Below are 72,089 nucleotides of genomic sequence, written 5' to 3'. Positions count from 1 at the left end.
CTCGAGGATCTCAATGGGACCAATAAACCGAGGGGATAACTTCCCACTCTTCCCAAACCTCATCAAACCTCGCCTAGGTGATATTTTCAAGAAGACATGATCACCTACCTCAAACGCCAAAGGTCTCCTCCTACGGTCGGCATAACTCTTTTGGCGACTCTGGGCCGTAACAAGCCTCCTACGGATAAGTTCAACTTTCTCCGTCGTCTCCCAAACCAACTCCGGACCCAACAAAGGTGCATCACCCACCTCGGCCCAACACACTGGAGACCTACACGGTCGGCCATACAAGGCCTCAAACGGTGCCATACCGATGCTAGGTTGAAAACTATTGTTGTAGGCAAACTCCACCAAGGGCAAGTGCCTCTCCCACGTCCCACTAAAGTCAAGGACACAACCTCGAAGCATATCCTCAAGGATCTGAATAGTACGCTCGGACTGCCCGTCAGTCTGAGGATGATAAGCCGTACTAAAGGTCAACCTAGTGCCCAAGGCACTCTGCAAACTCTGCCACAACCTAGCAGTAAAATGAGGATCTCTATCTGAGATGATCGTCACTGGGACCCCGTGCAATCTCACTATGTCCTGAATATACAAGTCGGCGAGATGATCTACCGAATCTCTGACGCGTATAGGAATGAAATGCGCCGACTTAGTCAACCGGTCTACAACCACCCAAATGGCATCACTACTCCGCTGAGTCCACGGAAGACCTACAACGAAGTCCATAGTGACATGCTCCCACTTCGACTCGGCAATAGGCAAGGGTTGCAACAAACCCGCTGGCCTTTGATGCTCGGCCTTCACTTGCTGGCAAGTAAGGCACTTCGATACGAAAATAGCCACATCTCTCTTCATACCCTACCACCAAAACTGGCGACCCAAATCCCAATACATCTTTGTGCCTCCCGGATGCACCGCAAGGCGTGAATGGTGAAACTCTCGGAGTACTTCCTCTCGGCAAGACTCCGGTACAAACAAACGGTCTCGGTATCTCACACTCTGGTCGGGATACACCATCAAACCCTTCTCAACTTTTCCACTGGAGATCTTCTCTCGGAAGGACTCTACCTCAAGGTCTCCTCTCTGTGCCTCTAACACTCGTGTCACAAGTGTAGGCTGCGCAACAACAGAAAACAAGGCCGCAGCCTCAACAGATTCGCCCAGAAGCAAATCAAACTCGCCAAGTGCACCCAACATCTCCTATTCCCGGATGGCTATACAAGCTACATCACTAATGGATTTCCTACTAAGGGCATCGGCCACAACATTGGCCTTCCCCGGGTGATAGTGCAACTCAAAATCATAGTCCTCAATGAACTCCATCCATCTCCTCTGCCTCAAATTCAAGTCCCTCTGTGTAAACAGATACTTCAAACTTTTGTGGTCTCAGAACACCTCGAACCTCTCACCATAAAGGTAGTGCCTCCAAATCTTCAAGGCAAAGATCACTGCTGCTAACTCTAGGTCGTGTGTAGGGTAATTCTTCTCGTGTATTTTCAACTAACGTGAGCCATAAGCTACCACTTTCCCTTCTTGCATCAACACACAACCCAAACCCTCTCGTGAGGCATCACAATAAACCGCGTAACCCAACCCTCTCTCCAGAATAATCAAAACTGGAGCGGTGGTCAATCTAACCTTCAACTCTTGGAATGAATTTTCACAAGTCTCACTCCATACAAACTTGACCCTTTTCCACGTCAATCTAGTCCATGGCGAAGCTAGCCTGGAGAAATCTTTCACAAACCGACGGTAATACCCAGCTAATCCTAGAAAACTGCGGATCTCAAACACACTCTTAGGCTGTGCCCAATCTTGCACTGCCTCTACCTTGGATGTATCAACAGACACCCCTTCCCCAGATACCACATGGCCTAAGAATTTGACCTCTCCTAGCCAGAACTCACACTTCCCAAACTTGGCATACAGCCTATGGGCTCTAAGCAACTCAAGCACCACTCTTAAGTGTTCCTCGTGCTCCTCCTCAGAAGGTGAGTAGATAAGAATGTCGTCCACGAAAACGACCACAAATCGATCCAAGAATTCCCGGAAGATCTGATTCATCAAGTCCATAAAGACTGCCGGTGCATTGGTAAGCCCAAATGGCATCACCAGAAACTCATAATGGCCATACCGCGTACGAAATGTCGTCTTAGGAACATCCTCCTCCCTGACCCTCAACTGGTGGTAACCCGATCTCAAGTCTATCTTAGAGAAACAACGGGAACCCTTCAACTGGTCAAACAAATCATCTATACGGGGCATAGGGTACTTATTCTTGACCGTAGCCCGATTCAACTTCCGGTAGTCTATACACAATCTCAAGGCACCATCTTTCTTTTTTGCAAAGAAGGCCGGTGCTCCCCACGGTGAAACACTAAGGCGAACAAAACCCTTATCTAGCAATTCCTGGAGCTGAATCTTCAACTCACTCAACTCTGCTGGGGCAAAACGATAAGGTGCCATAGAAATCGGCGCTGTGCCGGGCACTAAATCAATAGAGAACTCTATCTCTCGGTGAGGTGGCAAACTAACGAGATCCTCGGGGAAAACATCCGAATACTCACAAACCACCCTCGGCAATACAATCTGGGTCTCATCACACTCACCACTCATAAAGCTAGCAAGTAGACCACTAAGCTTATTCCGCCCTCGCGGATCATACATCGGTGGCAACACACTACCAACCCGATCTCCCAAGAAATGGAAACGCTCCCCGCTCAAGGTACAAACCGTGACCCTCTGGCGGTAGCAATCAATAAAAGCCTGGTATGATGATAGCCAGTCCATACCCAAAATAACATCAAAACCCTTCATGGGCATGACAACAAAAGGAAAAGGAAGCCTATGGTCGGCGACCTCTATATCCAACCTCTAACACCTTGTTTCAAGATTAACTCACCTCCAACAGGTGATACTACACATATAGGAGATGCTAACTGTGCCAACTCCAATTCCAAAATAGATGCAAATGCAGCAGACACAAAAGAATGAGATGCACCCGTATCAATCAATACATTAGCAACCGAGTTGCAAAACAAGAAGGTACCTCTCACAACTGATGGAACCGATATTAGATCCTGCGCGGTAATAGCATAAACGCGCCCTGTAGGCCCCTGATCTACCTGCTCACCTCTAGGAGCAAAAGACTGCTGCACTGACTGGGATGACGAAGCTCCCTGATTGGCCCTTGAGGCCTGCACAGACTGAGCTGGCTGAAAACTCTGCGTTTACCTAGAACCAGACGCACCTGAAGTGGCACTCAACTGTGGGTAAAACCTCTTTAGGTGCCTAGGCTGACCACACTGATAGCAAGACAAAGGCTGGCCCCTGCCCTGACTCTGGCCCTGAGGTCTAGCTGAAGAAGAAGCAGCTCGCTGACCCCCTCCCTTCTGCGGGCAAACCGAAGACTTGTGAGCCAGCTGGCCACACGCAAAACAAGTCAAACCTCCCTGACTACCTCTCCCAGAGCCCGCACTCGGCACTGGAAAGGTCGATCTAGCCAAATCTCCCTGAGACTGCTGAGGGTTAGAACCCTTCTGTCTCCTGCCGTCACCCTGACCATCTTGGCTCCTCTTGGAGCCTCTCTGCCCCTCATCCTCCTCCTGCATCATGAGCTCCATATGAGCAGCAGCATCAACCAAACGTCTGTACTCTCAGATAAAGGACCCTCCGACCCTTAACTTGAGTCCACGCCTCAACTTCCGCTCAAATTCAAAAACAACGGCGTTCCTTGGACGCCACCAGTTCAGGTGCAAGCCTAGACAAACTAGTAAAAGTAGCCTCAAACTCGGCCACTGACAAGCCCTGCTGTCTAAGCTGGCAAAACTGCTCCCTCAGCTTCTCCCTAGCAGCTAAAGACAAAAACTTTTCCTGGAAAGCATTCACAAACGCCTCCCATGCACCACCAACACTGCCCTTCTCGTACTTCCACCATTGACCCGCATCTCCCTTCAGCTGGAAGGATACCAGGGTCACCTTCAAAGCCCCGTCCTCGATGCCCAACATCTCGAACGTCTTCTCCATCTATTCCAACCACTCGTCAGCCTTAAGTGGCTACTTCGGATCCCCAACAAACTTGTCCGGATTGGAGCGGAAAAAATTCCCTCTTCAAGAAGGAAGGCCCTGCCTCAACAACCTGGGCCTGAATTGGAGCCTGAACTGGATTCTCAGCTCAGAAAATACCCACAGACTCCCTCAAAGCATCGGCTATCCCTCGGGCTAAAGCGCCCATAGCCTCCTGACCTGCTGGCTTAGCCACATTGGCCTGGCCAATCCCCTCCTGCTGTGCCGGAATATCATCCGGTAAAGGCATCTCCTACCTACCACGTCTACCATGCCTACCACGTCCTCGTCCTGACATCCTAATAAAGGTAACGAAGAACGTTAGCACATTTATAAATGTGCCAAAACTAAACACCCGCGTCCTAATACATGGACAACTGTAATTCACTCCACGTAAGCACATAAACACATAAGCACTTACGAATTTCATTTCCGGATAATGATAGTCTCGAGGCGTTACTAGAGTTCCGGTTAGAAACAGCATTGATCAAGTGCTTTTCCAACAAGACTCACAGAAACCCAAGGATCCAATCAACATCCTAGAAACTAAATCGCATACCCACATAGTCACATAAGCATGTTATCAATTAAACACATAGCATATGACACTACATCTAAGTCTTTATCAAGCGAGACAAACCCATTGTGATCCTAATCACTTCCCACGTATCCAAAGTATTCGAACCCGGTACGCTCTAATACCAAGTTGTAACGCCCTCAAAAAAAGAAAACATAAAACTCATTACTTTAAACATGCATTGATATAAAAGAAACCAACCGTTACTATTCATCAGAGTAATTCTTACAACTGTCTTACATGTTAACAACAAAACCAAATGCCCTATGGGCTTACAGCTTTCCAAGTTAACACTTGGTTACACAAAAGAAGAGTACTAACTCTATACAAAATAAGACCTTGGCTAGAATTTACATGTAATACACCAAAAGAAAATAAACAAAACAATCCGCCTGCCTCTAGCCTCCCAAGCTATGTCCTTGGAGGTGGCATGCTACCTGTACTTGAAAATGATGTCCCATAAAGGGTGAGCCACAGCCCAGTAGAGATATGCTAAACACAATATGAGCAATGACTAAGACATTAGCAATTGATAAATATTCAATTTCCATAAACCGATTCATGACCCATTTCCATTCCATTCCATTCCACTTTCCATTTCTTATCAATTACCCAATTTACATCAACGGCTCAGAACCTGGCCAACCACTTATATGAGACAATGACTCATATTAAACATTTCCCATTTTTATAAAAGATAAACATACCAGTTGTATCAACATCTCGACAGATAAGCATACAAGCTGTATCCACATTTCAACAGATATGCATGTTAGCTATATCAACACTTCCAATGAAGAGCATATAAGCTGTATCAACACTTCCAAAGATACGCATATGAGCTATATCAACACATTATTTGACAAGCATATGAGCTGTATCAGTGGAGTGTATCCCCTATCTCCACCCAAACAACATCCGGTTTAGAGGTCCATCCCTTATCTTCTTCTAAACCGTGGAGTACATCCCCTATCTCCTCCCACACACACAATGTACATACCCAAAGGTAATATACACAATCAATCAATACATAACGTTAATGTATTCTATCGACCGTCATACTCTATGACATATCCAATTGATTAGTTTTAGTTTGCCTAATCATCATGCATTGTCTACAACAATCAAAACTACCCTCCACCGGTAGCCCAAGCAATTATTTCTAAATAGATAATAAAAGCTCCAATAGATAAAATATCGATGTTTTCAGAGTGAGCAATTAATAAATCTAACTCCACCATTCAACCATATAATGAACCAATTTCATTATTTCCTACTCAATTCCATAAGTCCACAATTTTCCCAAATTAATTATACCACTTAATTTATTCAACAAATTAGGATTTTCCACCCCATTTTCCGATATTAAACCAATGGCCTATACATCAACAACCAACAAAATCATTATTTTGAAACCCAAAATACATATTTAAGAATCAAAATAAGAAACCCCCATTTATACCCTTTTGAAACCCTAAGTCCCAAAATCTACCAACTTCAACACTTTATCAAAACTACCAATAATCTATGTCGAAGACCATAATAGTGAGTAGGAATCCTTACCTCAAATTCGAAGCCCAAGGGAAAAAGATGACGAAACTCAACGTGCTCCAAAACACAAAATTTTCGGATCAAGGTAAAGCCCTCAACGATCAACCCAACTTTTGTGAAGACCAAAGGTGAGGAAAACACCCTAGCTAGATCAATACTTAGAGAGAAGTTACAGTTTTAGAGAGAGAAGCTCTCAAATGTCCTTTTAGAAAGTAAGAGAGAGAGAGAGAGAAAGTAAAAAGTGAATTTAAAACGCCCAGCTGCCAACTGATATACGACATTCCCGCTCGAGCGGAAAACACAACGCTCGAGAGTCAAAAACAAAACTAGGTCCGCTCGAGCGCAAAAAGGTCCGGTCGAGCGCCAAGACACAAGAATAAAGTAAATCTGCTTGAGCGCGAAAGCCAGTCCGCTCGAGCATAGATTTCTCCCTCCCAGAACTTACACCCAAAGGTACTACCCGCTCGAGCGCCAACGTACCCGCTCGAGCGCCACCGCTCAAGCGTAAAGAAACCCGCTCGAACGTAAAAATCACACCTGCAGAAGTTTTGCAGGGACACGAAAAACTGGGAGTGTGCAATATCCGCTCGAGCGCAAAAGGACCCGCTCGAGCAGAACGACCAAAACCTCGGCAACAAGATTTCAGACCAAGGTTCAACCCACCTGTTCGAAACAAGCCCAACACATCCTATAACTGAAACAAAAGAAATTAAAGGATGACAACAAGATAGATACAACACTCAACTCCACGGAACTGAGTCCGGAATACAAGAGAACAATAGAGGGACGACCGGGATCGCTATATTGTGGAAGAGGGGCGTTTCGGGAGCGAAAGATCAAAACAGGCCCCGAACTACCAAGCGGCTCACAGGGACAGTTCCCCCATGACAAATAGGACTTGTGAGAATTGATGGAACGTAATTCGGACCCATAGGTTGGGAGTTAGAGCCGAATACCCTGTAATCGTAGTCGAAAAAGGGCATTTCGAGGGTTAAAAATCAAAACAGCACCCAAGCCACGGTGTGGCTTCAACGAAAAGTTCCCCAATGAGAAATAGGACTTGTGAGAATGGATGGAACATAATTCAGACCCGTATGTTGGGAGTTACAACCGGATAACGCCTAAACTTAGTCGAAAAAGGGCGTTTCGGGGGCGAAAAATCTAAAAAGCCCCCGAACAAGTGTGTGGCTAACACAGATAGTTCCCCCATGACAAATAGGACTTGTGAGAATTGACGGAACGTAATTCGAACTCGTAGGTTGGGAGTTAGAGCTGAATACGCCCTAAACTTTGTCGAAAAAGGTCGTTTCGAGGGCAAAAAATTAAAACAGCCCCCGAACTACCGTGTGGCTCAAATGGACAGTTCTCCCATGACAAATAGGACTAGTGAGAATTGCCGGAACGTAATTTGGACCTGGAGGTCGGGAGTTAGAGCCCAATACCCCCTAAACTTAGTCGAAAAAGGGCGTTCCGGAGACGAAAAATCAAAGCAGCCCCCAAAGCAACTTGTGGCTCACAGGAATAGTTCCCCCATGACAAATAGGACTTCTAAGAATTTACGAAACGTAATTCGGACCCGTAGATTGGGAGTTAGAGCCGAATACGCCATAAACTTAGTCGAAAAAGGGCATTTCGGGGGCGAAAAATCAAAACAGGGCCCGAACCACTGTGTGGCTCACACCAACAACTCTGCCATGACAAATAGGACTTGTCAGAATGGACGCAACGTAATTCGGATCCGTAGGTTAGGAGTTAGAGCCGAATACGCACAAAACTTAGTGGAAAAAGGTCGTTTCGGGGACGAAAAACCAAAACAGGCCCCGAACCACCCTGTGGCCCACACGGACAGTTCCCCATGAGAAAAAGGACATGTGAAAATTTACGAAACGTAATTCGGGCCAGTAGGTTGGGAGTTTGAACCAAATACGTCCAGAACTTAGTCGAGAAAGGGCGTTTCAGGGGCAAAAAATCAACACAGCCCCTGAACGACAGTGTTTATCAAGCAGATAGCTTCGCCATGACAAATAGGACTTAGTGGAATTGACGGAACGTAATTTGGACCAGTAGGTTGGGAGTTAGAGCCGAATACCCCCGAAACTTAGTCGAAAAATGGCGATTCATGGGCGAAAAATGAAAACATCACTCGAACGACCATGTGTCTCATACGGATAGCTTCTCCATGACAAATAGGACTTGTGAGAATTGACGGAACGTAATTTGGACCCGTAGGTTCGGAGTTAGAGCCGACTACCCCGTAAACTTAGTCGAAAAAGGGCGTTTCGGAGGCGAAAAATCAAAACAACCGCCGTCGAAAAAGGCCGTTTTTGGGGCAAAAAATCAAAACAACCCCTGAGCGACTGTGTGTCTCACACGGATTTCTCTCCGTGACAAATAGGACTTGTGAGAATTGACGGAATGTAACTCGAACCCATTGGTTGGGAGTTAGAGTCGAATACCCCGTAAACTTAGTACAAAAAGGGCATTTCGGAGGTGAAAAATCAAAACAGCCCCTGAGCGACTGTGTGCCTCACACAGATAGCTCGCCATGACAAATAGGACTTGGGAGAAATGACGGAACGTAATTCGGACCCGTAGGTTAGGAGTTAGAGCCAGATACGCCCTAAACTTTGTGGAAAAAGGGCGTTTCTGGAGCGAAAAAGCAAAACAGCCCCCGAACTACCAGACGGCTCACAGGGCAGTTCCCCCATGACAAATACGACTTGTGAGAATTGACGGAACGTAATTCGGACCCATAGGTTGGGAGTTTGAGCCGAATACCCCGTAATCGTAGTCGGAAAAGGACATTTCGGGGGCGAAAAATCAAAATAGCCCCCGAACCTTCGTGTGGCACTCACAGACAGTTTCCCCATGACAAATAGGACTTCCAAAAATTGACGGAATGTATTTCGGACCCGTAGGTCGGCAGTTAGAGTTGAATACGCCCTAAACTTAGTCGAAAAAGGACGTTTCGGGGGCGAAAAATCAAAAAAAGCTTCCGAACCAACGTGTGGCTCACACGAAGAGTTCCCCCATTACAAATAGGACTTGCGAAAATTGACAGAACATTATTCGGACTCGTAGGTTGGGAATTAAAGCTAAATACGGCCCAAACTTAGTCGAAAAAGGGAGTTTCAAGCGTTAAAAATCAAAACAGCACCTGAGCCATCGTGTGACTTTCACGAAAAATTCCCCCACTGTAAATAGCACTTGTGAGGATTGACGGAACATAATTCGGACCCGTATGTTGGGAGTTAGAGCCGAATCACCCCTAATCTTAGTCGAAAAAGGGCGTTTCGGGGGCGAAAAATCAAAAATTCCCCCGAACAAGTTTGTGGCTAACACGGACAGTTCCCCCATGACAAATAGGACTTGTGAGAATTGACGGAACATAATTCGGACTTGTAGGTTGGGAGTTAGAGGCGAATACGACCTAAACGTTGTCGAAAAAGGTCGTTTCGGGAGCGAAAAATCAAAACAGCCCCCGAAGCACCGTGTGGCTCAAATGGACAGTTCCCCCATGACAAATAGAACTTGTGAGAATTGACGGAACATAATTCAGACCCGGAGGTTGGGAGTTAGAGCCGAATACCCCCTAAACTAAGTCGAAAAAGGGCGTTCCGGAGGCGAAAAATCAAAGCAACCCCCGAACCACCTTGTGGCTCACACGAATAGTTCCCCCATGGCAAATAGGACTTCTAAGAATTTACGGAACGTAATTCGGCCCCGTAGGTTGGGTGTTAGAGCCGAATACGCCATAAACTTAGTCGAAAAAGGGCATTTCGGGTGCGAAAAATCAAAACAGCGCCCGAACCACCGTGTGGCACACCCGGACAGCTCCGCCATGACAAATAGGATTTGTCAGAATTGACGCAACGTAATTCGGATCCGTAGGTCAGGAGTTAGAGCCGAATACGCCCAAAACTTAGTGGAAAAAGATCGTTTCAGGGACGAAAAATCCAAACAGGCCCCGAACCACCCTGTGGCCCACACGGATAGTTCCCCCCTGACAAAAAGGACTTGTGAAAATTTACGAAACGTAATTTGGACCAGTAGGTTGGGAGTTAGAACCAAATACGTCCCGAACTTAGTCGAGAAAGGGCGTTTCAGGGGTGAAAAATCAAAACAGCCCTTGAACGACAGTGTCTCTTAAGCGGATAGCTTCGCCATGACAAATAGGACTTGGGAGAATTGACAGAATGTAATTTGGACCTGTAGGTTGGGAGTTAGAGCCGAATACCCCCGAAACTTAGTCGAAAAATGGCAATTCATGGGCGAAAAATGAAAACAGCACCCGAACGACCACGTGTCTCATACAGATAGCTTCGCCATGACAAATAGGACTTGTGAGAACTGACGGAACGTAATTCGGACCAGTAGGTTGAGTGTTAGAGCCGAATACCCCGTAAACTTAGTCGAAAAAGGGTGTTTCGGGGGCAAAAAATCAAAACAACCCCCGAGCGATTTTGTGTCTCACACGGATAGGTTGCCGTGACAAATAGGACTTGGGAGAAATGAGGGAACGTAATTCAGACCCGTAGGTTGGGAGTTAGAGTCGAATACGGCATAAACTTTGTGGAAAAAGGGCGTTTCGGGAGCGAAAAATCAAAACAGGCCCCGAACTACCGAGCGCTCACAGGGACAGTTCCCCCATGACAAATAGGACTTGTGAGAATTGATGGAACGTAATTCGGACCCATAGGTTGGGAGTTAGAGCCGAATACCCCGTAATCGTAGTCGAAAAAGGGCGTTTCGAGGGTTAAAAATCAAAACAGGACCCGAGCCACGGTGTGGCTTCAACGAAAAGTTCCCCCATGAGAAATAGGACTTGTAAGAATGGATGGAACATAATTCGGACCCGTATGTTGGGAGTTACAACCGGATAACGCCTAAACTTAGTCGAAAAAGGGCGTTTCGGGGGCGAAAAATCTAAAAAGCCCCCGAACAAGTGTGTGGCTAATGCAGACAGTTCCCCCATGACAAATAGGACTTGTGAGAATTGACGGAACGTAATTCGGACTCGTAGGTTGGGAGTTAGAGCTGAATACGCCCTAAACTTTGTCGAAAAAGGTCGTTTCGAGGGCAAAAAATTAAAACAGCCCCCGAACCGCCGTGTGGCTCAAATGGACAGTTCTCCCATGACAAATAGGACTAGTGAGAATTGCCGGAACGTAATTTGGACCTGGAGGTCGGGAGTTAGAGCCCAATACCCCCTAAACTTAGTCGAAAAAGGGCGTTCCGGAGACGAAAAATCAAAGCAGCCCCCAAAGCAACTTGTGGCTCACAGGAATAGTTCCCCCATGACAAATAGGACTTCTAAGAATTTACGAAACGTAATTCGGACCCGTAGATTGGGAGTTAGAGCCGAATACGCCATAAACTTAGTCGAAAAAGGGCATTTCGGGGGCGAAAAATCAAAACAGGGCCCGAACCACTGTGTGGCTCACACCAACAACTCCGCCATGACAAATAGGACTTGTCAGAATGGACGCAACGTAATTCAGATCCGTAGGTTAGGAGTTAGAGCCGAATACGCACAAAACTTAGTGGAAAAAGGTCGTTTTGGGGACGAAAAACCAAAACAGGCCCCGAACCACCCTGTGGCCCACACGGACAGTTCCCCATGAGAAAAAGGACATGTGAAAATTTACGAAACGTAATTCGGGCCAGTAGGTTGGGAGTTTGAACCAAATACGTCCAGAACTTAGTCGAGAAAGGGCGTTTCAGGGGCAAAAAATCAACACAGCCCCTGAACGGCAGTGTTTCTCAAGCAGATAGCTTCGCCATGACAAATAGGACTTAGGAGAATTGATGGAACGTAATTTGGACCAGTAGGTTGGGAGTTAGAGCCGAATACCCCCGAAACTTAGTCGAAAAATGGCGATTCATGGGCGAAAAATGAAAACAGCACTCGAACGACCATGTGTCCTGTACGGATAGCTTCGCCATGACAAATAGGACTTGTGAGAATTGACGGAACGTAATTCGGACCTGTAGGTTCAGAGTTAGAGCCGAATACCCCGTAAATTTAGTCGAAAAACGGCGTTTCGGGGGCGAAAAATCAAAACAACCGCAGTCGAAAAAGGGCGTTTTGGGGGCAAAAAATCAAAACAACCCCCGAGCAATTGTGTGTCTCACACGGATAGCTCGCCATGACAAATAGGACTTGTGAGAATTGACAGTATGTAATTCGAACCCATAGGTTCGGAGTTCGAGCCGAATACCCCGTAAACTTAGTACAAAAAGGGCATTTTGGAGGCGAAAAATCAAAACAGCCCCCGAGCGACTGTGTGCCTCACACGGATAGCTCGCCATGACAAATAGGACTTGGGAGAAATGACAGAACGTAATTCGGACTCGTAGGTTAGGAGTTAGAGCCGGATACACCCTAAACTTTGTGGAAAAAGGGCGTTTCTGGAGCGAAAAATCAAAACAGCCCCCGAACTACCAGGCAGCTCACAGGGCAGTTCCCCCATGACAAATACGACTTGTGAGAATTTACTGAACATAATTCAGACCCATAGGTTGGGAGTTTGAGCCGAATACCCCGTAATCGTTGTCGAAAAAGGACATTTCGGGGGTGAAAAATCAAAACAGCCCTCGAACCTTCGTGTGGCACTCACAGACAGTTTCCCCATGACGAATAGGACTTGCAAAAATTGACGGAATGTAATTCGGACCCGTAGGTCGGCAGTTAGAGCCGAATACGCCCTAAACTTAGTCGAAAAAGGACGTTTCGGGGGCGAAAAATCAAAAAAGCTTCCAAACCAACGTGTGGCTCACACGGACAGTTCCCCCATTACAAATCAGACTTGCGGAAATTGACAGAACATAATTCGGACTCATAGGTTGGGAGTTAGAGCTAAATACGGCCCAAACTTAGTCGAAAAAGGGAGTTTCAGGCGTTAAAAATCAAAACAACACCCGAGCCATCGTGTGACTTCCACAGAAAATTCCCCCATGACAAATAGCACTTGTGAGGATTGACGGAACATAATTCGGACCCGTAGGTTGGGAGTTAGAACCGAATCACCCCTAATCTTAGTCGAAAAAGGGCGTTTCGGGGGCAAAAAATAAAAAATTCCCCCGAACAAGTCTATGGCTAACACAGACAGTTCCCCCATGACAAATAAAACTTGTGAGAATTGACGGAACATAATTCGGACTCGTTGGTTGGGAGTTAGAGCCGAATACGACCTAAACTTTGTTGAAAAAGGTCGTTTCGGGGGCAAAAAATCAAAATAGCCCCCGAAGCCCCGTGTGGCTCAAATGGACAGTTCCCCCATGACAAATAAAACTTGTGAGAATTGACGGAACATAATTCGGACCCGGAGGCTGGGAGTTAGAGCCAAATACCCCCTAAACTTAGTCGAAAAAGGGCGTTCCGGAGGCGAAAAATCAAAGCAACCCCCGAACCACCTTGTGGCTCACACGAACAGTTCCCCCATGACAAATAGGACTTCTAAGAATTTACAGAACGTAATTCGGACCCGTAGGTTGGGAGTTAGAGCCGAATACGCCATAAACTTAGTCGAAAAAGGGCATTTCGGGTACGAAAAATCAAAACAGCGCCCGAACCACCGTGTGGCTCTCATGGACAGCTCCGCCATGACAAATAGGATTTGTCAGAATTGACGCAACGTAATTCGGATCCGTAGGTCAGGAGTTAGAGCCGAATACGCCCAAAACTTAGTGGAAAAAGGTCGTTTCGCGGACGAAAAATCAAAACAGGCCCCAAACCACCCTGTGGTCCACACGGACAGTTCCCCCCTGACAAAAAGGACTTGTGAAAATTTACGAAACGTAATTCGGACCAGTAGGTTGGGAGTTAGAACCAAATACGTCCCGAACTTAGTCGAGAAAGGGCGTTTCAGGGGCAAAAAATCAAAACAGCCCTTGAATGACAGTGTGCCTTAAGCGGATAGCTTCACCATGACAAATAGGACTTGGGAGAATTGACAGAACGTAATTTGGACCTGTAGGTTGGGAGTTAGAGCCGAATACCCCCGAAACTTAGTTGAAAAATGGCAATTCATGGGCGAAAAATGAAAACAGCACTCGAACGACCATGTGTCTCATACAGATAGCTTCGCCATGACAAATAGGACTTGTGAGAACTGACGGAACATAATTAGGACCCGTAGGTTGAGAGTTAGAGCCGAATACCCCGTAAACTTAGTCGAAAAAGGGCGTTTCGGGGGCGAAAAATCAAAACAACCCCCGAGCGATTGTGTGTCTCACACGGATAGGTCGCCGCGACAAATAGGACTTGGGAGAAATGAGGGAACGTAATTCAGACCCGTAGGTTGGGAGTTAGAGTCGAATACGCCCTAAACTTTGTGGAAAAAGGGCGTTTCGGGAGCGAAAAATCAAAACAGGCCCCGAACTACCAAGCGGCTCACAGGGACAGTTCCCCCATGACAAATAGGACTTGTGAGAATTGATGGAACGTAATTCGGACCCATAGGTTGGGAGCTAGAGCCGAAAACCTCGTAATCGTTGTCGAAAAAGCGCGTTTCGAGGGTTAAAAATCAAAACAGCACCCGAGCCACGGTGTGGCTTTAACGAAAAGTTCCCTCATGAGAAATAGGACTTGTGAGGATTGACGGAACATAATTCGGAGCCGTATGTTGGGAGTTACAGCCGGATAACACCTAAACTTAGACGGAAAAGGGCTTTTCGGCGGCGAAAAATCTAAAAAGCCCCCGAACAAGCGTGTGGCTAACACAGACGTTTCCCCCATGACAAATAGGACTTGTGAGAATTGATAGAACGTAATTCGGACTCGTAGGTTGGGAGTTTGAGCCGAATACGCCCTAAACTTTTTTGAAAAATATCGTTTCGGGGGTGAAAAATCAAAACAGCCCCCGAACCACCGTGTGGCTCAAATGGACAGCTCCCCCATGACACATAGGACTTGTGAGAATTGACGGAACGTATTTCAAACACGGAGGTCGGGAGTTAGAGCCCAATATCCCCTAAACTTATTCAAAAAAGGGCGTTTCGGGGGTGAAAAATCAAAGCAGCCCCGAACCACCATGTGTCTCACACGGACAGTTCCCCCATGACAAATAGGACTTCTTAGATTTAACAGAACGTAATTCGGATCCGTAGATTAGGAGTTAGAGCCGAATACGGCATAAACTTAGTCGAAAAAGCATATTTCGGGGGCGAAAAATCAAAACAGCGCCCGAACCACCATGTGGCTCACACAGACAGCTCCACCATAACAAATAGGACTTGTCAGATTTGACACAACGTAATTTGGATCCGTAGGTTAGGAGTTAGAGGCGAATACACCCAAAACTTAGTGGAAAAAGGGCGTTTCGGGAACGAAAAATCAAAACTGGCCCCAAACCACCCTGTGGCCCACACAGACAGTTCCCCCATGACAAAAAGGACTTGTGAAAATATGCAAAACGTAATTTGAACCCGTAGGTTGGGAGTTAGAACCAAATACGCCCAGAACATAGTCGAGAAAGGGCGTTTCAGGGGCGAAAAATCAAAACAGCTCCTGAACGACAATGTGTCTCAAGCGGATAGCTTCGCCATGACAAATAGGACTTAGGAGAATTGACGGAACGTAATTTGCACCCATAGGTTGGGAGTTAGAGCCGAATATGGCCCAAACTTTGTCAAAAAAGGGCGTTTCAGGGGCGAAAAATAAAAACAGCGACCCAACAACCGTGTGGCGCACGCGAAAAGTTCCCCCATGACAAATAGGACTTGTGAGAATTGATGGAATGTAATTTGGACCCGTAGGTTGGGAGTTAGAGACGAATACCCCCTAAACTTAGTCGGAAACGGGCGTTTCGGGGGCGAAAAATCAAAATAGCTCCCGAACGACTGTGTGCCTCACACGGATAGCTCGCCATGACAAATAGGACTTGGGAGAAATGACAGAACGTAATTCGGACCCGTAGGTTGGGACTTAGAGCCGAATACGCCCTAAGCTTATTCGGAAATGGGCGATTCGGGGCAAAAAATGAAAACCGCCCCCGAACCAACGTGTGGCTAACAAGAACAGTTCCCCCATGAAAAATAAGACTTGTGAGAATTGGCGGAACGCAATTCGGACTCGTAGGTTTGCAGTTCAAGCTGAATACGCCCAAAACTTAGTCGAAAATGGGCGTTTCGAGGCCGAAAGAACAAAACTGCCCCCGAACCACTGTGTGGCTCATACGAACAGTTCCCCCATGGACAATTGGACTTGTGAGAATTGACGGAACGTAATTCGGACCCTTAGGTTGGGGTTAGAGCCGAATACTCCCGAAACTTAGTCGAAAAATGGCGATTCATGGGCAAAAAATGAAAACACCACCCGAACGACCATGTGTCTCACATGGATAGCTTCACCATGACAAACAAGACTTGTGAGAATTGACGGAATGTAATTCGGACCCGTAGGTTGGGAGTTAGAGCCGAATACCCCGTAAACCTAGTCCAAAAAGGGCGTTTCGGGGGGGGAAAATCAAAACAGCCCCCAAGTGACTGTGTGCCTCACACGGATAGCTCACCATGACAAATAGGACTTGGGAGAAATGACGGAACGTAATTCGAACCCGTAGTTTGGGAGTTAGAGCTGAATACGCCCTAATCTTTGTGGAAAAAGGGCGTTTCGGGAGCGAAAAATCAAAACAGTCCCCGAACTACCGGGCGGCTCTCAGGGACAGTTCCACCATGACAAATACGACTTGTGAGAATTGACGGAACGTAATTCGGACCCATAGGTTGGGAGTTAGTGCCGAATACCCCGTAATCGTAGTCGAGAAAGGACATTTCGGAGGCGAAAAATCAAAACAGCCCTCGAACCTTCGTGTGGCCCTCGCGGACAGTTTCCCCATTACAAATAGGACTTGCAAAAATTGACAGAATGTAATTCGGACCCGTAGGTCGGCAGTTAGAGCCGAATACGCCCTAAACTTAGTCGAAAAAGGACATTTCGGGGGCAAAAAATCAAAAAAGCTTCCGGACCAACATGTGGCTCACACGAACAGTTCCCCCATTACAAATAGGACTTGCGGAAATTGAATGAACATAATTCGGACCCGTAGGTTGGGAGTTAGAGCTAAATACGGCCCAAACTTAGTCGAAAAAGGGCGTTTCGAGGGTTAAAAATCAAAACAGCACCTGAGCCACCGTGTCGCTTTAATGGAAAAATCCCCCTTGACAAATAGGACTTGTGAGGATTGACAGAACATAATTCGGACCCGTAGGTTGGGAGTTAGAGCTGAATCACCCATAATCTTAGTCGAAAAAGGGCGTTTCGTGGGCTAAAAATCAAAAATTCCAGCGAACAATCATGTAGCTAACACGGACAGTTCCCCCATGACAAATAGGACTTGTGAGAATTGACGGAACGTAATTCGGACTAGTAGGTTGGGAGTTAGAGCCGAATATAGCCTAAACTTTGTCGAAAAAGGTCGTTTCGGGGGCGAAAAATCAAAACAGCCCCCGAACCACCGTGTGGCTCAAATGGACAGTTCCCCCATGGCAAATAGGACTAGTGAGAATTGACGGAACGTAATTCGGACCCGGAGGTCGGGAGTTAGAACCCAATACCCCCTAAACTTTGTCAAAAAAGGGCGTTCCAGAGGCAAAAAATCAAAGCAGCCACCGAACCACCTTGTGCCTCACACGAACCGTTCCCCCATGACAAATAGGACTTCCACGAATTTACGGAACGTAATTCGGACCGGTAGCTTGGGAGTTAGAGCCGAATATGCCATAAACTTAGTCGACAAAGGGCATTTCGGGGCCGTAAAATCAAAATAGCGCCCGAACCACTGTGTTGCTCACACGGACAACTTCGCCATGACAAATAGGACTTGTTAGGATTGACGCAACGTACTTCGGATCCGTAGGTTAGGAGTTAGAGCTGAATATGCCCAAAACTTAGTGGAAAAAGGTCGTTTCAGGGATGAAAAACCAAAACAGGCCGCGAACCACCCCGTGGCCCACACGGACAATTCCCCCATGACAAAAAGGACTTGTGAAAATTTACGAAACGTAATTCGGATCAGTAGGTTGTGAGTTAGAACCAAATACGTCCAGAACTTAGTCGAGAAAGGGCGTTTCGGGGGCGAAAAATCAAAACATCCCCTAAACGACAGTGTTTCTCAAGCGGATAGCTTCCCCACGACAAATAGGACTTAGGAGAATTGACGGAACGTAATTTGGACCAATAGGTTGGGAGTTAGAGCCGAATACCCCCAAAACTTAGTCAAAAAATGGCGATTCATGGGTGAAAAATGAAAACAGCACCCGAACGACCATGTGTCTCATACGGATAGCTTCGCCTTGACAAATAGGACTTGTGAGAACTGACGAAACGTAATTCGAACCCGTAGGTTGGGAGTTAGAGCCGAATACCCCGTAAACCTAGTCGGAAAAGGGCGTTTCGTGGGCCAAAAATCAAAACAACCCCCGAGCGACTGTGTGTCTCACGCGGATAGGTCGCCGTGACAAATAGGAGTTGTGAGAATTGACGGAATGTAATCCGGACCCATAGGTTGGGAGTTAGAGCCGAATACCCCGTAAACTTAGTCCAAAAAGGGCCTTTCGGCAGCGAAAAATCAAAACAGCCCCCGAGCGACTGTGTGCCTCACACGGATAGCTCACCATGACAAATAGGACTTGGGAGAAATGACGGAACGTAATTCGAACCCGTAGGTTGGGAGTTAGAGTCGAATACGCCCTAAACTCTGTGGAAAAAGGGCGTTTCGGGAGTGAAGAATCCAGACAGCCCCCGAACTACCAGGCAGTTCACAGGGCAGTTCCCCCTGACAAATACGACTTGTGATAACTGACGGAACGTAACTCGGACCCATAGGCTGGGAGTTAGAGCCGAATACCCCGTAATCGTAGTCGAAAAAAGACATTTCGAGGGTGAAAAATCAAAACAGCCCCCGAAGCTTCATGTGGGCCTCACGGATAGTTTCCCCATGACAAATAGGACTTGCAAAAATTGACGGAATGTAATTCGGACCCGTAGGTCGGCAGTTAAAGCAGAATACGCCCTAAACTTAGTCGAAAAAGGACGTTTGGGGGTGAAAAATCAAAAAAGCTTCCGAACCAACGTGTGGCTCACACGGACAGCTCCCCCATTACAAATAGGACTTGCGGAAAATGACAGAACATAATTCGGACTCGTAGATTGGGAGTTAGAGCTAAATACGGCCCAAACTTAGTCCAAAAAGGGAGTTTCGAGGGTTAAAAATCAAAACAACACCCGAGCCACCGTGTGGCTTTCACGGAAAATTACCCATGACAAATAGGACTTGTGAGGACTGACGGAACATAATTCGGACCTGTAGGTTGGGAGTTAGAGCCGAATCACACCTAATCTTGGTCGAAAAAGGGCGTTTTGGGGGCGAAAAATCAAAAATTCCCCCAAACAAGCGTGTGGCTAACACGGACAGTTCCCCCATGAAAAATAGGACTTGTGAGAATTGACGGAACGTAATTTAGATTCGTAGGTTGGGAGTTAGAGCCGAATACGCCCTAAACTTTGTCGAAAAAGGTCGTTTCAAGGGCGAAAAATCAAAACAGCCCACGAACCACCGTGTGGCTCAAATGAACAGTTCCCCCATGACAAATAGGACTAGTGAGAATTGACGGAACGTATAATTCGGACCCGGAGGCCGGGAATTAGAGCTCAATACCCCCTAAACTTAGTCGAAAAAGGGCGTTTCAGAGAGGAAAAATCAAAGCAGCCCCCGAACCACCTTGTGGCTCACACGAACAGTTCCCCCATGACAGATAGGACTTCTAAGAATTTACGGAATATAATTCGGACCCGTAGGTTGGGAGTTAGAGCTGAATGCGCCATGAACTTAGTCGAAAAAGGGTATTTCGGGGGCGAAAAATCAAAACAGCACCGGAACCATCGTGTGGCTCACTAGGACAGCTCTGCCATGACAAATAGGACTTGTCAGAATTGACGCAACATAATTCGGATCCGTAGGTTAGGAGTTAGAGCCAAATACGCCCAAAACTTAGTGGAAAAAGGTCGTTTCGGGGACGAAAAATCAAAACAGGCCCCGAACCATCCTGTGGCCCCCACGGATAGTTCCCCAATGACAAAAAGAACTTGTGAAAATTTACGAAATGTAATTTGGACCAGTAGGTTGGGAGTTGGAACCAACTATGCCCAGAACTTAGTCGAGAAACGGTGTTTCAGGGGCGAAAAATCAAAACAGCCCCCGAACGACAGTGTGTCTCAAGCGGATAGCTTCGCCATGACAAATAGGACTTAGGAGAATTGACAGAACATAATTTGGACCCGTAGATTGGAAGTTAAAGCCGAATACCCCCGAAACTTAGTCGAAAAATGGCGATTCATGGGCGAAAAATAAAAACAGCACCCGAACGACCATGTGTCTCAAACGGATAGCTTCGCCATGACAAATTGGACTTGTGAGAATTGACGAAACGTAATTCGAACCCGTAGGTTGGGAGTTAGAGCCGAATACCCCGTAAACTTAGTCGGAAAAGGGCGTTTCGGGGGCCAAAAATCAAAACAACCCCCAAGCGACTGTGTGTCTCACACGGATAGCTCGCCGTGACAAATAGGACTTGGGAGTAGTCACGGAACGTAATTCGGACCCGTAGGTTGGGAGTTAGAGCCGAATACGCCGTAAACTTTGTGGAAAAAGGGCATTTCGGGAGCGAAACATCAAACCAGGCCCCGAACTACCGGGCGACTGACGGGGACAGTTCCCCCATTACAAATAGGACTTGCGAGAATTGATGGAACGTAATTCGGACCCATAGGTTGGGAGTTAGAGCCAAATACCCCGTAATCGTAGTCGAAAATGGGCGTTTCAAGGGTTAAAAATCAAAACAGCACGTGAGCCACCGTGTGGCTTTAATGAAAAGTTCCCCCTTGAGAAATAGGACTTGTGAGGATTGACGGAACATAATTCAGACCCGTAGGTCGGGAGTTACAGCTGGATAACGCCTAAACTTGGTCGAAAAAGGGCGTTTCGTGGGCGAAAAAGAAAAAAAGCCCCCGAACAAGCGTGTGGCTAACACGGACTGTTCCCTCATGACAAATAGGACTTGTGAGAATTCATGGAACATAATTCGGACTCATAGGTTGGGAGTTAGAGCCGAATACGCCCTAAACTTTGTCGAAAAATATCGTTTCGGGGACGAAAAATCAAAACAGCCCCCGAACCACCGTGTGGCCCAAATGAACGTAATTCGAACACGGAGGTCGGGAATTAGAGCCCAATACCCCCTAAAGTTAGTCGAAAAAGGGCGTTTTGGGGGCGAACAATCAAAGCAGCCACGAACCACCATGTGGCTCACACGGACAATTCCCCCATGACAAATAGGACTTCTTTGAATTAACGGAACGTAATTTGGATCTGTAGATTAGGAGTTAGAGCCGAATGCCATAAACTTAGTCGAAAAAGCGCATTTCAGGGGCGAAAAATCAAAACAGCGCCCGAACCACGGTGTAGCTCACACGGACAGCTCCGCCATGACAAATAGGACTTTTCAGAATTGACGCAACGTAATTCGGATCCGTAGGTTAGGAGTTAGAGCTGAATACGCCCAAAACTTAGAGGAAAAAGGGCGTTTCGGTGACGAAAAATCAAAACTGGCCCCAACCCACCCTGTGGCCCACACGGACAGTTCCACCATGACAAAAGGGACTTGTAAAAATTTACGTAACATAATTCAGACTTGTAGGTTGGCTGTTAGAACCAAATATGCGTAGAACTTAGTCGAGAAAGGGCGTTTCAAGGGCGAAAATTCAAAACAGCCCCTGAACGACAGTGTGTCTGAAGCGGATAGCTTCGCCATGACAAATAGGACTTAGGAGAATTGATGGAACATAATTTGGACCCGTAGGTTGGGAGTTAGAGCCGAATACCCCATAAACTTAGTCCAAAAAGGGCATTTCAGGGGCAAAAAATTAAAAAAGCCCCCGAGCAACTGTATGCCTCACACGGATAGGTCGCCATGACAAATAGGAGTTGGGAGGAATGACAGAATGTAATTCGGACCCGTAGGTTGGGAGTTAGAGCCGAATACGCCCTAAACTTTGTGGAAAAAGGGCGTTTTGGGAGCGAAAAATCAAAACAGCCCCCGAACTACGGGGCGGCTCACAGGGACAGTTCCCCCTGTGACAAATAGGACTTGTGAGAAATGATGGAACGTAATTCGGACTCGTAGGTTGGGAGTTAGAGCCGAATACGCCCTAAACTTTATCGAAAAAGGTCATTTTGGGGGCAAAAAATCAAAACAGCCCCTGAACCACCCTGTGGCTCAAATGGACAGTTCCCCCATGACAAATAGGACCTGCGAGAATTGACGGAACGTAATTCGGACCCGGAGGTCGGGAGTTATATCCCAATACCACCTAAACTTAGTCGAAAAAGGGCGTTCCGGAGGCAAAAAATCAAAGCAGCCCCCGAACCACCTTGTGGCTGACACGAACAGTTCCCTCATGACAAATAGGACTTCTAAGAATTTACAGAACGTAATTCGGACCCGTAGGTTGGGAGTTAAAGCTGAATACGTCATAAACTGAGTCGAAAAAGAGCATTTCGGCGGCGAAAAATCAAAACAGTTCCCGAACAACTGTGTGGCTCACACGGACAGCTCTGCCATGACAAATAGGACTTGTCAGAATTCACGCAACGAAATTCGGATCCGTAGGTTAGGAATTAGAGACGAATACGCCCAAAACTTAGTGGAAAAAGGTCGTTTCGGGCACGAAAAATCAAAACAGGCCTCGAACCACCCCGTCGCCCACACGGAGAGTTCCCCCATGACAAATAGGACTTGTGAAAATTTACGAAACGTAATTCGGACCAGTAGGTTGGGAGTTAGAACCAAATACGTCCAGAACATAGTCGAGAAAGGGAGTTTCAGGGGCGAAAAATCAAAATAGCCCCTGAACGACAGTGTGTCTCAAGCGGATAGCTTCGCCATGACAAATAGGACTTAGGAGAATTGACGGAACGTAATCTGGACCAGTAGGTTGGGAGTTAGAGCCCAATAGGCCCTAAACTTTGTCGAAAAGGGGCGTTTCGGGGGCGAAAAATAAAAACAGCCACCCAACAACCGGGTGGCTCATGTGGATTGTTCCCCCATGACAAATAGGACTTGTGAGAATTGATGGAACGTAATTCAGACCCGTAGGTTGGGAGTTAGAGCCGACTACGCCCTAAACTTATTCGGAAATGGGTGTTTTGAGGGCAAAAAATCAAAACCGCCCCCGAACCAGTGTGTGGCTAACACGAACAGTTCCCCCATGACAAATAAGACTTGTGAGAATTGACAGAATGCAATTCAGACTCGTAGGTTTGCAGCTAGAGCCAAATACACCCTAAACTTGTCGAAAAAGGGCGTTTCGGTGCCAAAAAATCAAAACAGCCCCTGAACAATCATGTGGCTCATAAGGACAGTTCCCCCATGGACAATAGGACGTGTGAGAATTGACGGAATGTAATTCGGACCCGTGGGTTGGGAGTTAGAGCCGAATACCCCAAAAACTTTGTCGACAAATGGCGATTCGTGGGCGAAAAATGAAAATAGCACCCGAACGACCTTGTGTCTCTCACGGATAGCTTCGCCATGACAAATAGGATTTGTGAGAATTGACGGAACGTAATTTGGACCAGTAGGTTGGGAGTTAGAGCCGAATACCCCCTAAACTTAGTCGAAAAAGATCGTTTCGGGAGCAAAAAATCAAAACAGCCCCCAAGCGACTGTGTGTCCCACACGGATAGCTCGCCATGACAAATACGACTTGGAAGAAATGACGGAACGTAATTCAGACCCGTAGGTTGAGAGTTAGAGCCGAATACGCCCTAAACTTTGTGGAAAAATGGCGTTTCGGGAGCAAAAAATCAAAACAGCCCCTGAACTATTGGGTGGCTCACAGGGATAGTTCCCCCATGACAAATAGGACTTGTGAGAATTAACGGAACATAATTCGGATCCATAGGGTGGGAGTTAGAGCCGAATACCGCATAATCGTAGTCGAAAAAGGGCATTTCGAGGGTGAAAAATCAAAACAGCCCCTGAACCTTCATGTGGCCATCACAGACAGTTTCCCCATGACAAATAGGACTTGCAAAAATTGACGGAACGTAATTCGGACCCGTAGGTCGGTAGTTAGAGCTAAATACGCCCTAAACTTAGTCGAAAAAGCACTTTTCTCAAAAAAGCTTCCGAACCAATGTGTTGCTCACACGAACAGTTCCCCCATTACAAATAGGACTTGTAGAAATTGACAGAACATAAATCGGACCCGTAGGTTGTGAGTTAGAGCTAAATACGCCCCAAACTTAGTCAAAAAAGGGCGTTTCGAGGGTTAAAAATCATAACAGCACCCGAGCCACCGTGTCACTTTAACGGAAAAATCACCCATGACAAATAGGACTTGTGAGGATTGACGGAACATAATTCGGACCCGTAGGTTGGGAGTTAGAGCCGGATAACCCCTAAACTTAGTCGAAAAAGGGCGTTTCGGCGGTGAAAAATCAAAAAAGCCCCCGAACAACAGTGTGGCTAACACGGACAGTTCCCCCATGACAAATAGGACTTGTGAGAATTGATGGAACGTAATTTGGACTCGTACGTTGGGAGTTAGAACCGAATACACCCTAAACTTTGTCGAAAAAGGTCGTTTCGGGCGCGAAAAATCAAAACAGCCACCGAACCACCATGTGGCTCAAATGGACAGTTCCCCCACGAATAATAGGACTTGTGAGAAATGGCGGAACGTAATTCAGACCCGGAGGTCGGGAGTTAGAGCCCAATACCCCCTAAACTTAGTCGAAATAGGGCGTTTCAGAGGAAAAAAATCAAAGCAGCCGCCGAACCACCATGTGGCTCACACGGACAGTTCCTCCATGACAAATAGGACTTCTAAGAATTAACAGAACGTAATTCGGACCCGTAGGTTGGGAGTTAGAGCCGAATACGCCATAAACTTAGTCGAAAAAGGGCATTTCGGGGGCGAAAAATCAAAACAGCGCCCGAGCCACCATGTGGCTCACACGGACAGCTCCGCCGTGACAAATAGGACTTGTCAGAATTGACACAACGTAATTCGGATCCGTTGGTTAAGTGTTAGAGCCGAATACGCCCAAAACTTAGTGGAAAAAGGTCGTTTCGAGGACGAAAAATCAAAACAGGCCCCGAACCACCCTGTGGCCCACACGGATAGTTCCGCCATGACAAAAAGGACTTGCGAAATTTAGGAAACGTGATTCGGACCAACGGGTTGGGAGTTAGAACCAAATACGTCCAGAACTTAGTCGAGAAAGGGCGTTTCGGGGGCGAAAAATCAAAACAACCCCTGAACGACAGTGTGTCTCATGCGGATAGCTTTGCCATGACAAGTAACACTTAAGAGAATTGACGGAACGTAATTTTGACCCATAGGTTGGGAGTTAGAGCCGCCCTAAACTTTGTCGAAAAAGCGCGTTTCGGGGGCAAAATATCAAAACAGCCCCCCAACAACCGTGTGGCTCACGCGGATAGTTCCTCCTCGACAAATAGGACTTGTGAGAATTGATCGAACGTAATTCGGAACCGTTGGTTGGGAGTTAGAGACGAATTCCCCCTAAACTTAGTCGAAAAAGAGCATTTCGGTGGTGAAAAATCAAAACAGCTCCCGAACAACTGTGTGTCTCACACGGATAGCTTGCCATGACAAATAGGACTTGGGAGAAATGACGCAACGTAATTCGGATCCATAGGTTGGGAGTTCGAGCCGAATACACCCTAAACTTATTCAGAAATGGGCGTTTCGGGGGCAAAAAATCAAATCCACCCCCGAACCAGCGTGTGGCTAACACGAACAGTTCCCCCATGACAAATAATACTTGTGAGAATTGATGGAACGCAATTTGGACCCGTAGGTTTGCGGTTAGAGCCGAATACGACATAAATTTAGTAAAAAACGAGCGTTTCAGGGCCGAAAAATCAAAATAATCCCCAAACCACCGTGTGGCTTATACGGACAGTTCCCCCATGGACAATAGGACTTGTGAGAATTGACAGAACGTAATTCGGACACGTATGTTGGGAGTTAGAGCCGAATACCCCTGAAACTTAGTCGAAAAATGGCGATTCATAGGCGAAAAATGAAAACAGCAGCCGAACAACCATGTGTCTCACACGGATAGCTTCGCCATGACAAATAGGACTTGTGAGAATTGACGGAACGTAATTCGGTCCCGTAGGTTGGGGGTTAGGGTCGAATACCCCCTAAACTTAGTCAAAAAACGGCGTTTCAGGGGCGAAAAATCAAAACAACCCCCGAGCAATTGTGTGTCTCACACGGATAGCTCGCCGTGACAAATAGGACTTGAGAGAAATGACGGAACGTAATTCGGACCCGTAGGTTGGGAGTTAAAGCCGAATACGCCCTAAACTTTGTGGAAAAAGGGCGTTTCGGGAGTGTAAAATCAAAACAGCCCCCAAACTACCGAGTGGCTCACAGGGACAGTCCCCCCCATCACCAATAGGACTTATGAGAATTGACGGAAAGTAATTCGGACCCATAGGTTGGGAGTTAGAGCCGAATACCCCGTAATCGTAGTCGAAAAAGGGCATTCCTGGGGCGAAAAATCAAAACTGCCCCCGAACCTTCGTGTGGCCCTCACGAACAGTTTCCCTATGACAAATACGACTTGCAAAAATTGACGGAATGTAATTCGGACACGTAGGTCGGCAATTAGAGCCGAATACGCCCAAAACTTAGTCGAAAAAGGGCGTTTCGGGGACAAAAAATAAAAAAAAACTTCCGAACCAACATGTGGCTCACACGGATAGTTCCCCCATTACAAATTGGACTTGCGGAAATTGACAGAACATAATTCGGACTTGTAGGTTGGGAGTTAGAGCTAAATACGCCCCAAACTTAGTCGAAAAAGGACGTTTCATGGGTTAAAAATCAAAACAGCACCTGAGCCACCAGGTCGCCTTAACGAAAAATTCCCCATGACAAATAGGACTTGTGAGGATTGACGGAACATAATTCGGACCCGTAGGTTGGGAGTTAAAGCCGAATAACCCTTGAACTTAGTCGAAAAAGGGTGTTTCAGGGGTGAAAAATCAAAAAAGCCCCCGAACAAGCATGCGACTAACACGGACAGTGCCCCCATGACAAATAGTACTTGTGAGAATTGACGGAACGTAATTCAGACTCGTAGGTTGGGAAGTAGAGCCGAATACGCCCTAAACTTTGTCGGAAAAGGTCGTTTCGGGGCGAAAAATCAAAACAGCCTCCGAACCACCGTGTGGATCAAATGGACTGTTCCCCCATGACAAATAGGACGTGTGAGAATTGACGGAACATAATTTGGACCCGGAGGTCGCGAGTTAGAGACCAATACCCCGTAAACTTAGTCGAAAAAGGGCATTTCGGGGGTGAAAAATCAAAGCAGGCCCTGAACCACTATGTGGCTCACACGGACAATTCCCCATGACAAATAGGACTTCTAAGAATTAACGGAACGTAATTCGGAGCCGTTGGTTGAGAGTTAGAGCCAAATACGCCATAAACTTAGTCAAAAAAGGGCATTTCGCCGGCGAAAAACCAAAACAGCCCCCGAACCACCGTGTGGCTCACACAGACAGCTCCGCCATGACGAATAGTACTTGTCAGAATTGATGTAACGTAATTCGGATTCGTAGGTTAGGAGTTAGAGCCGAATACGCCTAACACTTAGTGGTAAAAGGTCGTTTCGAGGACGAAAAATCAAAACAGGCGCCGAACCACCCTGTGGCCTACCCGGACAGTTCCCCCATGACGAAAAGAACTTGTTAAAATTTACGAAATGTAATTCGGACTAGTAGGTTGGGAGTTAGAACCAAATGCATCCAGAACATAGTCGAGAAAGGGTGTTTCAGGGGCGAAAAATCAAAACAGCCCCTGAACGATAGTGTGTCTCGAGCGGATAGCTTCACCATGACAAATTGGACTTAGGAGAATTGACGGAACGTAATTTGGACCCGTAGGTTAGGAGTTAGAGCCGTGTCGAAAAAGGGTGTTTCAGGGGCGAAAAATAAAAATAGCCACCCAACAACCGGGTGGCTCACGCGGATAGTTCCCCCATGACAAATAGGACTTGTGAGAATTGATGGAACGTAATTCAGACCCGTAGGTTGGGAGTTAGAGCGGAATACCCCCTAAACTTAGTCGAAAAAGGGCATTTCGGGGGCAAAAAATCAAAACAGCTCCCGAACGACTATGTGCCTCGCATGGATATCTCGCCATGACAAATAGGACTTGAGAGAAATGACGGAACGTAATTCGGACCCGTAGGTTGGGAGTTGGAGCCGAATATGCCCTAAACTTATTCAGAAATGGGTGTTTCGGAGGCAAAAAATCAAAACTGCCCCCGAACCAGTGTGTGGCTAACACGAACAGTTCCCCCATGAGAAATAAGACTTGGGAGAATTGACGGAACGCAATTCGGTCCCGTAAGTTTGCAGTTAGAGCCGAATATGCCCTAAACTTAGTCAAAAAAGAGCATTTCAGGGCCGAAAAATCAAAACAGCCCCCGAACCACCATGTGGCTCATACGGACAGATCCCCCATGGACAATAGGACTTGTGAGAATTGACAGAACGTAATTCGGACTCGTAGGTTAGGAGTTAGGGCCGAATATCCCCGAAACTTGGTCGAAAAACGGCGATTCATGGGTGAAAAGTCAAAACTGGACCCGAACAACCGTGTGCCTCACACGGATAGCTTCGCCATGACAAATAGAACTTGTGAGAATTGACGGAACGTAATTCGGAAGCGTAGGTTGGGAGTTAGTGCCGAATACGTCCAAAACTTATTTGAAAAAGGGCATTTCGTGGGCGAAAATTCAAAACAGTGCCCGAACAACCGTGTGGCTCACACAAATAGCTTCACCATGAAAAATAGGACTTGTGAGAATTGAGGGTAATTCGGACCCGTAGGTTGGGAGTTAGAGCCGAGTGCCCCCTTAACCTTGTCGAAAAAGGGCATTTCGAGGGCGAAAAATCAAAACAGCACCCGAACCACCTTGTGGTTGACACAGATAGTTCTCCCACGACAAATAGGACTTATGGGAATTGACGGAATGTAATTCGCACCCGTAGGTTGGGAGTTAGAGCCGAATACCCCTGAAACTTAGTCGAAAAATGGCGATTCGTGGGTGAAAAATGAAAACAGCACCCGAACGACTGTGTGTCTCCCACGAATAGTTTCGCCATGACAAATAGGTCTTGTGAGAATTAACGGAACGTAATTTGGACCCGTAGGCTGGGAGTTAGAGCCGAATACGCCCTAAACTTTATGGAAAAACGGCGTTTCGGGAGCGAAAAATCAAAACATTCCCTGAACTATCGGGCGGCTCACAGGGACAGTTCCCCCATGACAAATAGGACTTGTGAGAATTGACGGAACGAAATTCGGACCCATAGGTTGGGAGTTAGAGCCGAATAGCCCCTAACCGTAGTCGAAAAAAGGCATTTCGGGGGCAAAAAATCAAAACAGCCATCGAACCATCGTGTGGCCCACACAGATAGTTTCCCCATGGCAAATAGGACTTGCAAAAATTGACGGAATGTAATTCGGACCCGTAGGTCAGCAGTTAGAGCAGAATACGCCCTAAACTTAGTCGAAAAAGGACGTTTCGGGGGCGAAAAATCAAAAAAGCTTCCGAACCAAAGTGTGGCTCACACGGACAGTTCCCCCATGACAAATAGGACTTGCGGAAATTGACAGAACGTAATTCAGACCCGTAGGTTGGGAGTTAGAGCTGAATACGCCCCAAACATAGTCGAAAAAGGGTATTTCGAGGGTTAAAAATCAAAACAGCACCCGAGCCACTGTGTGGCTTTCACGGACAATTCCGCCATGACAAATAAGATTTATGAGAATTGACAGAACATAATTCGAACCCGTAGGTTGGGAGTCAAAGCCGAATAACAACTAAACTTAGTCGAAAAAGGGCGTTTTGGGGGCGAAAAATCAAAACCACTCCGAACAACCGTGACGCTAACACGGACAATTCCCCCATGACAAATAGGACTTGTGAGAATTGATGGAATGTAATTCGGACTCGTAGGTTTGGAGTTAGAGCCAAATACCCCTAAACTTTGTCGAAAAAGGTCGTTTCGGGGGCGAAAAATCAAAACAGCCCCCAAACCACCGTGTGGCTCAAATGGACAATTAACCCATGAAAAATAGCACTTGTGAGAATTGACTGAATGTAATTCGCACTCAGAGGTCAGGAGTTACAGCCGAATACACCCTAAACTTAGTTGAAAAAGGGCGTTACGGGGGCGAAAAATTAAAGTAGCCCCCGAACCAGTATGTGGCTCACACGGACTGTTCCCCCTTGATAAATAGGACTTTTAAGAATTAACGGAACGCAATTCGGACCCGTAGATTGGGAGTTAGAGCCGAATACACCCTAAACTTAGTCGAAAAAGAGCATTTCGGGGCCGAAAAATCAAAACAGCGCCCGAACCACCGTGTGGCTCACACGGACAGCTCCGCCATGACAAATAGGACTTGTGAGAATTGACGCAACGTAATTCGGATCCGTAGGCTAGGAGTTAGAGCCGAATACGCCAAAAATTTAGTGAAAAAAGGGCATTTCGGGAATGAAAAATCGAAACAGGCCCCGAACCACCGTGTGGCCCACACGGATAGTTCCCCCATGACAAATAGGACTTGTGAAAAATTACGAAACGTAATTCGGACCCGTAGGTTGGGAGTTAGAACCAAATACGTCCAGAACTTAGTCGGGAAAAGGCGTTTCAGGGGCGAAAAATCAAAACGGCCCCTGAACAATAGTGTGTCTCAAGCGGACAGCTTCGCCATGACAAATAGAACATAGGAGAATTGACGGAACGTAGTTTGGGCCCGTAGGTTGGGAGTTAGAGCCGAATACGCCGTAAACTTTGTCGAAAATGGGCGTTTCGAGGGCGATAAATTAAAACAGCCCCCCAACAACCGTGTGGCTCATGGGGATAGTTCCCCCATGACAAATAGAACATGGGAGAACTGATGGAACATAATTTGGACCCGTAGGTTTGGAGTTAGAGCCGAATACCTCCTAAACTTATTCGGAAAGGGTCGTTTCGGTGGCAAAAAATCAAAACCGGGCCCGAACCAGCGTGTGGCTAAAATGGACAATTCCCCCACGAAAAATAAGACTTGTCAGAATTGACGGAACGCAATTCAGACTGGTAGGTTTTCAGTTAGAGCCGAATACACCCTAAGCTTAGTCGAAAAAGGTCATTTCGAGGCCAAAAAATCAAAACAGCCCCCGAACCACCGTGTGGCTCATACGCACAATTCCCCCATGATCAATAGGACTTGTGAGAATTGACAGAACGTAATTCGGACCTGTAGGTTGGGAGTTAGAGTGGAATACCCCCTAAACTTTGTCGAAAAACGGCATTTCGGGGGCGAAAAATGAAAACAGCCCCCGAACGACTGTGTGTCTCACATGGATAACTCGCCATGACAAATAGGACTTGGGAGAAATGACGGAACGCAATTCGGACTTGTAGGTTGGAAGTTAGAACCGAATACACCCTAAACTTATTCGGAAATGGGCGTTTCGGGGGCAAAAAATCTAAATCGCCCCCGAACTAGCGTGTGGCAAACATGAATAGTTCCCCCATGATAAATAAGACTTGTGAAAATTGGTTGAACGTAATTCGGCCCCGTAGGTTTGTAGTTAGAGCCGAATACGCCCTAAACTTAGTCGAAAAAGGCCGTTTCGGGACGAAAAATCAAAACAGCCCCCGAACCACCGTGTGGCTCACACGGACAGCTCCCCCACGACAAATAGGACTTTGTGAGAATTGATGAAACGTAATTCGGACCCGTAGGTTGGGAGTTAGAGCTGAATACCCCCTAAACTTAGTCGAAAAGGGGCGTTTCAGGGGCAAAAAATCAAAACAGCACCCGAACCGCCGTGTGGTTTACACGGAAAGTTCCCCAATGACAACTAGGACTTGTGAGAGTTGACGGAACGTAATTTGGACCCGTAGGTTGGGAGTTAGAGTCAAATACGTCCAAAACTTAGTCGAAAAAGGGCGTTTCGTGGGCAAAAATTAAAAACAGTCGCCAAACAATCGTGTTCTCACACAAATAGCCTCACCATGAAAAATAGGACTTGTGAGAATTGACGGAACGTAATTCAGACCCGTAGATTGGGAGTTAGAGCCGAATACCGCCTAAACCTAATCGAAAAAGGGCATTTCAGGGGCAAAAAATCAAAACAGCACCCGAACCACCTTGTGGTTCCCACAATCAGTTCTCCCATGACAAATAGGACTTGTGAGAATTGACGGAACATAATTCGCACTGCTAGGTTGGGAGTTAGAGCCGAATACCCCCGAAAAAATGGCAATTTCTAGGTGAAAAATGAAAACAGCACCCAAATGGCCATGTGTCTCACACGGATAGCTTCGCCATGACAAATAAGACTTGTGAGAATTGACAGAACGTAATTCGGACCCGTAGGTTGGTAGTTAGAGCCGAATACCGCCTAAACCTAGTCGAAAAAGGGCGTTTCGGAGGTGAAAAATCAAAACAACCCCCGAACGACTGTCTGTCTCATACGGATAGCTCGCCATGACAAATAGGACTTGGGAGATTAACGGAACGTAATTCGGACCCGTAGGTTGGGAGTTAGAGCCGAATACACCCTAAACTTTGTGGAAAAGGGGCGTTTTGAGAGCGAAAAATCAAAACAACCCCCGAACTACCAGGCGGCACACAGGGACAGTTCCCCCATAACAAATAAGACTTGTGAGAATTGACGGAACGTAATTCGCACCCATAGGTTGGGAGTTAGAGCCGAATACCCCCTAATCGTAGTCGAAAAGGGCATTTCGGGGCAAAAAATCAAAACAGCCTCTGAACCATCGTGTGGCCCACACGGACAGTTTTCCCATCACAAATTGGACTTGCAAAAATTGACAGAATGTAATTCGGACCCGTAGGTCGGCCTTTAGAGCTGAATACGCTCTAAACTTAGTCGAAAAAGAACGTTTCGGGGCGAAAAATCAAAAAAGCCTCCGAACCAACGTGTGGCTCACACAGAAAGTTCCACTAGGACAAATAGCACTTGCAGAAATTGATAGAACATAATTCGGACCAGTAGGTTGGGAGTTAGAGCAGAATACGCCCCAAACTTAGTCGAAAAAGGGCGTTTCGGGGGTTAAAAATCAAAACAGCACCCGAGCCACCATGTGGCTTTCACGGACAATTCCCCCATCACAAATAGGACTTGTGAGAATTGACGGAACATAATTCACACCCATAGGTTGGGACTTAGAGCCAAATAACCCCTAAACTTAGTCGAAAAAGGGCGTTTCAGGGGCGAAAAATCAAATCAGCCCCGAACCACCTTGTGGCTAACACGGACAGTTCCCCTGTGACAAATAGGACTTGTGAGAATTGACGGAACATAATTTGGACTCGTAGGTTGGGAGTTAGAGCTGAATACGCCCTAAACTTTGTGGAAAAAGGTCGTTTCGGCGGTGAAAAATCAAAACAGCCCCCGAACCATCGTGTGGCTCAAATGGATAGTTCCCCCATGACAAATACGACTTGTGAGAATTGACGGAACGTAATTCGGACACGAAGGTTGGGAGTTAGAGCCAAATACCACCTGAACTTAGTCAAAACAGGGCGTTCCGGGGGTGAAAAATCAAAGCATCCCCTGAACCACTATAGGGCTCACACGGACAGTTCCCCCATGACAAATAGGACTTTTAAGAATTAACGGAACGTAATTCGGACCCATAGGTTGGGAGTTATAGCCGAATACGCCTAAACCTAATCGAAAAAGGGTGTTTCAGGGGCAAAAAAACAAAGCAGCGCTTGAACCACCGTGTGACTCACACGGACAGCTCCGCCATGACAAATAGGACTTGTGAGAATTGACGCAACGTAATTCGGACCCGTAGGTTGGGCGTTAGAGCCGAATACGCCCTAAACTTTGTTGAAAAAGGGCGTTTCGGGCGCAAAAAATCAAAACAACCCCCCAACAATCGAGTGGCTCACGCGAATAGTTCCCTCATGACAAATAGGACTTGTGAAAATTGACGGAAAGTAATTCGGACTCGTAGGTTGGGAATTAGAGCTGAATACCCCCAAAACTTAGTCGAAAAATGGCATTTCGGGAGCAAAAAATCAAAATAGCCCCCGAACGACTGTGTGCCTCACACGGATCACTCGCCATGACAAATAGGACTAGGAAGAAACGACGAAACGTAATTCGAACGCCTAGGTTGGGAGTTAGAGCCAAATACGCCCTAAACTTATTCGGAAATGGGCATTTTGGAGGCAAAAATTCAAAACCGCCCCCGAACCAGCATGTGGCTAACACGGACTGTTCCAACATGACAAATAAGACTTGTGAGAATTGACGGAACGCAATTCGGATTCGTAGGTTTGTAGTTAGAGCCGAATACGCCCTAAACTTAGTCGAAAAAGGGCATTTCGGGGCCAAAAAACCCATACAGCCAATGAACCACCGCGTGGCTCACACGGACAGTCCCCCCATGAACAATAGGACTTCTGAGAATTGAAGAAACGTAATTCGGACCCGTAGGTTGGGAGTTAGAGCCAAATACCCCCTAAGCTTAGTCGAAAAACGGCATTTCGGGGGTGAAAAATCAAAACAGCCCCCGAACGACTGTGTGTCTCTCACCGACAGCTCGCCATGACAAATAGGACTTGGGAGAACTGACAGAACATAATATCGGGGTGTCAGTTTACCCCTTTTTCCGAATCTTGGATGTCCTTTCATTGGGGTAACTTTCACAAAAACATGACTGTCCACGTCAAACTCCAAATTCCTTCGCCGGTTATCTGCATAACTCTTCTGTCTACTTTGGGCAGTTTTCAATCTTTCTCAAATAATTTTAACTTTTTCCGTTGTCAACTGGACAATCTTTGGCCCTAATAATGGCCTATCTCCAACCTCAGCCCAACACACGGGAGAACGACACGGTCTTCAATACAGAGCTTCGTAGGGTGCCATTTCAATACTCGAATGGTAACTGTTATTATACGCAAACTCAACCAACGGCAGATGGGTTTCCCAACTTTCCTGAAAATCCAGAACACACATTCGAAGCATATCTTCTAGCGTCTGAATCGTCCTCTCGGATTGTCCATCTGTTTGAGGGTTGAAAGCTGTGCTAAACTTTAATTCTGTACCCATTGCACCCTGCAGACTTTGCCAGAACCTTGAAACAATTTTGGATCTCTGTCTGACACAATTGAGACCGGAACACCGTGAAGCCTTATAATTTCATTCACATAGATCACAGCAAGTTTATCTGCATTATACTGAGTCTTCATAGGCAGGAAGTGAGCGAACTTTCTCAATCGGTCGACAATGACCCATATAGAATTCATCCCTCGAGGTGTCCGTGGTAAGCCTACAACAAAATCCATGGTCAGATGTTCCCATTTCCATTCCGGGATTGGAAGGGGTTGTAATAATCTTGCTGGTTTCTGATGCTCTGCTTTTACTTGCTGACATTGCAAACACTTAGAGACAAACTCTGCGATCTCTTTTTTCATACTTGGCCACCAAAAATTTTGTTTCAAATCCCGGTACATTTTGGTACTTCCTGGATGCATTGTAACTCTTGAGGCATGTGCTTCTTCCATCAATTTCTGTTTAAGTTCTAACATATTAGGAACATATACTTGGTTTTGAAATTTAAGCACAGAATCTGTCAAAGTGAACCCCAGTTTCGGTTTTGTCTCCATTTCATCACATATCTTCTTTAGAGCTCCATCCTCCATTTGGCGTAGTTTAATCTCCTCAAGTAATGTCCGTTCGGCCATCATTGTTGCCACTGTTGCTTCTTAACCATGTATCACCAAGTCGACCCCCATCTTATTCAGCTCACTTATCAACTCCTTTTTCTCTGTCAGTAGACTTGCCAAATTTCCCACATTTTTCCGACTAAGTGCATCTGCCACCGTGTTGGCTTTACCAAGATGATAGTGGATCTGTAAATCATAATCCTTAATAAGTTCCAACCACCGCCGCTGGCGCATATTCTACTCTTTTTGGGTAAAAAGGTATTTGAGACTTTTATGGTCGGTATAAATGTCGCAAGTAGTCCCATACAGATAATGTCGCCAAATCTTTAAAGCAAAAACTACTGCGGCTAGCTCAAGATCATGCGTGGGGTAACTCTTCTCATGGGGTTTAAGATGGCGAGAAGCATAAGCGATGACTCTTCCACTTTGCATAAGCACACAACCAAGTCCTTTATGTGACGCATCACTGTAAATCACAAATCCCTCAGTACCAGACGGTAAGGCAAGGACCGTAGCTGTAGTCAACTTCATTTTTAATTCTTGGAAAGCAAATTCCTGCAGTTCTGACCATTCAAATGCAACTCCCTTTTTAGTCAACTGTGTAAGTGGTACAGCAATTTTGGAAAAATCCTGAACAAATCTCCTATAATATCCAGCTAACCCCATAAAACTACGCACTTCAGTCACATTAGTAGGAGTCGGCCAGTTCACAATCGCCTCAATCTTGTTGGGATCAACAGAGACTCCTTCCTTAGTTATAACATGTCCCAGAAAGGCCACTTCACGTAGCCAGAATTCACACTTCTTTAGCTTTGCGTACAACTTCTTTTCTCGGAGGGTTTGAAGAATTAAACGAAAATGATTCTCGTGAACTTCTGCATTCTCTGAGTAAATGAGGATATCGTCAATAAAAACCACTACAAACTCATCTAGATAAGGTTTGAAGACACGGTTCATCAGATCCATAAATGTTGCTGGTGCGTTAGTAACTCCAAAGGGCATAACTAGAAATTTATAATGACCGTATCGGGCTCGGAAAGCTGTCTTTTCAACATCATCAGCTTTAACTTTCAATTGGTGGTATCCGGACCGTAAATCAATCTTGGAAAAAACCTGCGCCCCTCGTAATTGATCAAATAAATCATCGATCCGCGGTAATGGGTACTTATTCATGATTGTTACTTTATTAAGCTCCCGGTAGTCTATACATAATCGGAGTGTTGCGTCTTTCTTTTTCACAAATAGGACTGGTGCACCCCACGGGGACACACTCGGGCGGATAAACCCCTTATCCAGTAGGTCTTGCAACTGAGTCTTCAATTCCCTCATTTCAGCTGGTGCCATTCGATACGGGGTTTTAGAAATGGGTTGGATTCCCGGTAGCACTTCAATCGTGAACTCGATTTCACGGTCTACTAATTCTCCTGGCAATTCTTCCGGAAAGACGTCCGAAAATTCGCAGACAACTGGAATCGCATCTGTATTCGCATTTATTGTTGGCCCTTCCAAAACACTACATAAATACCCCTAACACCCTTTCTGAATTAATTTACAAGCCCTTGCTGCAGAAATCACATACGGTGGAGGAGTTACTCCCTGTCCTTGAAAAGTAAATTCTGATTGCCTCGGAGGGTGGAATTTGATTTGCTTCGTGAGACAGTCTATAGTGGCACTATATTCACCCAACCAATCCATTCCCAGAATAATGTCAAAAGAAGTCATGTCAAGTGGTAATAGATTAGCATATACACGGATATCCCCAATGAGAAGTTCACAAGCAGAATAGACAGAAGTACAGATCATGGAATTTCCCATAGGTGAAGATACATACAACACATAAGTCAATTCTTCTTCAGGTTTTTCTAATTTTTCCGCAAATAATTTTGACACGAAGGAACAGGTAGAGCCAGAATCAAATAAGATGTAAGCAGAATGACCATGAACCGTAAATGTACCTAACACCACTGTTGTTGCATTCTGTACATCTCCCGGAACCAACACAAATACCCTGCCTTGCCTCGTAGTGTCCTTATTGTTAGCAGGTTTAGCAGCTGACTTGGCATTAGGAGTCAGTGTAGACCCTGCTGAGCTTGTGGCAGCCTTATTACCAGTTTGTTGATTCTTTTGCGGACAGTCTTTTATCAAATGACCCGTTTTGCCACATCGAAAGCATGCTCCAGACAATCGGTGACAAATCCCACGATGCCTCCATCCACATTCTGGACGCACACGAGCTAAATTTTGAGGAGAAGTAGTGGTGCTGGAGCTCCCTGAATTTTGCTTCTTGTTTGGTGGAGTAGTTGACCCCTTGAACCATTGGTTGTTCTGCCTCTTACCTTTCCATTCAGAAATTTGAGTCCGAGCAGCAATATTCCTTTCTACTATAACAGCCCTTTCTAACACATCAATGTAGGTAGGCAACTTCAACACATTAACTCGGTCCAGAATAGTACCTCGCAACCCTCCTTCGAATTTTCGCGCCTTCTTATATTCTGTATCTACCATGTGAGGTGCAAACCGGGCTAATTTTGCGAATTGAGCTTCATATTCGGCAACAGTTTTGTTTCCTTGTCTCAATGTTTCGAATTCGGTCACCTTTTTGTCTCGCATACTCTGGGGAAAATATTTATCGTAAAACAGCGCCAAGAACCTGTCCCATGTCAACCCCTGATGCATTGTTCTTGTAAGCATCCACCACCTCCGTGCTTCATCTTCAAGAGTGAAAGCAGCAAGTTGCACCTTTTGAACTTCAGTATAAGGGAAAACTTTGAATAATTTTTCTATCCCTAACACCCATGCCTCAGCCTTCATTGGTTCAATTCCTCCTTTAAACGATAGTGGTTTCATCTTTTTAAACTCCTTTGTAAGTGTAATGGTGTGGTCCTCAGCGTGAAAATCTTGCACTACAGGTGGGGGTACTGCTGGTGGTGGCGGCTGTGGCTGTTGTTGTTGCTGTAGAGTTTCCGCCATTTGCATAATCATTCTTTCCATCCTGTCCAACTGTGTTGAGGTAGCATCTTCCTGATCTTCGGTCCTTGTTCTCACCATAGTCTACAAAATAATCAAGTACAACATACACAAAACAGTACAATAGACATTGGTCATCATCATTAGCATTAGCAGAAAACATTTAACGTTGCTATCAATCTTCCTTTACTACATGATGCCTACATCTTTCTAGACATCCTGAAACTCAATGAATCCGTGTGTGAGATAGCAACTCATGCTCTGATACCACTTGTCACACCCCAAACTTGCCCCTAGAATTTCGGGCATGACCTACCCAGAAACAGACACTTATCCTGCTATATAAAACTATCTGGGGCCTGAACAGAAGCGTTAACATAATAGAAAAACATGCAGACACATCCATTAAGCTACTACAAATATGCTAGGACCACGACTCGGAATTAAACATCTAGCGAACATGCATCTGAGATTAAGTTATATACATATTTACAAGTCCAGCCCAGAGGTTGGGCATATAACAAACATTAGATACAAATCGACTTCAGCCCACAAAACATTAGTACAAAATGACAAAGTCTAGCAAAACTGCACTAGCATGCAAAGGGCTTCTCCAAGTGCCTGGTTGTCCTTAGGTTGACAAAAGAGAGATGGTAATGATGCTAGGAATGACCTCCAAGTTGATTACCTACAGAATCAGACAAAATTACAGGGTGAGACAAGCTTAGTGAATAATAGCACTTAAGCAGTTTAATAACTAACTTTAACCACAATGCATAATAGTGCATTCACAAAAATGAAATCCAAATAATGAGTCTGATATTGTTTTACTTTCAGAACGGCCTTGGGCCTGGTATTACAGTTATAACAGAACGGCCTACTGGCCCTGAAATATAGAACAGCCTTTCGGCCCAGAAGTATATTGAACAGCCTTTCGGCCCAGAAATGTACTGAACAACCTTTCGGCCCAAAAATGCACAGAACAGCCTTTCGGCCCATAAATATACAGAAATGTAGTCAACCTTACATTGTCACCAAGTTCTGATCAATATATATGTTAATGTCATGTCTACCAGAAAACAGAATGGTCATAACAGATACTAACGGTAAATAAATGTACATTCTGTGTACTATTACGCACAGTGTTGTTGTGGAGCGGTGGTTCCTCCGGTGGTGTGTCCTACACACATAGATAACACATATTAGTTTCTTTTTTCTTTTAAACCATTTCTTACATTATTACATTTCAATTGCATGTACAATCATAAACAGGTATCAAACACAAATTTCGAAAAGAGCTGAGGGTTAAGCACGTAAAACGGAGCGAACGGAATTTCCGACCTAGGCCGCACGTGCGGTCCCCCTCCACTGCTCGAGCGGCCAAAAACAGTATGCTTCCCCGTTTTTTTTCCTCTTCTCCGCACGTGCTGCCTGGCCCCTGTTTGGTAGTTCAACCTTCATACAAAACATGCATGAGGTCCAAAATAGATTCTTTATATACCAAAACATGGTTCAAAATCATGTAATTAAGGGTACATCCACACAACTATTTGAATCATGGAAGATCAATTAATCATCACCACAACCTATGTCTCTTACATACACACACATATATATATAGCTATATTTATACACATATGGGTTCCAACATGGTAATTCAAGAAACAAAATTGAGTTAACACAAGCAAGTAGTAGAATCATCTTACTAATAAATCAATACATCCAAAACCCTCATTACAACTCTAGGGTACACCATAACTAGCAATTCCTTCTCCAAATTAAAAAGAAAGGGTCGAATTTGGGAAACTTAGACTTACCTTGAACTTCACTATCTAGATCTCCCTTCAATCTCACAAGTCTTTACCTTCTTTCATGAGCTACTCCTCACAACCCTTCTCTTAACTAAGTTCCTCCTCCAGCAGATATTTCTAGTTTTTTGATCAAGCTTAAGAGGCCTTAACTTGACATATTCATCTATAAGATCATATAAGACAAAATTCAATCGTTTAATCATTCCGAAATTGAAATTTCGTAAACATGCTTAATATTACTTAAAAATTACACTAATCACAGATATATAACCAATTTCAGATAATTAAGCCATTAAGACTTCCAATTTCTGATTCAAACAGTTTAAGTGCGACAGATAATTTCCTTATTCAACAAATAGGAACTCATATATCCAAGTTTCACTTAATTCAACGTAATTTCACATAGAGTTTCACAATGAGCATTCAAAAGCACAGAATAAAGGGCTGAAAAGATACCAGAATCATGTACGAGGGTCGGGTTATTACACTCTCCCCCCCTTAAATAAGTTTGGTCCTCCAAACTTGTTTTACCTTAGGACGGAAATAGATGCGGATATTGGTGTTGCATTTCATCTTCCTTTTCCCAAGTTGCCTCGGTTCCGTAATGCTCTTGCCATTCCACTTTTACCATTGGAATTTCTCAGTTCCGTAACAGTTTCACTTGACGGTCCAGAATTCAAATTGGTTTTTCCTCGTATGTTAACTTGTCGATCAACACAATTTGGTGATAATCAACAACATGTGACGGATCTGGAAGGTATCCTCGAAGCATAGAAACATGGAACACGTTATGAATCTGACTCATATGTGGTGGAAGGGCAACTCGGTAGGCTACTGGACCCACTTTTTCTAAGATCTGGAAGGGACCAACATATCGGGGTGTCAGTTTACCCCGTTTTCCGAATCTTGGATGTCCTTTCATTGGGGTAACTTTCACAAAAACATGACTGTCCACGTCAAACTCCAAATTCCTTCGCCGATTATCTACATAACTCTTCTGTCTACTTTGGGCAGTTTTCAATCTTTCTCGAATAATTCTAACTTTTTCAGTTGTCAACTGGACAATCTCTGGCCCTAACAATGGCCTATCTCCAACCTCAGCCCCACACACGGGAGAACGACACAGTCTTCCATACAGAGCTTCGTAGGGTGCCATTTCAATACTCGAATGGTAACTGTTATTATACGCAAACTCAACCAACAGCAGATGGGTTTCCCAACTTTCTTGAAAATCCAGAACACACATTCGAAGCATATCTTCTAGCGTCTGAATCGTCCTCTCGGATTGTCCATCTGTTTGAGGGTGGAAAGCTGTGCTAAACTTTAATTCTGTACCCATTGCACCCTGTAGACTTTGCCAGAACCTTCAAACAAATTTTGGATCTCTGTCTGACACAATTGAGACCGGAACACCGTGAAGCCTTATAATTTCATTCACATAGATCACAGCAAGTTTATCTGCATTATACTGAGTCTTCACAGGCAGGAAGTGGGCGGACTTTGTCAATCGGTCGACAATGACCCATATAGAATTCATCCCTCGAGGTGTCCGTGGTAAGCCTACAACAAAATCCATGGTCAGATGTTCCCATTTCCATTCCGGGATTGGAAGGGGTTGTAATAATCCTGCTGGTTTCTGATGCTCTGCTTTTACTTGCTGACATTGCAAACACTTAGAGACAAACTCCGCGATCTCTTTCTTCATACTTGGCCACCAAAAATTTTGTTTCAAATCCCAGTACATTTTGGTACTTCCTGGATGAATTGTAACTCTTGAGGCATGTGCTTCTTCCATCAATTTTCGTTTAAGTTCTAACATATTAGGAACACATACTCGGTTTTGAAATTTAAGCACAGAATCTGTCAAAGTGAACCCCAGTTTCGGTTTTGTCTCCATTTCATCACATATCTTCTTTAGAGCTCCATCCTCCATTTGGCATAGTTTAATCTCCTCAAGTAATGTCCGTTCGGCCATCATTGTTGCCACTGTTGCATCTTGACCATGTATCACCAAGTCGACCCCCATCTTATTCAGCTCACTTATCAACTCCTTTTTCTCTGTCAGTAGACTTGCCAAATTTCCCACATTTTTCTGACTAAGTGCGTCTGCCACCGTGTTGGCTTTACCAGGATGATAGTGGATCTGTAAATCATAATCCCTAATAAGTTTCAACCACCACCGCTGGCGCATATTCAACCCTTATTGGGTAAAAAGGTATTTGAGACTTTTATGGTCGGTATAAATGTCGCAAGTAGTCCCATACAGATAATGTCGCCAAATCTTTAAAGCAAAAACTACTGCAGCTTGCTCAAGATCATGCGTGGGGTAACTCTTCTCATGGGGTTTAAGCTGGCGAGAAGCATAAGCGATGACTCTTCCACTTTGCATAAGCACACAACCAAGTCCTTTATGTGACGCATCACTGTAAATCACAAATCCCTCAGTACCAGACGGTAAGGCAAGGACTGGAGCTGTAGTCAACTTCATTTTTAATTCTTGGACAGTAGAATCCCACGGTTCCGACCATTCAAATGCAACTCCCTTTTTAGTCAACTGTGTAAGTGGTACAGCAATTTTGGAAAAATCCTGAACAAATCTCCTATAATATCCGGCTAACCCCATAAAACTACGCACTTCAGTCACATTAGTAGGAGTCTGCCAGTTCACAATCGCCTCAATCTTGTTTGGATCAACAGAGACTCCTTCCTTAGTTATAGCATGTCCCAGAAAGGCCACTTCACGTAACTAGAATTCACGCTTCTTTAGCTTTGCGTACAACTTCTTTTCTCGGAGGGTTTGAAGAATTAAACGAAAATGATTCTCGTGAACTTCTGCATTCTCTGAGTAAATGAGGATATCGTCAATAAAGACCACTACAAACTCATCTAGATAAGGTTTGAAGACATGGTTCATCAGATCCATAAATGCTGCTGGTGCGTTAGTAACTCCAAAGGGCATAACTAGAAATTCATAATGACCGTATCGGGTTCAGAAAGCTGTCTTTTCAACATCATCAGCTTTAACTTTCAATTGGTGGCATTCAGACCGTAAATCAATCTTGGAAAAACCATGCGCCCCTTGTAATTGATCAATTAAATCGTCGATCCGTGGTAATGGGTACTTATTCTTGATTGTTACTTTATTAAGCTCCCGGTAGTCTGTACATAATCGGAGTGTTCCGTCTTTCCTTTTACACTCAGGCGGATAAACCCCTTATCCAGTAGGTCTTGCAACTGAGTCTTCAATTCCATCATTTTAGCTAGTGCCATTCGATTCGAGGTTTTAGAAATGGGTTGGATTCTCGGTAGCACTTCAATCGTGAACTCGATTTCACGGTCCACTAACTCTCCTGGAAATTCTTTCGGAAAGACGTCCGGGAATTCACAAACAACTGGAATCGCATCAGTATTCGCATTTATTATTGGCCCTTCCAAAACACTACATAAATACCCCTAACACCCTTTCTGAATTAATTTACAAGCCCTTGCTGCAGAAATCACATACGGTGGAGGAGTTACTCCTTGTCCTTGAAAAGTAAATTTTGATTCCCTCGGAGGGTGGAATTTGATTTGCTTCGTCAAACAGTCTATAGTGGCACTATATTCACCCAACCAATCCATTCCCAAAATAATGTCATAAGAAGTCATGTCAAGTGGTAATAGATTAGCATATACACAGATATCCCCAATGAGAAGTTCACAAGCAGAATAGACAGAAGTACAGATCATGGAATTTCCCACAGGTGAAGATACATACAACACATAAGTCAATTCTTCTTCAGGTTTGTCTAATTTTTCCGCAAATAATTTTGACACAAAGGAACAGGTAGAGCTAGAATCAAATAAGACGTAAGCAGAATGACCATGAACCGTAAATGTACCTGACACCACTGTTGTTGCATTCTGTACATCTCCCGGAACCAACGCAAATACCCTGCCTTGCCTCGTAGTGTCCATATTGTTAACAGGTTTAGCAGCTGACTTGGCATTAGGAGTCGGTGTAGACCCTGCTGAGCTTGTGGCGGCCTTATTACCAGTTTGTTGATTCTTTTGCGGACAGTCTTTTATCAAATGACCCGTTTTGCCACATCGAAAGCATGCTTCAGAAAATTGATGACAAATCCCACGATGCCTCCATCCACATTCTGGACACAGAGGAGCTGAATTTTGAGAAGAAGTAGTGGTGCTGGAGGTCCCTGAATTTTGCTTCTTGTTTGGTGGAGTAGTTGACCCCTTGAACCATTGGTTGTTCTGCCTCTTACCTTTCCATTCAGAAATTCGAGTCCGAGCAGCAATATTCCCTTCTGCTATAACAGCCCTTTCTAATACATCAACGTAGGTAGGCAACTTCAACACATTAACTCGGTCCAGAATAGTACCCCGCAACCCTCCTTCAAATTTTTGCGCCTTCTTACATTCTGTATTTACCATGTGACGTGCAAACCGGGCTAATTCTGCGAATTGAGCTTCATATTCGGCAACAGTTTTGTTTCCTTGTCTCAATGTTTCGAATTCGGTCACCTTCTTGTCTCGCATACTCTGGGAAAAATATTTATCATGAAACGGTGCCAAGAACTTGTCCCATGTCAACCCCTGATGCATTGTTCTTGTAAGCATCCACCACCTCCGTGCTTCATCTTCAAGAGTGAAAGCAGCAAGTTGCACCTTTTGAACTTCAGTACAAGGGAAAACTTCGAACAATTTTTCTGTCCCTAACACCCATGCCTCAGCCTTCATTGGTTCAATTCCTCCTTTAAACGATGGTGGTTTCATCTTTTTAAACTCCTTTGTAAGTGTAATGGCGCGATCCTCAACCTGAAAATCTTGCACTACAGGTGGGGGTACTGGTGGTGGTGGCGGCTGTGGCTGTTGTTGTTGCCGTAGAGTTTCCGCCATTTCCATAATCAATCTTTCCATCTTGTCCAACCGTGCTGAGGTAGCATCTTCCTGATCTTTGGTCCTTGTTCTCACCATAGTCTACAAAATAATCAAGTACAACATACTAAAAAGAATACAATAGACATTGGTCATCATCATTAGCATTAGGAGAAAACATTTAACGTTGCTATCAATCTTCCTTTACTACATGATGCCTACATCTTTCTAGGCATCCTGAAGCTCAATGGATTCGTGTGTGAGATAGCAACTCGTGCTCTGATACCACTTGTCACTCCCCAAACTTGCCTCTAGAATTTCGGGCATGACCTACCCAGAAACAGACACTTATCCTGCTATATAAAACTATCCGGGGCCTGAACGGAAGCGTTAACATAATAGAATAACATGCAGACACATCCATTGAGCTACTACAAATATGCCAGGACTACGACTCGAAATTAAACATCTAGTGAACATGCATCTGAGATTAAGTTATATACATATTTACAAGTTCAACCCAAAGGTTGGGCATATAACAAACATTAGATACAAATCGACTTCAGCCCACAAAACATTAGTACAAAATGACAAAGTCTAGCAAAACTGCACTAGCATGCAAAGGGCTTCTCCAAGTGCCTGGTTGTCCTTAGGTTGACAAAAGAGAGATGATAATGATGCTAGGACTGACCTCCAAGTTGATTACCTACAGAATCAGACAAAATTACAGGGTGAGACAAGCTCCGTGAATAATAGCACTTAAGCAGTTTAATAACTAACTTTAACCACAATGCATAATAGTGCATTCACAAAAATGAAATCCAAATAGTGAGTCTGATATTGTTTTACTTTCAGAACGGCCTTGGGCCTGGTATTACAGTTATAACAGAATGGCCTACTGGCCCAAAAATACAGAACAGCCTTTCGGCCCAGAAGTATACTGAACTGCCTTTCGGCCCAGAAATGTACTGAACAGCCTTTCGACCCAGAAATGCACAGAACAGCTTTTCGGCCCAGAAATATACAGAAATGTAGTCAACCTTACATTGTCACCAAGTTCTGATCAATACATATGTTAATGTCTTGTCTACCAGAAAACAGAATGGTCATAACAGATATTAATGGTAAATAAATGTACATTCCGTGTACTATTACTCACAGTGTTGTTGCGGAGCCGTGGTTCCTCCGATGGTGTGTCCTACACACATAGATAACACATATTAGTTTCTTTCTTCTTTTAAACCATTTCTTACATTATTACATTTCAATTACATGTACAATCATAAACAGGTATCAAACACAATTTCTGAAAAGAGCTGAGGGTTAAGCACGTAAAACGGAGCGAATGGAATTTTCGTCCTAGGCCGCACGTGCGGCCATAACCTCCACTCGTGCGGACATGTACCACACGTGCGGTCCCCCTCCACTGCTCGAGCGGCCAAAAATAGTATGCTTCCCTATTTTTTTTCCTCTTCTCCACACGTGCAGCCACGACCTCCGCACGTGCGACCTGGCCCCTATTTGGCAGTTCAACCTTCATACAAAACCCCATGTTTGGCGATCATGCATGAGGTCCAAAATAGATTATTTATATACCAAAACATGGTTCAAAATCATGTAATTAAGGGTACAACCACACAACTATTTGAATCATGGAAGATCAATTAATCATCACCACAACCTATGTCTCTTACATGCACATATATATATATATATACCTATATTTATACACATATGGGTTCCAACATGGTAATTCAAGAAACAAAATTGAGTTAACACAAGCAAGTAGTAGAATCATCTTACCAATAAATCAATACATCCAAAACCCTCATTACAACTCTAGGGTACACCATAACAAGCAATTCCTTCTCCAAATTAAAAAGAAAGGGTTGAATTTGGGAAACTTAGACTTACCTTGAACTTCACTATCTAGATCTCCCTTCAATCTCACAAGTCTTTACCTTCTTTCATGAGCTACTCCTCACAACCCTTCTCTTAACTAAGTTCCTTCTCCAGGAGATATTTCTAGTTTTTTGATCAAGCTTTAGAGGCCTTAACTTGACATATTCATCTATAAGATCATATAAGACAAAATTCAATCGTTTAATCATTCCGAAATTGAAATTTCGTAAACATGCTTAATATTACTTAAAAATTACGTTGATCACAGATAAATAACCAATTTCAGATAATTAAGCCGTTAAGACTTCCAATTTCTGATTCAAATAGTTTAAGTGCGACAGATAATTTCCTTATTCAACAGATAGGAACTCATATATCCAAGTTTCACTTAATTCAACGTAATTTCACATAGAGTTTCACAATGAGCATTCAAAAGCACAGAATAAAGGGCTGAAAAGATACCAGAATCATGTACGAAGGTCGGGTTATAACAGAAAAATGAAAACAACCCTCGAACCACCGTGTGGCTCACTCAGACAGTTCCTTCATGACAAATAGGACTTGTGAGAATTGACAAAACGTAATTCAGACCTGTAGGTTGGGAGTTAGAGCTGAATACCCCCTAAACTTAGTCGAAAAAGGGCGTTTCGGGGGCGAAAAATCAAAACATCCTCCGAACCGCCATGTGGCTCACACAAAAAGTTCCCCAATGACAAATAAGACTTGTGAGAATTGACGGAACGTAATTCGAACTTGAAGGTTGGGAGTTAGAGCCGAATACGTTCAAAACATAGTCGAAAAAGGGTGTTTCATGGACGAAAATTCAAAAAAGTCCCCGAACAACCGTGTGGCTCACATAAATTGCTTCACCATGAAAAATAGGAGTTGTGAGAATTGACGGAACGTAATTCAAACCTGTAGGTTGGGAGTTAAAGGCGAATATCCCCTAAACCTAGTCGAAAAAGGGCATTTCGGCGGAGAAAAAACAAAACAGCACCTGAACCACCTTGTGGTTCCCACAGACGGTTTTCCAATGACAAATAGGACTTGTGAGAATTGACGGAACGTAATTCGCACCCGTAGGTTAGGAGTTAGAGCCGAATATCCCCGAAACTTAGTCAAAAAATGGCGATTTGTGGGTAAAAAATGAAACAGCACCCGAACGACCGTGTGTCTCACACGGATAGCTTCGCCATGACAAATAGCACTTGTGAGAATTGATGGAACGTAATTCAGACCCGTAGGTTGGGAGTTAGAGTCGAATACCCCCTAAACTTAGTCGAAAAAGGGCGTTTCGGGGGCGAAAAATCAAAACAGCCCCCGAAAGACTGTGTGCCTCACACGGATAGCTCACCATGACAAATAGGACTTGAGAGAAATGACGAAATGTAATTTGGAGCCGTAGGTTGGGAGTTAGAGCCGAATACGCCCCAAACTTTGTCGAAAAAGGGCGTTTCGAGGGTTAAAAATCAAAACAACACCCAAGCCACCGTTTGGCTTTCACGGACAATTCGCCCAAGACAAATAGGACTTGTGAGAATTGACGAAACGTAATTCGGAACCATAGGTTGGGAGTTAGAGCCGAATAACCCCTAAACATAGTCGAAAAAGAGCATTTCGGGGGCGAAAAATCAGAACAGCACCCGAACCACTATGTGGTTAACACGAACAGTTCCCCCATGACAAATAGGACTTGTGAGAATTGACGGAATGTAATTCGGACCAGTAGGTTTGCAGTTAGAGCTGAATACGCCCTGAACTTAGTCGAAAAAGGACGTTTCGGGGGCAAAAAATCAAAATAGCCCCCAAACTACCGTGCAGCCCTTAGGGACAGTTCCCCCATGACAAGTAGGACTTGTGAGAATTGACGGAACATAATTCGGACTCGTAGGTTGGGAGTTAGAGCTGAATACCCCTTAAACTTGGGCGGAAAAGAGCGTTTCGGGGGCGAAAAATCAAAACAGCGCCCGAACCACCACGTAGCTCACACGGACAGCTCCCCTATGACAAATAGGACTTGTGAGAATTGACGAAACGTAATTCGGATCCGTTGGTGAGGAGTTAGAGCCGAATGTGCCCTAAACTTAGTAAAAAAGGGTGTTTTAGGGACGAAAAATCAAAACAGGCCCCGAACCACCCTGTGGCCCACACGGACAGTTTCCCCATGACAAATAGGACTTGTGAAAATTTTTGGAACGTAATTCGGACCCGTAGGTTGGGAGTTAGAACCGAATACGTCTAGAACTTAGTCGAGAAAGGGCGTTTCGCAGACGAAAAATCAAATAGCCCCTGAACGACGGTGTGTCTCATGCAGATAGCTTCACCATGACAAATAGGACATAGGCGAATTGACGGAACGTAATTCGGACCCATAGGTTGGGAGTTAGAGCCGAATACGCTGTAAACTTTGTCGAAAAAGGGCGTTTCGGGGGCGAAAAATCAAAAGAGCCCCTGAACAACCGTGTGGCTCACGCGGATAGTTCCCCTATGACTAATAGGACTTGTGAGAATTGATGGAACATAATTCGGGCTCGTAGGATGGGAGTTAGAGCCAAATACAACCTAAATTTAGTCAAAAAAGGGCCTTTGGGGGCGAAAAATCAAAACCGCCCCCGAACGACTGTGTGTCTCACACGGATAGCTCGCCATGACAAATAGGACTTGAGAGTAATGACGGAATGTAATTTGGACCCGTAGGTTGGGAGTTAGAGCCGAATACACCCTAAAGTTATTCGAAAATGGGCGTTTTTGGGGCAAAAAATCAAAACCGCCCCCGAACCAGCGTGTGGCTAACACAGACAGTCCCTCCATGACAAATAAGACTTGTGCGAATTGACAGAATGCAATTTGGACCCGTAGGTTTGCAGTTAGAGCCCAATACGGCCTAAACTTAGTCGAAAAAGGGCGTTTCGGGGCCAAAAATTCAAAACAGCCTCCGAACCACCGTGTGGCTCACACAGACAGTTCCCCAATGAAAAATAGGACTTGTGAGAATTGACAGAACGTAATTCGGACCCGTAGGTTGTGAGTTAGAGCAGAATACGTTGAAAACTTAGTCGAAAAATGGCATTTCTAGGCGAAAAATCAAAACAGCCCTGAGCCACCATGTAGCTCACACGGACAGTTCCCCCATGATAAATAGGACTTGTCAGAATTGACAGAACGTAATTCGGACCCGTAGGTTGGGAGTTTGAGCCGATTGCATCAATAACTTAGTCGAAAAAGGGCGTTTCGAGGGTGAAAATTCAAAACAGTCCCCGAACAACTGTGTGGCTCACACAGATAGCTTCACCATGACAAATAGGACTTGTCGGAATTGACGAAATGTAATTCGGACCCGTAGGTTGGTAGTTAGAGCCAAATACACCCTAAACTTAGTTGAAAAAGTGCATTTCGGAGGCGAAAATTCAAAATAGCCCCCGAACGGCCATGTGTCTTACATAGATAGCTTCGCCATGACAAATAGGACTTGTGAGAATTGTCGGGACGTAATTCGGACCCATAAGTTGGGAGTTAGAGCCGAATACGTCCAGAACGTAGTCGAGAAAGGGCGTTTCAGGGGCGAAAAATCAAAACAGCCCTTGAACAACCGTGTGTCTCACACGGATAGCTTCCCCATGACAAATAGGACTTAGGAGAATTGGCGGAACGAAATTCGGACCCGTAGGTTGCGAGTTAGAGCCGAATACGCCCTAAACTTTGTCGAAAAAGGGCGTTTCGGGGGCGAAAACTCAAAACAGCCCCCAAACCACCGTGCGGCTCACGCGGATAGTTCCCCCATTACAAATAAGACTTGTGAGAATTGACGGAACGTAATTCAGACCTGTAGGTTGGGAGTTAGAGCCGAATACCCCCCAAACTTAGTCGAAAAAGGGCGTTTCGGAGGTGAAAAATGAAAACAACCCCCGAACCACCATGTGGCTCACAGGGACAGTTCCCCCATGACAAATAGGACTTGTGAGAATTAACGGAATGTCATTAGGACCCGTAGGTTGGGAGTCAGAGTCGAATATGCCCCAAACTTAGTCGAAAAAGGGTGTTTCGGGGGTGAAAAATCAAAAGAACACCCGAGCCACCGTGTGGCTCACACGGACAATTCCCCCATGACAAATAGGACTTGTGAGAATTGACAGACATAATTTGGACCAGTAGGTTGGGAGTTAGAGCCGAATACCCCCTAAACTTAGTCGTAAAAAGGCAATTCGGGGGCGAAAAATCAAAACAGCCCCCGAACAATCGTGTGGCTCACACAGTAAGTTCCCCCATGACAAATAGGACTTTTAAGAATTAACAGAACGCAATTCGGATCCATAGGTTGGGAGTTAGAGCCGAATACGCCCTAAACTTAGTCGAAAAATGGCATTACGGGGGCGAAAAATTCAAAACAATCCCTGAACCACCGTGTGGCTCACACAGACAGTTCCCGCATGGCAAATTGGACTTGGGAGAATTGACTGAACGTAGTTCGGACCTTTAGATTGGGAGTTAGAGCCGAATACACCTCAAACTTAGTGCAAAAAGGGCGTTTCGAGGGTGAAAAATCAAAATAGCAACCGAACCACCTTGTGGCCCACACGGACAGTTCCCCTATGACAAATAGGATTTCTGAGCATTGACGGGACGTAATTCGGACCCGTAGGTTGGGAGTTAGAGCTGAATACGTCCAGAAGTTAGTCGAGAAAGAGCGTTTCAGGGGTGAAAAATCAAAACAGCCCCTGAACAACCGTGTGTCTCACACGGATAGCTTATCCATGACAAATAGAACTTAGGAGAATTGAGGGAACGTAATTTGGACCCGTAGGTTGCAAGTTATAGCCGAATACGCCCTAAACTTTGTTGAAAAAGGGCATTTCCGTGGCAAAAAATGAAAACAGCCGCCGAACCACCGTGTGGCTCACCCAGAAAGTTCCCCCGTTACGAATAAGACTTATGAGAATTAACGGAACATAATTCGAACTCGTAGGTTGGGAGTTAGAACCGAATACCCCTAAACTTTGTCGAAAAAGGGCGTTTCGGAGGCGAAAAATGAAACAACCCCCGAACCACCATGTGGCTCACACGAACAGTTCCCCCATGAAAAATAGGGCTTGTGAGAATTGACAGAATGTGATTCGTACCCTAGGTTGGGAGTTAGAGTCGAATATGCACCAAACTTAGTCGAAAAATGGCGTTTCAGAGGTGAAAAATCAATACAGCTCCCAAACCATCGTGCGGCTCATAGGGACAGTTCCCCCATGACAAATTGGACTTGTGAGAATTGACGGAACATGATTCGGACCCGTAGGTCTGGAGTTAGAGCCGAACATGCCCCAAACTTAGTCGAAAAAGGGCATTTCGGGGTTGAAAAAGCGAAACAGCACCCGAGCCACCGTGTGGCTCACACAGACAATTCCCCCAGATCAAATAGGACTTGTGAGAACTGACAGACGTAATTTGGACTTCTAGGTTGGGAGTTAGAGCCGAATACCCCTAAACTTGGTCGAAAAAGGGCATTCGGGGTTAAAAAATCAAAACAGCCCCTGAGCAATCATGTGTCTCACTCGGTTAGCTTCGCCATGACAAATTGAACTTGTGAGAATTGATGGAAGGTAATTCGGACCCGTAGGTTGGGAGTTAGAGCCGAATACGCCCTAAATTTTGTCGAAAAGGGGCGTTTCGGGATCGAAAAACCAAAACAGCCCCCGAACCACCGTGTGGCCCAAATGGACAGCTCCCCCATGACAAATAGCACTTGAACATAGTTAGGACTCGGAGGTCGAGAGTTAGAGCCGAATATTCCCTAAACTTAGTCGAAAAAGGGCGTTTCGGGGGAAAAAAATCAAAGCAGCCCCCGCGCCACCACGTGGCTCACACGGACAGTTCCCCATGACAAAGAAGACTTTTAAGAATTAACGGAACGTAATTCGGACCCGTAGGTTGGGAGTTAGAGCCGAATACGCCCTAAACTTAGTCGAAAAAGGGCGTTACGCAGGCAAAAAATCAAAACAGTCCTTGAACCACTGTGTGGCTCACATGGACAGTTCCCCCATGACAGATAGGAATTGGAAGAATTGACGGAATGTAATTTGGACCTTTAGATTGGGAGTTAGAGGCGAATATGCCCCAAACTTAGTGGAAAAAGGGCGTTTCGGGGGGAAAAAATCAAAACAGCACCCGAACCACCCTGTGGCCCACACGGACAGTTCCGCCATGACAAATAGGACTTGTGAGAATTGACAGGACGTAATTCGGACCCGTAGGTTGGGAGTTAGTGTCGAATATGTCTAGAACTTAGTCGAGAAAGGGTGTTTCAAAGACCAAAAATCAAAACAGCCCCTGAACAACCATGTGTCTCACACGACCAGCTTCGCCATGACAAATAGGACTTAGGAGAATTGTTGGAATGTAATTCGGACCCGTCGGTTGCGAGTTAGAGCCGAATACGCCCTAAACTTTATCGAAAAAGGGCGTTTCGGTGGTGAAAAATCAAAACTGCCCCCGAACCCCCATGTGGCTCATGCGGACAGTTACCTCATTACAAATAAGACTTGTGAGAACTGACGGAATGGAATTCTGAACCGTAGGTTGACCGTTAGAGCCGAATACCCCTAAACTTAGTTGAAAAAGGGCGTTTCAGAGGCGAAAAATGAAAACAACCCCCGAACCACCATGTGGCTCACACAGACAGTTCCCCCATGACAAATAGGACTTGTAAGAATTGACGGAACGTGATTCGGACCCGTAGGTTGGGAGTTAGAGTCGAATATGCCTCAAACTTAGTCCAAAAAGGGCGTTTCAGAGGTGAAAAATCAAAATAGCACCCGAGCCACTGTGTGGCTCACACGAACAATTCCCTCACGACAAATACAACTTGTGAGAATTGACAGACGTAATTTGGACCAGTAGGTTGGGAGTTAGAGCCGAATACCCCCTAAACTTAGTCGTAAAAAGGCAATTCGGGGGCGAAAAATCAAAACAGCCCCCGAACAATCGTGTGTCTCACACGGATAGCTTCGCCAGGACAAATAGAACTTGTGAGAATTGACGGAACATAATTCGGACCAGTTGGTTGGTATTTAGCGCCGAATACACCCTAAACTTTGTCGAAAAAGGGTATTTCGGGGGGAAAAATCAAAACAGCCCCCGAACCACCGTGTGGCTCAAATGGACAGCTCACCCATGACAAATAGGACTTGTGAGAATTGACGGAACATAATTCGGACTCGGAGGTCGGGAGTTTGAGTCGAATACCCCCTAAACTTAGTCGGAAAAGGGCATTTCGGGGGCAAAAAATCAAAGCAGCTCCCGAACCACCATGTGGCTCACACAGTAAGTTCCCCCATGACAAATACGACTTTTAAGAATTAACAGAACGCAATTCGGATCCATAGGTTGGGAGTTAGAGCCGAATACGCCCTAAACTTAGTCGAAAAATGGCATTACGGGGGCGAAAAATTCAAAACAATCCCTGAACCACCGTGTGGCTCACACAGACAGTTCCCGCATGACAAATTGGACTTGGGAGAATTGACGGAACGTAGTTCGGACCTTTAGATTGGGAGTTAGAGCCGAATACACCTCAAACTTAGTGCAAAAAAGGCGTATCGAGGGCGAAAAATCAAAATAGCAACCGAACCACCTTGTGGCCCACACGGACAGTTCCCCTATGACAAATAGGATTTCTGAGCATTGACGGGACGTAATTCGGACCCGTGGGTTGGGAGTTAGAGCTGAATACGTCCAGAAGTGAGTCGAGAAAGAGCGTTTCAGGGGTGAAAAATCAAAACAGCCCCTGAACAACAGTGTGTCTCACACGGATAGCTTATCCATGACAAATAGGACTTAGGAGAATTGGGGGAACGTAATTTGGACCCGTAGGTTGCAAGTTATAGCCGAATACGCCCTAAACTTCGTCGAAAAAGGGCATTTCCGTGGCGAAAAATCAAAACAGCCGCCGAACCACCGTATGGCTCACCCAGAAAGTTCCCCCGTTACGAATAAGACTTATGAGAATTGACGGAACATAATTCGGACTCGTAGGTTGGGAGTTAGAACCGAATACCCCTAAACTTTGTCGAAAAAGGGCGTTTCGGAGGCGAAAAATGAAACAACCCCCGAACCACCATGTGGCTCACACGAACAGTTCCCCCATGAAAAATAGGGCTTGTGAGAATTGACAGAACGTGATTCGTACCCTAGGTTGGGAGTTAGAGTCGAATATTCACCAAACTTAGTTGAAAAATGGCGTTTCGGAGGTGAAAAATCAATACAGCTCCCAAACCACCGTGCGGCTCATAGGGACAGTTCCCCCATGACAAATTGGACTTGTGAGAATTGACGGAACATGATTCGGACCCGTAGGTCTGGAGTTAGAGTCGAATATGCCCCAAACTTAGTCGAAAAAGGGCATTTCGGGGTTGAAAAAGCGAAACAGCAACCGAGCCACCGTGTGGCTCACACAGACAATTCCCCCACACCAAATAGGACTTGTGAGAACTGACAGACGTAATTTGGACTTCTAGGTTGGGAGTTAGAGCCGAATACCCCCAAACTTGGTCGAAAAAGGGCATTCGGGGTTGAAAAATCAAAACAGCCCCTGAGCAATCATGTGTCTCACACGGTTAGGTTCGCCATGACAAATTGAACTTGTGAGAATTGACGGAAGGTAATTCGGACCCGTAGGTTGGGAGTTAGAGCCGAATACGCCCTAAAGTTTGTCGAAAAGGGGCGTTTCGGGGTCGAAAAACCAAAACAGCCCCAAACCACCGTGTCGCCCAAATGGACAGCTCCCCCATGACAAATAGCACTTGAACGTAGTTAGGACTCGGAGGTCAGGAGTCAGAGCCGAATATTCCCTAAACTTAGTCGAAAAAGGGCGTTTCGGGGGCAAAAAATCACAGAAGCCCCCGCGCCACCATGTGGCTCACACGGACAGTTCCCCATGACAAAGAAGACTTTTAAGAATTAACGGAACGTAATTCGGACCCGTAGGTTGGGAGTTAGAGCCGAATACGCCCTAAACTTAGTCGAAAAAGGGCGTTACGCAGGCAAAAAATCAAAACAGTCCTTGAACCACTGTGTGGCTCACACGGACAGTTCCCCCATGACAAATAGGAATTGGAAGAATTGACGGAATGTAATTTGGACCTTTAGATTGGGAGTTGGAGGCGAATATGCCCCAAACTTAGTGGAAAAAGGGCGTTTCGGGGGGAAAAAGTCAAAACAGCACCCGAACCACCCTGTGGCCCACACGGACAGTTCCGCCATGACAAATAGGACTTGTGAGAATTGACGGGACGTAATTCGGACCCGTAGGTTGGGAGTTAGTGTCGAATACGTCTAGAACTTAGTCGAGAAAGGGTGTTTCAAAGACCAAAAATGAAAACAGCCCCTGAACAACCATGTGTCTCACACGACCAGCTTCGCCATGACAAATAGGACTTAGGAGAATTGTTTGAATGTAATTCGGACCCGTCGGTTGCGAGTTAGAGCCGAATACGCCCTAAACTTTATCGAAAAAGGGCGTTTCGGTGGTGAAAAATCAAAACTGCCCCCGAACCCCCATGTGGCTCATGCGGACAGTTACCCCATTACAAATAAGACTTCTGAGAACTGACGGAATGTAATTCTGAACTGTAGGTTGGGAGTTAGAGCCGAATACCTCCTAAACTTAGTTGAAAAAGGGCGTTTCAGAGGCAAAAAATGAAAACAACCCCCGAACCACCATGTGGCTCACACGGACAGTTCCCCCATGACAAATAGGACTTGTGAGAATTGACGGAACGTGATTCGGACCCGTAGGTTGGGAGTTAGAGTCGAATATGCCCCAAACTTAGTCCAAAAAGGGCGTTTCAGAGGTGAAAAATCAAAACAGCACCCGAGCCACTGTGTGGCTCACACGAACAATTCCCTCACGACAAATACAACTTGTGAGAATTGACAGACGTAATTTGGACCAGTAGGTTGGGAGTTAGAGCCGAATACCCCCTAAACTTAGTCGTAAAAAGGCAATTCGGGGGTGAAAAATCAAAACAGCCCCCGAACAATCGTGTGTCTCACACGGATAGCTTCGCCAGGACAAATAGAACTTGTGAGAATTGACGGAACATAATTCGGACCAGTTGGTTGGTATTTAGCGCCGAATACACCCTAAACTTTGTCGAAAAAGGGTATTTCGGGGGGAAAAATCAAAACAGCCCCCGAACCACCGTGTGGCTCAAATGGACAGCTCACCCATGACAAATAGGACTTGTGAGAATTGACGGAACATAATTCGGACTCGGAGGTCGGGAGTTTGAGTCGAATACCCCATAAACTTAGTCGGAAAAGGGCATTTCGGGGGCAAAAAATCAAAGCAGCCCCCGAACCACCATGTGGCTCACACAATAAGTTCCCCCATGACAAATAGGACTTTTAAGAATTAACAGAACGCAATTCGGATCCATAGGTTGGGAGTTAGAGCCAAATACGCCCTAAACTTAGTCGAAAAATGGCATTACGGGGGCGAAAAATTCAAAACAATCCCTGAACCACCGTGTGGCTCACACAGACAGTTCCCGCATGACAAATTGGACTTGGGAGAATTGACGGAACGTAGTTCGGACCTTTAGATTGGGAGTTAGAGCCGAATACACCTCAAACTTAGTGCAAAAATGGCGTTTCGAGGGCAAAAAATCAAAATAGCAACCGAACCACCTTGTGGACCACACGGACAGTTCCCCTATGACAAATAGGATTTCTGAGCATTGACGGGACGTAATTCAGACTCGTAGGTTGGGAGTTAGAGCTGAATACGTCCAGAAGTTAGTCGAGAAAGAGCGTTTCAGGGGTGAAAAATCAAAACAGCCCCTGAACAACCGTGTGTCTCACACGGATAGCTTATCCATGACAAATAGGACTTAGGAGAATTGGGGGAACGCAATTTGGACCCGTAGGTTGCAAGTTATAGCCGAATACGCCCTAAACTTTGTCGAAAAAGGGCATTTCCGTGGCGAAAAATCAAAACAGCCGCCGAACCACCATGTGGCTCACCCAGAAAGTTCCCCCGTTACGAATAAGACTTATGAGAATTGACGGACCATAATTCGGACTCGTAGGTTCGGAGTTAGAACCGAATACCCCTAAACTTTGTCGAAAAAGGGCGTTTCGGAGGCGATAAATGAAACAACCCCCGAACCACCATGTGGATCACACGAACAGTTCCCCCATGAAAAATAGGGCTTGTGAGAATTGACAGAACGTGATTCGTACCCTAGGTTGGGAGTTAGAGTCGAATATGCACCAAACTTAGTCGAAAAATGGCGTTTCGGAGGTGAAAAATCAATACAGCTCCCAAACCACCGTGCGGCTCGTAGGGACAGTTCCCCCATGACAAATAGGACTTGTGAGAATTGACGGAACATGATTCGGACCCGTAGGTCTGGAGTTAGAGTCGAATATGCCCCAAACTTAGTCGAAAAAGGGCATTTCGAGGTTGAAAAAGCGAAACAGCACCCGAGCCACCGTGTGGCTCACACAGACAATTCCCCCACATCAAATAGGACTTGTGAGAACTGACAGACGTAATTTGGACTTCTAGGTTGGGAGTTAGAGCCGAATACCCCTAAACTTGGTCGAAAAAGGGCATTCGGGGTTGAAAAATCAAAACAGCCCCTGAGCAATCATGTGTCTCACACGGTTAGCTTCGCCATGACAAATTGAACTTGTGAGAATTGACGGAAGGTAATTCGGACCCGTAGGTTGGGAGTTAGAGCCGAATACGCCGTAAAGTTTGTCGAAAAGGGGCGTTTCGGGATCGAAAAACCAAAACAGCCCCCGAACCACCGTGTGGCCCAAATGGACAGCTCCTCCATGACAAATAGCACTTGAACATAGTTAGGACTCGGAGGTCGGGAGTTAGAGCCGAATATTCCCTAAACTTAGTCGAAAAAGGGCGTTTCGGGGGCAAAAAATCATAGAAGCCCCCGCGCCACCATGTGGCTCACACGGACAGTTCCCCATGACAAAGAAGACTTTTAAGAATTAACGGAACGTAATTCGGACCCGTAGGTTGGGAGTTAAAGCCGAATACGCCCTAAACTTAGTCGAAAAAGGGCGTTACACAGGTAAAAAATCAAAACAGTCCTTGAACCACTGTGTGGCTCACACGGACAGTTCGCCCATGACAAATAGGAATTGGAAGAATTGACGGAATGTAATTTGGACCTTTAGATTGTGAGTTAGAGGCGAATATGCCCCAAACTTAGTGGAAAAAGGGCGTTTCGGGGGGAAAAAATCAAAACAGCACCCGAACCACCCTGTGGCCCACACGGACAGTTCCGCCATGACAAATAGGACTTGTGAGAATTGACGGGACGTAATTCGGACCCGTAGGTTGGGAGTTAGTGTCGAATACGTCTAGAACTTAGTCGAGAAAGGGTGTTTCAAAGACCAAAAATCAAAACAGCCCCTGAACAACCATGTGTCTCACACGACCAGCTTCGCCATGACAAATAGGACTTAGGAGAATTGTTGGAATGTAATTCGGACCCGTCGGTTGCGAGTTAGAGCCGAATACGCCCTAAACTTTATCGAAAAAGGGCGTTTCGGTGGTGAAAAATCAAAACTGCCCCCGAACCCCCATGTGGGTCATGCGGACAGTTACCCCATTACAAATAAGACTTGTGAGAACTGACGGAATGTAAGTCTAAACCGTAGGTTGGGAGTTAGAGCCGAATACCCCCTAAACTTAGTTGAAAAAGGGCGTTTCAGAGGCGAAAAATGAAAACAACCCCCGAACCACCATGTGGCTCACACGGACAGTTCCCCCATGACAAATAGGACTTGTGAGAATTGACGAAACGTGATTCGGACCCGTAGGTTGGGAGTTAGAGTCGAATATGCCCCAAACTTAGTCCAAAAAGGGCGTTTCAGCGGTGAAAAATCAAAACAGCACCCGAGCCACTGTGTGGCTCACACGAACAATTCCCTCACGACAAATACAACTTGTGAGAATTGACAGACGTAATTTGGACCAGTAGGTTGGGAGTTAGAGCCGAATACCCCCTAAACTTAGTCGTAAAAAGGCAATTCGAGGGCGAAAAATCAAAACAGCCCCCGAACAATCGAGTGTCTCACGCGGAAAGCTTCGCCAGGACAAATAGAACTTGTGAGAATTGACGGAACATAATTCGGACCAGTTGGTTGGTATTTAGCGCCGAATACACCGTAAACTTTGTCGAAAAAGGGTATTTCGGGGGGAAAAATCAAAACAGCCCCCGAACCACCGTGTGGCTCAAATGGACAGCTCACCCATGACAAATAGAACTTGTGAGAATTGACGGAACATAATTCGGACTCGGAGGTCGGGAGTTTGAGTCGAATACCCCCTAAACTTAGTCGGAAAAGGGCATTTCGGGGGCAAAAAATCAAAGCAGCCCCCGAACCACCATGTGGCTCACACAGTAAGTTCCCCCATGACAAATAGGACTTTTAAGAATTAACAGAACGCAATTCGGATCCATAGGTTGGGAGTTAGAGCCGAATACGCCCTAAACTTAGTCGAAAAATGGCATTACGGGGGCGAAAAATTCAAAACAATCCCTGAACCACCGTGTGGCTCACACAGACAGTTCCCGCATGACAAATTGGACTTGGGAGAATTGACGGAACGTAGTTCGGACCTTTAGATTGGGAGTTAGAGCCGAATACACCTCAAACTTAGTGCAAAAAAGGCGTTTCGAGGGCAAAAAATCAAAATAGCAACCGAACCACCTTGTGGCCCACACGGACAGTTCCCCTATGACAAATAGGATTTCTGAGCATTGACGGGGTGTAATTCGGACCCGTAGGTTGGGAGTTAGAGCTGAATACGTCCAGAAGTTAGTCGAGAAAGAGCGTTTCAGGGGTGAAAAATCAAAACAGCCCCTGAACAACCGTGTGTCTCACACGGATAGCTTATCCATGACAAATAGGACTTAGGAGAATTGGGGGAACGTAATTTGGACCCGTAGGTTGCAAGTTATAGCTGAATACGCCCTAAACTTTGTCGAAAAAGGGCATTTCCGTGGCGAAAAATCAAAACAGCCGCCGAACCACCGTGTGGCTCACCCAGAAAGTTCCCCCGTTACGAATAAGACTTATGAGAATTGAAGGACCATAATTCGGACTCGTTGGTTGGGAGTTAGAACCGAATACCCCTAAACTTTGTCGAAAAAGGGCGTTTCGGAGGCGATAAATGAAACAACCCCCGAACCACCATGTGGCTCACACGAACAGTTCCCCCATGAAAAATAGGGCTTGTGAGAATTGACAGAACGTGATTCGTACCCTAGGTTGGGAGTTAGAGTCGAATATGCACCAAACTTAGTCGAAAAATGGCGTTTCGGAGGTGAAAAATCAATGCAGCTCCCAAACCACCGTGCGGCTCGTAGGGACAGTTCCCCCATGACAAATAGGACTTGTGAGAATTGACGGAACATGATTCGGACCCGTAGGTCTGGAGTTAGAGTCGAATATGCCCCAAACTTAGTCGAAAAAGGGCATTTCGAGGTTGAAAAAGCGAAACAACACCCGAGCCACCGTGTGGCTCACACAGACAATTCCCCCACATCAAATAGGACTTGTGAGAACTGACAGACGTAATTTGGACTTCTAGGTTGGGAGTTAGAGCCGAATACCCCTAAACTTGGTCGAAAAAGGGCATTCGGGGTTGAAAAATCAAAACAGCCCCTGAGCAATCATGTGTCTCACACGGTTAGCTTCGCCATGACAAATTGAACTTGTGAGAATTGACGGAAGGTAATTCGGACCCGTAGGTTGGGAGTTAGAGCCGAATACGCCCTAAAGTTTGTCGAAAAGGGGCGTTTCGGGATCGAAAAACCAAAACAGCCCCCGAACCACCGTGTGGCCCAAATGGACAGCTCCCCCATGACAAATAGCACTTGAACATAGTTAGGACTCGGAGGTCGGGAGTTAGAGCCGAATATTCCCTAAACTTAGTCGAAAAAAGGCGTTTCGGGGGCAAAAAATCAAAGCAGCCCCCGCGCCACCATGTGGCTCACACGGACAGTTCCCCACGACAAAGAAGACTTTTAAGAATTAACGGAACGTAATTCGGACCCGTAGGTTGGGAGTTAGAGCCGAATACGCCCTAAACTTAGTCGAAAAAGGGCGTTACGAAGGCAAAAAATCAAAACAGTCCTTGAACCACTGTGTGGCTCACACGGACAGTTCCCCCATGACAAATAGTAATTGGAAGAATTGACGGAATGTAATTTGGACCTTTAGATTGGGAGTTAGAGGCGAATATGCCCCAAACTTAGTGGAAAAAGGGCGTTTCGGGGGGAAAAAATCAAAACAGCACCCGAACCACCCTGTGGCCCACACGGACAGTTCCGCCATGACAAATAGGACTTGTGAGAATTGACGGGACGTAATTCGGACCCGTAGGTTGGGAGTTAGTGTCGAATACGTCTAGAACTTAGTCGAGAAAGGGTGTTTCAAAGACCAAAAATGAAAACAGCCCCTGAACAACCATGTGTCTCACACGACCAGCTTCGCCATGACAAATAGGACTTAGGAGAATTGTTGGAATGTAATTCGGACCCGTCGGTTGCGAGTTAGAGCCGAATACGCCCTAAACTTTATCGAAAAAGGGCGTTTCGGTGGTGAAAAATCAAAACTGCCCCCGAACCCCCATGTGGCTCATGCGGACAGTTACCCCATTACAAATAAGACTTGTGAGAACTGACGGAATGTAATTCTGAACCGTAGGTTGGGAGTTAGAGCCGAATACCCCCTAAACTTAGTTGAAAAAGGGCATTTCAGAGGCGAAAAATGAAAACAACCCCCGAACCACCATGTGGCTCACACGGACAGTTCCCCCATGACAAATAGGACTTGTGAGAATTGACGGAACGTGATTCGGACCCGTAGGTTGGGAGTTAGAGTCGAATATGCCCCAAACTTAGTCCAAAAAGGGCGTTTCAGAGGTGAAAAATCAAAACAGCACCCGAGCCACTATGTGGCTCACACGAACAATTCCCTCACGACAAATACAACTTGTGAGAATTGACAGACGTAATTTGGACCAGTAGGTTGGGAGTTAGAGCCGAATACCCCCTAAACTTAGTCGTAAAAAGGCAATTCGAGGGCGAAAAATCAAAACAGCCCCCGAACAATCGAGTGTCTCACGCGGAAAGCTTCGCCAGGACAAATAGAACTTGTGAGAATTGACGGAACATAATTCGGACCAGTTGGTTGGTATTTAGCGCCGAATACACCGTAAACTTTGTCGAAAAAGGGTATTTCGGGGGGAAAAATCAAAACAGCCCCCGAACCACCGTGTGGCTCAAATGGACAGCTCACCCATGACAAATAGAACTTGTGAGAATTGACGGAACATAATTCGGACTCGGAGGTCGGGAGTTTGAGTCGAATACCCCCTAAACTTAGTCGGAAAAGGGCATTTCGGGGGCAAAAAATCAAAGCAGCCCCCGAACCACCATGTGGCTCACACAGTAATTTCCCCTATGACAAATAGGACTTTTAAGAATTAACAGAACGCAATTCAGATCCATAGGTTGGGAGTTAGAGCCGAATACGCCCTAAACTTAGTCGAAAAATGGCATTACGGGGGCGAAAAATTCAAAACAGTCCCTGAACCACCGTGTGGGTCACACAGACAGTTCCCGCATGACAAATTGGACTTGGGAGAATTGACGGAATGTAGTTCGGACCTTTAGATTGGGAGTTAGAGCCGAATACACCTCAAACTTAGTGCAAAAAAGGCGTTTCGAGGGCGAAAAATTAAAATAGCAACCGAACCACCTTGTGGCCCACACGGACAGTTCCCCTATGACAAATAGGATTTCTGAGCATTGACGGGACGTAATTCGGACCCGTAGGTTGGGAGTTAGAGCTGAATACGTCCAGAAGTTAGTCGAGAAAGAGCGTTTCAGGGGTGAAAAATGAAAACAGCCCCTGAACAACCATGTGTCTCAGACGACCAGCTTCGCCATGACAAATAGGACTTAGGAGAATTGTTGGAATGTAATTCGGACCCGTCGGTTGCGAGTTAGAGCCGAATACGCCCTAAACTTTATCAAAAAAGGGCGTTTCGGTGGTGAAAAATCAAAACTTCCCCCGAACCCCCATGTGGCTCATGCGGACAGTTACCCCATTACAAATAAGACTTGTGAGAACTGACGGAATGTAATTCTGAACCGTAGGTTGGGAGTTAGAGCCGAATACCCCTAAACTTAGTTGAAAAAGGGCGTTTCAGAGGCGAAAAATGAAAACAACCCCCGAACCACCATGTGGCTCACACGGACAGTTCCCCCATGACAAATAGGACTTGTGAGAATTGACGGAACGTGATTCGGACCCGTAGGTTGGGAGTTAGAGTCGAATATGCCCCAAACTTAGTCCAAAAAGGGCGTTTCAGAGGTGAAAAATCAAAACAGCACCCGAGCCGCTGTGTGGCTCACACGAACAATTCCCTCACGACAAATACAACTTGTGAGAATTGACAGACGTAATTTGGACTAGTAGGTTGGGAGTTAGAGCCGAATACCCCCTAAACTTAGTCGTAAAAAGGCAATTCGGGGGCGAAAAATCAAAACAGCCCCCGAACAATCGAGTGTCTCACGCGGAAAGCTTCGCCAGGACAAATAGAACTTGTGAGAATTGACTGAACATAATTCGGACCAGTTGGTTGGTATTTAGCGCCGAATACACCCTAAACTTTGTTGAAAAAGGGTATTTCGGGGGGAAAAATCAAAACAGCCCCCGAACCACCGTGTGGCTCAAATGGACAGCTCACCCATGACAAATAGGACTTGTGAGAATTGACGGAACATAATTCGGACTCGGAGGTCGGGAGTTTGACTCGAATACCCCCTAAACTTAGTCGGAAAAGGGCATTTCGGGGGCAAAAAATCAAAGCAGCCCCCGAACCACCATGTGGCTCACACAGTAAGTTCCCCCATGACAAATAGGACTTTTAAGAATTAACAGAACGCAATTCGGATCCATAGGTTGGGAGTTAGTGCCGAATACGCCCTAAACTTAGTCGGAAAATGGCATTACGGGGGCGAAAAATTCAAAACAATCCCTGAACCACCGTGTGGCTCACACAGACAGTTCCCGCATGACAAATTGGACTTGGGAGAATTGACGGAACGTTGTTCGGACCTTTAGATTGGGAGTTAGAGCCGAATACACCTCAAACTTAGTGCAAAAAAGGCGTTTCGAGGGCGAAAAATCAAAATAGCAACCGAACCACCTTGTGGCCCACACGGACAGTTCCCCTATGACAAATAGGATTTCTGAGCATTGACGGGACGTAATTCGGACCCGTAGGTTGGGAGTTAGAGCTGAATACGTCCAGAAGTTAGTCGAGAAAGAGCGTTTCAGGGGTGAAAAATCAAAACAGCCCCTGAACAACCGTGTGTCTCTCACGGATAGCTTATCCATGACAAATAGGACTTAGGAGAATTGGGGGAACGTAATTTGGACCCGTAGGTTGCAAGTTATAGCCGAATACGCCCTAAACTTTGTCAAAAAAGGGCATTTCCGTGGCGAAAAATCAAAACAGCCGCCGAACCACCGTGTGGCTCACCCAGAAAGTTCCCCCGTTACGAATAAGACTTATGAGAATTGACGGAACATAATTCGGACTCGTAGGTTGGGAGTTAGAACCGAATACCCCTAAACTTTGTCGAAAAAGGGCGTTTCGGAGGCGAAAAATGAAACAACCCCCGAACCACCATGTGGCTCACACGAACAGTTCCCCCATGAAAAATAGGGCTTGTGAGAATTGACAGAACGTGATTCGTACCCTAGGTTGGGAGTTAGAGTCGAATATGCACCAAACTTAGTCGAAAAATGGCGTTTCGGAGGTGAAAAATCAATACAGCTCCCAAACCACCGTGCGGCTCGTAGGGACAGTTCCCCCATGACAAATAGGACTTGTGAGAATTGACGGAACATGATTCGGACCCGTAGGTCTGGAGTTAGAGTCGAATATGCCCCAAACTTAGTCGAAAAAGGGCATTTCGGGGTTGAAAAAGCGAAACAGCACCCGAGCCACCGTGTGGCTCACACAGACAATTCCCCCACATCAAATAGGACTTGTGAGAACTGACAGACGTAATTTGGACTTCTAGGTTGGGAGTTAGAGCCGAATACCCCTAAACTTGGTCGAAAAAGGGCATTCGGGGTTGAAAAATAAAAACAGCCCCTGAGCAATCATGTGTCTCACACGGTTAGCTTCGCCATGACAAATTGAACTTGTGAGAATTGACGGAAGGTAATTCGGACCCGTAGGTTGGGAGTTAGAGCCGAATACGCCGTAAAGTTTGTCGAAAAGGGGCGTTTCGGGGTCGAAAAACCAAAACAGCCCCCGAACCACCGTGTGGCCCAAATGGACAGCTCCCCCATGACAAATAGCACTTGAACATAGTTAGGACTCGGAGGTCGGGAGTTAGAGCCGAATATTCCCTAAACTTAGTCGAAAAAGGGCGTTTCGGGGGCAAAAAATCAAAGCAGCCCCCGCGCCACCATGTGGCTCACACAGACAGTTCCCCATGACAAAGAAGACTTTTAAGAATTAACGGAACGTAATTCGGACCCGTAGGTTGGGAGTTAGAGCCGAATACGCCCTAAACTTAGTCGAAAAAGGGCGTTACGAAGGCAAAAAATCAAAACAGTCCTTGAACCACTGTGTGGCTCACACGGACAGTTCCCCCATGACAAATAGTAATTGGAAGAATTGACGGAATGTAATTTGGACCTTTAGATTGGGAGTTAGAGGCGAATATGCCCCAAACTTAGTGGGAAAAGGGCGTTTCGGGGGGAAAAAATCAAAACAGCACCCGAACCACCCTGTGGCCCACACGGACAGTTCCGCCATGACAAATAGGACTTGTGAGAATTGACGGGACGTAATTCGGACCCGTAGGTTGGGAGTTAGTGTCGAATACGTCTAGAACTTAGTCGAGAAAGGGTGTTTCAAAGACCAAAAATGAAAACAGCCCCTGAACAACCATGTGTCTCACACGACCAGCTTCGCCATGACAAATAGGACTTAGGAGAATTGTTGGAATGTAATTCGGACCCGTCGGTTGCGAGTTAGAGCCGAATACGCCCTAAACTTTATCGAAAAAGGGCGTTTCGGTGGTGAAAAATCAAAACTGCCCCCGAACCCCCATGTGGCTCATGCGGACAGTTACCCCATTACAAATAAGACTTGTGAGAACTGACGGAATGTAATTCTGAACCGTAGGTTGGGAGTTAGAGCCGAATACCCCCTAAACTTAGTTGAAAAAGGGTGTTTCAGAGGCGAAAAATGAAAACAACCCCCGAACCACCATGTGGCTCACACGGACAGTTCCCCCATGACAAATAGGACTTGTGAGAATTGACGGAACGTGATTCGGACCCGTAGGTTGGGAGTTAGAGTCGAATATGCCCCAAACTTAGTCCAAAAAGGGCGTTTCAGAGGTGAAAAATCAAAACAGCACCCGAGTCACGACAAATACAACTTGTGAGAATTGACAGACGTAATTTGGACCAGTAGGTTGGGAGTTAGAGCCGAATACCCCCTAAACTTAGTCGTAAAAAGGCAATTCGAGGGCGAAAAATCAAAACAGCCCCCGAACAATCGAGTGTCTCACGCGGAAAGCTTCGCCAGGACAAATAGAACTTGTGAGAATTGACGAAACATAATTCGGACCAGTTGGTTGGTATTTAGCGCCGAATACACCGTAAACTTTGTCGAAAAAGGGTATTTCGGGGGGAAAAATCAAAACAGCCCCCGAACCACCGTGTGGCTCAAATGGACAGCTCACCCATGACAAATAGAACTTGTGAGAATTGACGGAACATAATTCGGACTCGGAGGTCGGGAGTTTGAGTCGAATACCCCCTAAACTTAGTCGGAAAAGGGCATTTCGGGGGCAAAAAATCAAAGCAGCCCCCGAACCACCATGTGGCTCACACAGTAATTTCCCCTATGACAAATAGGACTTTTAAGAATTAACAGAACGCAATTCAGATCCATAGGTTGGGAGTTAGAGCCGAATACGCCCTAAACTTAGTCGAAAAATGGCATTACGGGGGCGAAAAATTCAAAACAGTCCCTAAACCACCGTGTGGCTCACACAGACAGTTCCCGCATGACAAATTGGACTTGGGAGAATTGACGGAATGTAGTTCGGACCTTTAGATTGGGAGTTAGAGCCGAATACACCTCAAACTTAGTGCAAAAAAGGCGTTTCGAGGGCGAAAAATCAAAATAGCAACCGAACCACCTTGTGGCCCACACGGACAGTTCCCCTATGACAAATAGGATTTCTGAGCATTGACGGGACGTAATTCGGACCCGTAGGTTGGGAGTTAGAGCTGAATACGTCCAGAAGTTAGTCGAGAAAGAGCGTTTCAGGGGTGAAAAATGAAAACAGCCCCTGAACAACCATGTGTCTCAGACGACCAGCTTCGCCATGACAAATAGGACTTAGGAGAATTGTTGGAATGTAATTCGGACCCGTCGGTTGCGAGTTAGAGCCGAATACGCCCTAAACTTTATCGAAAAAGGGCGTTTCGGTGGTGAAAAATCAAAACTGCCCCCGAACCCCCATGTGGCTCATGCGGACAGTTACCCCATTACAAATAAGACTTGTGAGAACTGACGGAATGTAATTCTGAACCGTAGGTTGGGAGTTAGAGCCGAATACCCCCTAAACTTAGTTGAAAAAGGGCGTTTCAGAGGCGAAAAATGAAAACAACCCCCGAACCACCATGTGGCTCACACGGACAGTTCCCCCATGACAAATAGGACTTGTGAGAATTGACGGAACGTGATTCGGACCCGTAGGTTGGGAGTTAGAGTCGAATATGCCCCAAACTTAGTCCAAAAAGGGCGTTTCAGAGGTGAAAAATCAAAACAGCACCCGAGTCACGACAAATACAACTTGTGAGAATTGACAGACGTAATTTGGACCAGTAGGTTGGGAGTTAGAGCCGAATACCCCCTAAACTTAGTCGTAAAAAGGCAATTCGAGGGCGAAAAATCAAAACAGCCCCCGAACAATCGAGTGTCTCACGCGGAAAGCTTCGCCAGGACAAATAGAACTTGTGAGAATTGACGAAACATAATTCGGACCAGTTGGTTGGTATTTAGCGCCGAATACACCGTAAACTTTGTCGAAAAAGGGTATTTCGGGGGGAAAAATCAAAACAGCCCCCGAACCACCGTGTGGCTCAAATGGACAGCTCACCCATGACAAATAGAACTTGTGAGAATTGACGGAACATAATTCGGACTCGGAGGTCGGGAGTTTGAGTCGAATACCCCCTAAACTTAGTCGGAAAAGGGCATTTCGGGGGCAAAAAATCAAAGCAGCCCCCGAACCACCATGTGGCTCACACAGTAATTTCCCCTATGACAAATAGGACTTTTAAGAATTAACAGAACGCAATTCAGATCCATAGGTTGGGAGTTAGAGCCGAATACGCCCTAAACTTAGTCGAAAAATGGCATTACGGGGGCGAAAAATTCAAAACAGTCCCTGAACCACCGTGTGGCTCACACAGACAGTTCCCGCATGACAAATTGGACTTGGGAGAATTGACGGAATGTAGTTCGGACCTTTAGATTGGGAGTTAGAGCCGAATACACCTCAAACTTAGTGCAAAAAAGGCGTTTCGAGGGCGAAAAATCAAAATAGCAACCGAACCACCTTGTGGCCCACACGGACAGTTCCCCTATGACAAATAGGATTTCTGAGCATTGACGGGACGTAATTCGGACCCGTAGGTTGGGAGTTAGAGCTGAATACGTCCAGAAGTTAGTCGAGAAAGAGCGTTTCAGGGGTGAAAAATGAAAACAGCCCCTGAACAACCATGTGTCTCAGACGACCAGCTTCGCCATGACAAATAGGACTTAGGAGAATTGTTGGAATGTAATTCGGACCCGTCGGTTGCGAGTTAGAGCCGAATACGCCCTAAACTTTATCGAAAAAGGGCGTTTCGGTGGTGAAAAATCAAAACTGCCCCCGAACCCCCATGTGGCTCATGCGGACAGTTACCCCATTACAAATAAGACTTGTGAGAACTGACGGAATGTAATTCTGAACCGTAGGTTGGGAGTTAGAGCCGAATACCCCCTAAACTTAGTTGAAAAAGGGCGTTTCAGAGGCGAAAAATGAAAACAACCCCCGAACCACCATGTGGCTCACACGGACAGTTCCCCCATGACAAATAGGACTTGTGAGAATTGACGGAACGTGATTCGGACCCGTAGGTTGGGAGTTAGAGTCGAATATGCCCCAAACTTAGTCCAAAAAGGGCGTTTCAGAGGTGAAAAATCAAAACAGCACCCGAGCCGCTGTGTGGCTCACACGAACAATTCCCTCACGACAAATACAACTTGTGAGAATTGACAGACGTAATTTGGACTAGTAGGTTGGGAGTTAGAGCCGAATACCCCCTAAACTTAGTCGTAAAAAGGCAATTCGGGGGCGAAAAATCAAAACAGCCCCCGAACAATCGAGTGTCTCACGTGGAAAGCTTCGCCAGGACAAATAGAACTTGTGAGAATTGACTGAACATAATTCGGACCAGTTGGTTGGTATTTAGCGCCGAATACACCCTAAACTTTGTCGAAAAAGGGTATTTCGGGGGGAAAAATCAAAACAGCCCCCGAACCACCGTGTGGCTCAAATGGACAGCTCACCCATGACAAATAGGACTTGTGAGAATTGACGGAACATAATTCGGACTCGGAGGTCGGGAGTTTGACTCGAATACCCCCTAAACTTAGTCGGAAAAGGGCATTTCGGGGGCAAAAAATCAAAGCAGCCCCCGAACCACCATGTGGCTCACACAGTAAGTTCCCCCATGACAAATAGGACTTTTAAGAATTAACAGAACGCAATTCGGATCCATAGGTTGGGAGTTAGAGCCGAATACGCCCTAAACTTAGTCGAAAAATGGCATTACGGGGGCGAAAAATTCAAAACAATCCCTGAACCACCGTGTGGCTCACACAGACAGTTCCCGCATGACAAATTGGACTTGGGAGAATTGACGGAACGTAGTTCGGACCTTTAGATTGGGAGTTAGAGCCGAATACACCTCAAACTTAGTGCAAAAAAGGCGTTTCGAGGGCGAAAAATCAAAATAGCAACCGAACCACCTTGTGGCCCACACGGACAGTTCCCCTATGACAAATAGGATTTCTGAGCATTGACGGGACGTAATTCGGACCCGTAGGTTGGGAGTTAGAGCTGAATACGTCCAGAAGTTAGTCGAGAAAGATCGTTTCAGGGGTGAAAAATCAAAACAGCCACTGAACAACCGTGTGTCTCACACGGATAGCTTATCCATGACAAATAGGACTTAGGAGAATTGGGGGAACGTAATTTGGACCCGTAGGTTGCAAGTTATAGCCGAATGCGCCCTAAACTTTGTCAAAAAAGGGCATTTCCGTGGCGAAAAATCAAAACAGCCGCCGAACCACCGTGTGGCTCACCCAGAAAGTTCCCCCGTTACG

At 45.7% G+C, this 72,089-nt stretch overlaps 3 protein-coding genes across 3 annotated transcripts; all 3 read right to left on the bottom strand.

Moving 5' to 3' along the window:
• Window positions 1-35,387: 35,387 nt before the first annotated feature.
• On the bottom strand, window positions 35,388-36,254 carry LOC145802367 (uncharacterized). Its single transcript, XM_082895074.1, has 2 exons — window positions 36,065-36,254; window positions 35,388-35,623 (listed from the first exon to the last, which is right to left on the bottom strand). The coding sequence occupies exons 1-2, from the start codon at window positions 36,252-36,254 to the stop codon at window positions 35,388-35,390; spliced, it is 426 nt and encodes a 141-aa protein (XP_082751200.1).
• A 1,293-nt stretch (window positions 36,255-37,547) lies between these two features.
• Window positions 37,548-39,068, bottom strand: LOC145802366 (uncharacterized). The gene has a single exon (XM_082895073.1). It carries the CDS (start codon window positions 39,066-39,068, stop codon window positions 37,548-37,550), a length of 1,521 nt encoding a protein of 506 aa, XP_082751199.1.
• Window positions 39,069-42,998: 3,930 nt separating this feature from the next.
• LOC145802365 (uncharacterized) lies at window positions 42,999-45,772 on the bottom strand. The gene is made up of 3 exons (XM_082895072.1): window positions 44,278-45,772; window positions 43,629-43,684; window positions 42,999-43,544 (listed from the first exon to the last, which is right to left on the bottom strand). The coding sequence occupies exons 1-3, from the start codon at window positions 45,770-45,772 to the stop codon at window positions 42,999-43,001; spliced, it is 2,097 nt and encodes a 698-aa protein (XP_082751198.1).
• Window positions 45,773-72,089: the final 26,317 nt, after the last annotated feature.

Source organism: Camellia sinensis, chromosome 11 (assembly GCF_055761805.1).
Source record: "Camellia sinensis isolate YWXY chromosome 11, ASM5576180v1, whole genome shotgun sequence".
NCBI lineage: Eukaryota > Viridiplantae > Streptophyta > Magnoliopsida > Ericales > Theaceae > Camellia > Camellia sinensis.
Note: the sequence above shows the minus strand (reverse complement) of the source record. Positions and strands in the feature narration are given on the sequence as shown.

What these genes read in the sequence shown, in the direction of transcription:
- LOC145802367 (XM_082895074.1), bottom strand. Translation starts at nt 36,254, where the DNA reads ATGCGCCAGCGGCGGTGGTTGGAACTTATTAAGGATTATGATTTACAG. An exon ending in GGTCGACTTGGTGATACATG is followed by an intron (nt 35,624 to 36,064) that starts GTTAAGAAGCAA and finishes ATTTTGTTGTAG; the next exon opens with GCTTACCACGGACACCTCGA.
- LOC145802366 (XM_082895073.1), bottom strand. Translation starts at nt 39,068, where the DNA reads ATGGTGAGAACAAGGACCGAAGATCAGGAAGATGCTACCTCAACACAG.
- LOC145802365 (XM_082895072.1), bottom strand. Translation starts at nt 45,772, where the DNA reads ATGGTGAGAACAAGGACCAAAGATCAGGAAGATGCTACCTCAGCACGG. An exon ending in GATTTCTGCAGCAAGGGCTT is followed by an intron (nt 43,685 to 44,277) that starts GTAAATTAATTC and finishes AACCTTATCTAG; the next exon opens with ATGAGTTTGTAGTGGTCTTT. An exon ending in TTTACTCAGAGAATGCAGAA is followed by an intron (nt 43,545 to 43,628) that starts GTTCACGAGAAT and finishes CGTGAATTCTAG; the next exon opens with TTACGTGAAGTGGCCTTTCT.